Raw genomic sequence first — 66,521 nt, forward strand, 5'->3', positions numbered from 1 at the left:
GCTGCCAAGCCTAAGCTGGCTTATTTGCATATCACTTTGCATTCATTTGCATGCCACTTTCTGGAAGGGGCTCACTTTCAACTGCCGCCTCTCCCCCATTTTCAGGGGCTCTGCTCACTGAGCATTTCATTCTCAAGCAAGGAGTCCCCTAGCAGGTCGCTGGGAGAGACCAAGAAGTTGCAAATTCCCAACGATGCCTACATGTCAAAGCTGCTGGGGGTACCCTGGCTATAGAAGAAAGTGCTTCCTATAGTCTAACCTCAATTCTCGTTTCTCTCCTCCTTCATCTCTGCCCAGGCCCTCCCATACCCCTGCACTTCATGCTTAGGCCGCTCTGACCTCCTTCAGTGCTCATATAAGCAAAACCATGCTTGCTCTCCCCTCAAGACCTTTGCACATGGTGTTTGCTCTTCCTGGAGCTGTCAATTCTGCCTGAAGAAGTGACTCTTCCTTCTAAGGGCAGCCCCAACCACCCCTCCTCTGAAAGACCTTCCCTAGACACTGGCAGAGGTAGGGGGGACCATGGGCCTTCCTCCATGTGGCCATTGCTGTGTCCAGCTCCCTGCAGAGTTGGCCTGTTTGGTTGGACAGCATCCCAGGACACACCCGCTAAATGAATGAGTGAATCCTCACCTCCCTCCCCTGTCTCTCTCAGCCCCTGCCATCCCCCTTTCCCTGGATGACTTCACTCACCTGCAGGAGGGACAGAGCTGGAGAAGGCCTCAGTCCCCTACTCCCCCTCTTGTTCCAGAAGACTTCACCCTCATGCCCACAGCCCACCCTCCCAAAGCCAGGAGGTTCCACACCCCTCTGTGCTGGTAGGAATTTCTTTCTGTTGTCCATCCTCACTTCCTTTTTTATCTATGCCTACTTATCATTATTTTGGGAGAGGGGTCAGGGACTGCCCCATCTCAGTTTTACCATCTGTAGTGGGACAAAGGCTGCTTTTCTCTCCCTACTCTCTGCCCAGGATATGTTCATACCATCCTGAACCATTATGCTCTGGCCTGGACCTACTTGGGAGGAAGGATAGTGACCCAGGTTGGAGAAGGGACACAAAGCTAAGCAGCCAGGCCCTGGAGAGGAGCCCAGGATAGATATAACCACTCCAAGAGAAGGGCTGCTCAAGAGGGAAGGGATGAGCATCCTGTCCCAGGGTGTAGGTAAGTAGGGCTGGATAGATCTGTGGGCAAGTTGCAAAGAAGAGTAAACCGACTGCGAGAAGGCCCAGATGCTCTGCATGTCCTCTCCTGCTGGGAAGCTGGACAGAGTCTAGATGCCCAGCCCTGTGCTGGGAAGCACAAGGAGAAGGCTCCTGCCTCAGAGGAGCTGGTTGGTGGGCTGGGTGAGGACCGCACACCCAGGGGGCATCATAGAGGAAAGCGGAGTCTGGGCTACAATCTTGATACTGTACTGTTGGGGAGACTGCAGGGTGGATCATGGGGTCAGAGGGAGGGAGAACCAAGGAGGGCTTTCTAGGGGAGCCTTCCTATTCAAAAGCTTTTCCTTAGCAACTTGGTCCTATGAAAAGAAGTCCAAGCCCCTTAGCCTGGCATCTGAAATTCTACCGAATCTGGCCCCTCCTCTCCTCTTTTCTTCTCCACTCCCTTCTTGCTCCCACCAACCCAAACTCTTTCTGTCCCTTGGTCACATAGCAAGTTCTCACACTGACCCACCTTTACACACTGTTCCCTCTGCTCTTCCCCACATGGGCCATTCCTATCTATCCTTCAACACACAGCTCAAGTGTCTCCTCCTCTGAAGCCCTGGCTTGGGGGGTTGGGCCCCACAGTTCCTGGGGCTCCCTCTGCACAGCACCATTCACACCACAAGGCTGTAGGTTTCCAGTTTTGCCTCCCTCATCAGACCAGGAGTCCCTGAGAGCAGGGTCTGGGGCTGTGTCCATTCTGTGTCCCCAGTGACCAGCCCAGGGGGCAGCAAGCAGGCATTGGACAGTTGCTGTTGAGGGAATAAATGAATGGGTAAACACAACAATGCCAGAATGGGAGCATGCCGAGTGGGTAGGTTTTATAGGCCCAAGCAGCAGGAGCCTGGGGAGTGTAGGCCTGACTTGACAGCAGCCTGGCTCAGGGTGAGACTCCCAGGCCATTAAGACAGAAGGCGGGTACTGCTGGGAGCTCTGCCTCCCCTAGTTGGCTAGATCCCAGCCAAGCCATCAGCAGTCCCTGGGGACGGGAGGCTAGAGTGGGAAGCAGCAAGAGTGGCAGGAGCTGCTTGGTGGGCAGGGGCAACTGGGGGGTGCAGGGAACATAAAGACGATTAACTCTCACTGAGCTGAACTCACTGAGCTCAGGCAACCAACAGGTCCCCTGCAGGGCCTGAGGGAGGAGACTGAGGTTCGCATCTGCTGAGGAGCTTCAGCCTTGGCCTTGCAGCCAGAGGAGGTGGACAAATCCACAGCCTCAGTTCCCCTGTCTGGGAAGAGGCAACTCCATGATTTCCAACCCTTGGCACCCTGGCGAGAAACCCGCTGGGGATCTCTCCTGTTCCCTTGTTGGCCTGAGCTTTCCAGGGGCTTTTCCCTCCAACACCCTGACCCTCTGAGGTCCTGGCACCACTCCTCCCACCTGAGCCCAAGCCCAAGCCCAAGCCTCCTTGACATTCCCCTTCCCACCCTCTTGCCCAGGCCCTCCAACTTCTCCCTTCCGAAAGGCTCTGGTCACCTGCCCCTTGGTCCACCTGGTCCCAGACCTCCCACATGCCCACACCTGCCTGGCCTCCACCCTGGTCTCCCTGCCCCTTCGCTTTCTTCCAGTTCCACTGTGACAGTGCCACTGAGGCAGCTTTCTCAATCCCAAACCTGATTCTGTCCCTCCACCACACGGAGCCTTCTCGGGCTCCCCAGGACCCTCAGGATAAAGCCCAAGAGGTCTGGAGTTCCCAGTCCTACAGGATGAGGCTGCTGCCTCCCCCTTTAGCCTCCTCACAGCTCCAGGCACATGGCCCGTTCCCCCCCCAGGGCCTTTGCTTATGGTGCTCCCACTCCACCCCCACCTGTTAGCTTGATCCTGATCTTTATGCTTAATTATTCTCAAGCTATTTTATGTCTAGGAAGCTTAGGAGGCCCCAAAGGGCAGAACCATTATTGCCTGTTTCTTTCCTGCCTCTCCCTGCAGGGTGTAGTATGAATTGTCCCGGGCTCACAGGGGTGGTCACACATTCAGCCACCTCCCCCTCCGCCTCAGTGGGCCAGTGTCCCAGCTGTGTCTTCAATGCCAGGGGAAGGCAACAGCCACCCACGCCCAGGGGGATGAACACACACACACACACACACACACACACGGACACACACACGGACACACACGGACACCAGCCACACAAGCACCAATATCCACTCACACACACCAGCATCATGCTCACACACCCACACTCGAACACTCAGGTTAACAGACATCCACGTCTATACACACACACACACACACACAGCGCAATGCTAGTATTCACATGCGGACAAATAAGCACATGCACATGAATGTACTGGAATCAAACAACGCACTCAGTATGGGGGTCACTCTGTACATCTTAATATGCCTGCCAACACACAAACTCTCACATATACACACCTGCACCGACACGCAGTGCAACCTGCACCCACACGTGCACAGATGAACTCGCACGGTCACACCGCATGGCTCACGCATCAGACAGGTTGCCGCCCATCCCACCACCCAGGACTCCACAGGCCCCTCCGCACCCCACGTGTCCCCTTGCCCCTCACAGACGTATGCACACACATACCTTCACATGCAGGCAGAGGCCTGCCGCCCTGCGGACTTGGGGAACACACGTCACTTGTCACCCACCTTGGCAGCCCTCAGATGGTGGAGGGCCACCTCCACAGAACCACCCCCCCACCTGCACAACTAACCCCCCCTCCCCACCGCCAGCATGTGGAGGACCACGAAGCTGGTGCACGAGGCCTCATTCAATTAGCCCCATGGCTCTCTCCAGGACGGGTGTTTTGGGGGTAAAGTTGCCTAAACTGGTGGCTGTGAATCCCAATCCCATGAAAGGCAGTTGCCCCAGACCCTGTTCTGTGCCAGCGCCACTCTTATTCATATTCATGTTTGTTTTCTCCCTCCCTCATTCTCTCTCTCTCTCTCTCTCTCTCTCACACACACACACACACACACACGTGGTCCTAGACATCTCATCCTTCTCCAGGGTTCTGAATCAGTTTAATCTCAGTGCCCCCCCACCCCCCCCACCCCCGCCCCTGTCTCCGCCCCAGAGCTCCTTGGAACTCCCTGCAGACCTCCCCCACCCCCAGCCCCTGGAAGGATAATTCAGGTTCATTACTAACCCCTCCCCCAGCCCCTTCTATGGGACCCCAGCCCCATCGCCCCCTAGGTTGATGCCAGACACCCCCAGCCCTGTGCAGAGGCCCCCCAGGTTATAGTCCAGCAACCGGGCTCCCAGGAGCAGGGTCGATCCCCGATCCTCCCACGTGGCTCAGCTCCACGCCAACCCCAGCTCTTCACAGGCACTCCCAGGACCCTTGTCCCTGGTGCGTCTTGCAGCCGCTCACCCAAACCCCAGCCCCTCGATAGTACTCACGGCTCAGCCGGTCGCGCTGCCGGGTACTGCTGGCTCCTGCAGAGGATGGAGTGGCCGCATGCCTGCCCCATCGCTCCTCATCGTCTGCCTCCCCAGCCAGACTAAGGTGGCACCTCGCCCTGCCCACCCTGCCCGGCGTGCCAGGCAGGGTGCCTGGCCCAGTAGGCACGGGGATCAAGAGCGGTAGCCTGTTCCCAACTCAGCTTGGACTTGATACCCCGACCCAGTGCTGCTGCTGCCCCAGTTGCTCCCACCTCTCCTGCTGCCACTGCCTCTGCCGCTAGGCTGACTCTGGGAGGAGGTTGGAGCAGGTCTGATAATGCAGAAGGGGGAGGGAGGAGGGAGGAGGAAGAGAGAGGCCCAGACAGAGAGGCAGAGAGGGAGGGAGGGGTAGAGAGAGACTGGCTGGGAGAGGAAAAGAAAGATTCACACACAGAGGAACAGACAGACACAGAGAGAAACAGACAGGAAGGAAATGCGTGAAGGAGAGAAGAGCAGGATCAGAGCCTCAAAGAGATCAAGATGGAAATATAAAGAGATCAGAGAGGCATAGGGAAAACACATACAGAGGAACAAAGACAGAAAAGAAAAGAAAAAGAAAAGTAAAGATGGGGAGACAGCGAGCGAGAGAGAAGCAGAGAGAGGAGCTCAGAGAGGTAGGAGGATGAAGGATTTGCACTGTGCATGGACTAGAATGGGACAGATGAGAGGGACCCAGACCCTGCGCTACCCCATTCTGGAGGCCCTCAGGGTCAGGGGACACTTCTGAGCCCTCCTCAAGTATGGAAGGGCCCCGCTCCAGGCAAAACCAGCTCCTCTGGGCTCCCTTACTGAGTCTGTATTATAGTCCTGGGGTGTGTCCCCAGCATGGAGCTGGGTACACAGGGGGCTCTGGGGACTTTTGCTAAGGGCGTTTGGACTCAGAGCCTTGTCACAGAGTCCACTTTTGGTGGCTCTGCTTAGTCGGAACACTGTGGGACCTGATGCTGAAGCATGAACTTTTTTTTTTTTTAGACTTTAAGTAATCTCTACAGCCAATATGGGGCTTGAACTCACCTCCACTAACTTCTTCATTCACAAACTCCTACCATTGGCCAACTTCATTAGATAGGACTCAGACTGTTCCTTGCCTTGGAGAAGCACCAAGTCAAGGTGTGTGTGTTGGGGGTGGGGGGTATGACTGGTAGTGTGACAGAAGCACAGTGTCTGTCGTGCCCAAAGAGGACCCTAGACTCAGTCTAGGATTTGTGAGCATCTCTGTAAGAGAGGATACCAGGTGGGTCTTTAAAGGACCCCAGGAGAAGGGGGTGTACTCACCAGTAACCACACTTCTCTGACCAGTGGGGGCAATACCCCTGGCTCCACACGCCAGGATCCAGGCTGCAAAGCCCATGAGACTGAGTGAAAACCCAGCCCCTGTTAATGGGCACGGGGGGGAGGGCACACAGCGGTGGTGGGATGGACAGGAATGACCCCGCTAGTACATGAGGCCTGTCCGGGCTGACAGAAGGTGGACTTCTCATGGCTGAGCAAGTGTCAGGAAAGAAAATGGGAGGGAGCTTTTGCTTCCCACTGTGGTCCCCGAAGGTGAAATTTCAGACCTCTGAAAGCTCTGGCCAAACTGTTTTCTCAGCCCGACCTGTACCTGGGACCTCGCTGCCCCATGCCTTCCAGCTGGGAAGGCATTTTTCAGGCCCCAAAAGCCCAGGCCCTGGCCCATGTCCAGACTCGGCCTTTCACAGTTCCCCTTCATGCCCGGAACAGCCTGGCAGTCAGAAGCTGAGTCAGAGGGGTTCAAAGCAGGGCACCTCCCGGGCACAGGGGAAGCAGGTGCACTGAGGCCTCACCTACCACCCGGCCTCCTCTCTGCCCTCCCACTCTGGAAACGGCAGTGGAGGCCTCATCTTCAGAAATTTCCTGGGAATATACTCAAGCAAGTCAGGGAGGAGGGAAGGTCTCCCCCCATCCCACTGCCACACCAGACTCCGCAGCTGCCCCAGAAGTAAGGAGTCTGCAGAAACAAAGCGCGAGAGCCAGAACTCCTGGGTCCTAGAGTACTCCCGGGTTAGAGGTAGGCAGGCGGAAGTTCAGATCCCTGTTCTGCCACGTGTCCTAGGCAACTCATTTAACCTCTCTGAACTTCTATTTGAGGCTTTGGAAATGTCTGCCAAGTTCCCAGTGGAGAACCTTCTTCCTCCCCTCCCATCCCCTGAAGAGGTTGAACTGATGGGGCTGTAAGAGTAACGGCCTCATGTTGGGGTAGAGGCTGCTGTAGGGCAGTGCCGGGATGGGGGGAGGCCTCTGAAAGGGGAGAGGGCCCGAGGTTTCCCGGCCTGCTCTCCGCTCCTCTGGCTGCTTGCTTCCCGCAGGAACCCTAGGCCCGGAGCGCTCACAGCGAAGCCCCGCCCCGCCGCAGGCCCCGGCCGCTCTCCCGGGTGCTGATCCGGGCGTGCCGCGCTCACAGGCCTGGGCCCGTCGTTGTGCCGCCGGTCGGCAGACCCCGGTTATGGCTAGTTGGGGGAACCCGCGGGAGGTGAGAAGAAGCCGGGAGGGGGTGGCTGTCCCAAGCGACGGGAGGGTGCAGCCTCTGGGATCCAGCCTCCGCCCTGCGCCCACTGCCTCGCGAGGACTGCAGGCTCCAGCTAACTCTTCATTGCCAAAGAACTCGGCTTCTTCCCAGCGCCCTCTCCCGCCTCCTTCCTGCTCGGCTGTTTCCCTCCCACCTTCCAGACGGCCCCTCCTCTGTCTCTCTCGCTGCCTCATCCTGTCTTTGCCCCCTCAACATGGGTGCTCCTCACAGGAGTACCAGGCCCTCTCTCCCCTCTTTCTCCACCCTGGCCTCAGGGAGTTTGGAGCCTTCCCCCAGTGCACCATCTCTGACTGCTCCCGTGCAGGCCAGCCCTCTCCCCAGGGCTCCAAACCTCCAGTACAGATTGCCTCTTGGACATCTGTGGGAACATCCCAGAGGCCCCTCACACTCAAATATTCAACATCCAACATATCTTTTGTCCCTAACAAAGGCATCAGCAAACTTCTAATCCTGTCTGGAAACTTCAAAGTCATTTTGCCCCTTTCTTCTCCTGCACTTCCTGTGTAAATCTGTCACCCTCCTCTCCCTCTGTAATCCTCTCTTCTGTCCACTGCTTCCATCCGTCCAGGCCCAGCTTACTTCCCCCGCCTCTGGTCTTTCTCCAGCCCCTCCAGAGCCCTCAACCCCACTATTCCACTCTACACTGCCCCTGGTACTATCTAGCTCATCACATAACTCTTCCTTGAAATCCTTGCGTGGCTCCTCAGTGCCTTCAGGATAAGCGCCACACTCATCAGCCTGGTATTTGAAGTCTCTCGCGTTCACTCTGACTGACCTCTCCATCCTCTGCTCCACACGGATCAGGGTCTAGTCCCTAAGCGCACGTCAGTCCTTTTTTCCTCCTTGACTTGGTACCCTCTGGTTCCCAGGCTGACTTCCCCCTCCTCTTGCTTTTCTCTGCCCATCCCAAATCCTGGCCTATCCTTCTTGGATCAGTTCAGCACACTCCCTGCCCTCACCCACAGGGGACAGGGTAGACAGGAGGAACCACTAGGTTCTGGGCTGAGCAGCATTTGGCTGCCTCCCTCTTCTCTGCCATCTGTCTTACCATTCCACACCCCCTGCTCAGGGTCACCTCATTTCTTCTACTGGATCACAATTCCCTCAAGGACAGGCCAAAGTCCTCTTCACCTCAGCCCCAGTCCGTAGCCTTGGGGCAGCCTCACTAGGTCCGAGTGAGAAATGTTGAAGAAAGTAAGGAGCAAACACCGGTGAGTGTGGAGGTGAGACAGTGCTTGAGAGCTTGGCACAGGACCACACCAGAGCAAGGCCTCAAGAAAAGGCTGTAGGTGGATGGTGGGGGGGGCCTTGATTGCCCCACTCTGTGGGAACCACTGCCCCACCCACCCACCAAAGGGCAGACTGAGGCCATGGAGTATCCCTTGGCCTTCCCGGGCGAAGGCTGGTAATTGGCAGAACATGGATTTCACGGAGGCTCAGCCTGAAAACTCCTGGGTGACTCCCTCTGGCTGGGAGCCAGGATGGGCCTGCATCTGAGTCTTGGCAACTGAAGCCCAGTGGTGAGGGGGGGAGTGGGGACCTCAGCTCCATCTCACAGTGCTTCTCTGCCTCCCACTTAGCCAGGAAGATGCCACCTGTGGCTTCAAGGACAATGGCTGAAGGAGCACCAAGTCCTCATCAAGGGCCTGGCATACTTCCCTGTGTTCCCACACGAAGCACAGACCCCATCACGCCACAGGTGACAAGGCCCTTGTTGACAAAGGAATAAAAAAGCCACGCCAGGCTCCAGAACAGCTCTAAGCTGGTATGGCTTCTTCAACACCTCGGTAAGGTGGCTCTGGGGACCCAGAACTGAGGGTTGAGGCACTGTGTGGGCCTGCTTCAGGTCCAGGATCAGTCCGAGCTGCCCCATGAAAGAAGGGGTGACCTCACACGGGGGTAGTAAGCTCCCCACTCCTGCTAGACAGGGGAATGAAGTGGTGGAGCAGATGGCCAATTTAGGAAGGGGAGAGGCAGCCAAAATTCAGCCCCTCAGCCCAGAACCCAGTAATGCTTCCTGTCTCCACTGCCCTGTGGATTTGGTGGGGGGATGGGGGTGCTGAACTGGCCCACTGAGGATGGAGAGATTTGGGATGGACAAAGAAAAGGAAGAGAGGGAAGTCAGCCTGAGATGGGGCTAGACCAGATGCTTAGAAGGGCCTTCTGCCTAAGGTCATCTCCAGGAATATGGACCAGACAGCACAAGATGCCAGAGCCAGTGGAATCCAGCCCCTTATGGTGCAGAGGGGAAAACAGGCGAGGGCAGAAACATGCCCAGCTCACACACTGAACAGAGGGCAGGCCAAGACCTAGGACCAGGGGCTCGTGGCCACTGCCCCACTCCACTACCGCCTCCTCCTCACCTCTTCCACTGGGGCACGCCGCTAGGAAAGAAGGCTGTGGATACAGCTCCTGACCCTGGGGAGGTATCCCCAGGAATGTGGCATTTCAGCAGAATAGGTCTGAACAGACGTGGCTTCTGTGGCTTCATACTCTGGGGAAGGTTTCGCCCTCCCTGGGGTTCTGGCCCCAGCTTCCTCACCTCCACCACCCTCCAATGCTGCAATTCTCTTTCCAGGAGGCCCTGAGCTACCCACTCAGCCCCAATCTACCTCTTCCCCCTTAACTCCCCGCACCTGAGCGGGGGCGGGAGGGGGTGTGACTCAGTGGGATAAAGGCAGCTGCTATATTTGAATGATTACATAAGCCAGGAGGGAGGCAAGGTCGGTAGACAAGCTGAGGCTGGGCCCGGGAAGCAGGGTCTCCTCCTTCCATCACACAGCGCCCGCCTGGGCTTGGACAGGACTCCACGAGGACCTGGGAGGTGTGAGCTTGTGTTGCTGGACTGTAAGGGAGGTCCTCCCTACGGCTAACCACACTAGAAAGGCTCTGTTCCCTCTCCACCTTCTTAGAAAAATAACCCTGTGGCTTCTAGAAACGTTATGGCCAAACTTAGACTAAGCCCCAGATCCTCCCCCTTGAACTCTCTCCAGAAGGAAAGACAGAACGGAAAACATGGTTTGTCACTGACTCAGAAAAAGAGTGCTTGCTGGGAGGGGGGCACCGGGCCTGAAGCTTTGCTCACCTGCATCTTCTGGGAGGGACCTGTGTTCCTTCTCAGCCACGCCACTTACTAGTCACCTGACACTGTCAAGTCCATGCCTTGGTTTCTTCACCTATAAAATGAGAATATCTTCCTCATGGGGTGGGCTTGTTGTAAGGATCAAATGAGAAAACACAAGCAAAGCCTTAGCCCTGGTGGTGGTGGGGGGCTTCACTGTGGCTTATCAGTATTACCATCTGCATCATTGTCATTGCCAACACTAAGGACTGGCTGGAGCCCTCCCAGATTGGAATGACGCCTGTGCCCCAGTGACCACTGACCCGGGTGGAAGGTGGGAACCCAGAGGAGAGAACTGATTCTGAGAGTCAGGAGCCAGACTTGCTGTGTTCCCCTAAGCAAGCCCCTGCCCTCTCTGGTCCTCAATTAGTAAATGAGCCCTCAATGAGACCCCCGAGGCCCTCAGCTCTGGAGCTCATTTGCGAGAGAATCCACCCTCCCCCCCAACTGGGGATTCGTGACTTGCGGCATTGGAAGCTGCAGTGCTTCAGGGTGGGGGTATCCTGGGCTGGTATGAGCTGGGGGTGGGCGCCAGCACAAGGCCCATCTCCTCAGAGCTGCTTGGCAGCTCCTAGAAGGCCATGGGGGGCCCCTAGGAGGAGGAAGGCTGTGCCCACCCAAGCTGTGTTACCATGACGCTGGTCTCCATGGTGCCAGGCACACAGGAGGAGGGGCTGACGTGACAGGATCTGGAGGCTCAGGCCCTTGGGTCCCCTAGGCCTGTCCCTCTGTCCCCATAAGCCCCCATGAGGTCCCCAACCTAAGGCCACCAGGAGGGAGGGCAGGGAGGAAGCAGTTTCTACCTCAGGGGGGTCAAAATAGTGCTAAGAGGACTCGGAATGACTGAGGCGCAGGGGGAGAGAGACAAGAGCGGAGAAGTGGCAGAAAGGGAAGGATTGAGGAGCTACAGAAACAGACGGAGGGAAAAGCGGGTGGTGTGGGGAAGACGGGTGGGGGGGAGGAGGACGCTGTCGTCAGGGAGTGGGCTGTGCCTCCCAGGCTGACAAGCGGTGGGAGGGCTGTCCAGCCCATCTCTTTGGTCTCGGTGTCTTGAGGTGGTTGGTGGTGGGAGGACAGAGTGGAGGAGGAGGAGCAGGGTGGGGGCAATTTTCCTAGAGAGCTTTGTTGTGGGGGCGTTCAGACACGTGCCGTGTATGAGTGTGTGCGTGTGTGTTGGAAGTGCAGGCTGAGGTGTGCAGGCACGTGTGTACAGGGCATGAGTGCGTGTGTGTGGCATGTGTGTGCCCGTGCCACCGTGTCTCCAGGGTGATAAATACAGCAGGAGGAGCTGGAACCAGGGCAAAGAAAGTGTGGAAATTTCCACAAGCTGAGTGGCGTGGGAGAGGGGACATGCCAGGACTGGACCAGCTCGGGCTGACTGAGGACCCTGCCCTGGTAGCTCCTCCCTGGGCCAGGCCCTAGCTGGGGTCAAGTGACTGGGCACAGGCACACATACTCTTAAGTGCGCACAGTATGGAAGAGCAATCCAGAAGAGCTTCCTGAAGGAAGTGTCATATTGGAGGAAAGGTTGGGAGGTTCATGCCAGCTGTATTTATGTGTATATGTGTGACAGACAGACATTCCCCAGCAATTAGGGCCTGGATCACATGTTGGTCACAGAGCTAGCTAAAGAAACAGGAATTGTTTCTGGTGGGGGAAGACCCCAAGGAGCCCATTTGACTGGGATGTGGTTACATTTAAGAGGCAAGAAGGGCAAAACCCCAGCACCAGAGGCATGGGGAGAGGCCCCCAGGGCACTAAGCCACACCCACAACGGGCTGCTCATTGCAGGGTCACAACACCTTGCCCCTGCATCATGCTGTTCCGTCTTCTTAAGACACCTTTCCCTCTTAACTCCACCTGTAGATATCTGCTCCTCTTTGTAGCCTCACCTCCTCTGTGGAGTTTTTCCCGATCGATACCCCTCCTGGAAGGGCTCCCCCCCACCAGCCATTTACTTATGTGCTCCCCCTCAGTGTCCAGTAAAGCTCTGTACACAGTAGGTGTTCAAGGGCTTGTTGAAGTAAAAGATACGAGGCCTGGAGAAGACTCTGGATGCCAGGTCTCCCTAGACATGTGCGGGAAGGGGATTACCAAGGGATAGTGTGAGTTACTTCACACATATTAGCTCATTTAATCCTCCCATTAGTAGGTACTATTAATACCTCCAAAGTAGATGTGAACAGTGAGGATCAGAGACCTCAGGAACTCAGCCAAGGTTCCAGAGCTTATACATGGGAGCGTGGGCATCTGCCCAACGGGAGTCCAACACCCATTTTCTTTCCCAGTGAGCTGTGGACGGGGGGGGGGGGGGGGGGGGCGGGGAGAGCCACCAGAGCATGAGGCCCAGTGAGAAAGGCTCCACTCCAAGCCTCCCTCCAATCCCTTGGATCTGGGGAAGGAGGAGGCAGGGCCCATCTTCTCCTCTCCTGTCCTATGGATTTCTTGCAGAGCCTGGGGATCTCCCGAGGCCCTCCAAGGCTGCAGAGCACTTTGCAGGGTGGTCAGGTCGAACAAGGAGGAGGTAGCAGAGAGAAAGAGCAAGACAGACAGACATCCCACCCCATCACCCGGCCCTTTCCCTCTTCCCTCCTCCCTCTCCATCCATAATGCTTTCCACCCAGACTGACTTGCCACAGCCTTCTCTCCCAGGGCTCACTGTGGTCAGGCCCAGACTTGGGTCACCCGGTCCTTCTCTCCCAACACCTCAACCCACCCTCACCCTGGCTTGTACCCCTTCCTACCATGTATACCTGGCAAGGCTTCCAGTTTTCAGGACCAGCTCGGGGGTACCTCCTCCTCCAGAAAGCCACCTCTTCTCCAAGAGCTGCTTCCCACCCCTCAGTAGGTCTAGTTCTGGGATCTTGACACATCCTACCCCTCCCCCACAACCTCAACCTCAAATATGTGAATATAAACCACTCAGGGTCCCAAGAGGCCCCATTTCTTGGAATCCCTGTGACCAAGACCAGCAGAGTCTCCTGCCCAAAACCACCCGTCACGCTGTTGTCATTGCCGTAGTTCATCATGGTTGAGACCTGAGGCTCCTGTTGGGATGTTGTCCCTGATCCCAAGGGAAAGCACTTTAAGTTATCATTAACTCCTGACAGTTCGGATCCCCTTTCCCAGGGGACGTATGGGGCCACTTATAAGAGGAGAGAGAAAGGGGCGCCTGGGTGGCTCAGTGGGTTAAAGCCTCTGCCTTCGGCTCAGATCATGATCTCAGGGTCCTGGGATCGAGCCCCGCATTGGGCTCTCTGCTCAGCAGGGAGTCTGCTTCCTCCTCTCTCTCTCTGCCTGCCTCTCTGCCTCCTTGTGATCGCTGTCAAATAAATAAATAAAATCTTTAAAAAAAAAAAAAAGAGGAAAGAGAAGAATTTAAATCAAGAGGGATATAGAAGAGGGAGACTCCTTCCCCCTGAAAGACTGACTATAGAAATGGACCTCAGGTTTGCTTCAGGAAAGCTATGTGACCTTGTGCAAGTCACTTCCCTTTCTCTGAGCCTCCCTTCTCTGAGCCTCCTCCAGGAGGAGACTGCAGAGAGCAAGGTGCTGACCCACAGTGGGTACTTGGAAAAGAGCTACTCTCTCCTTCTGGCTCCTAGATTCTGGGAGTCCAAAGCACTTGGTGTTGCCTTCCAGAATATCACTAGTCTTGGAGTCAAAGGCAGGGCCAGGTCCCACCCCACACTCCAACAGAACACTGCCTGGGCCAGGACAGCCACACTGGGGTCTCCAGAACCTGCTCTGGGACCAGTAATGTTGAGCTATCCATGGCTGCCCCCTGGTGGCCCAACTGAGTCACTGCAGCCAGTCCCTGAACCTGGGCAGCAAGGCTGGCAGCCTACCATTGGGGCATTTCCAGTCTTACCCACCAGACTCTCTCTAGGCCTCAGAACTAGCTGGTCAGTCCAAGGTGAGATCCAGGGAAGAATTCCAGCCCCTGAGTACCTAACGACAATCTTGTCCTAACTGCAGGCAGAATGGTCGGACTTTCAATCTGTCAGCCTGGCCCAAAGCAGCCCACCTAGGGGAGGATAAGAGTGGAACTCAAGGGGCTTAGCCCCAGCCTGTGAAACTGGCCAGGAGACCCATTCCAGTCTGACATCCATTACCCTTCCTTAAGAGCCTGGAACACGGAACCTGGAGGAGCTTTCAGCTCTCCAACACCCCATTCCTACACTGGCCTTCCCCGGAGTGGGAACATATGAATCAGAAGTCAGGTGACCCATCTCCACCCCCTTTGCCCAGCCCCCACTGGCTGAGGCTAAGGTTGGGAGGTCAGCCTGTCTGCCTGCTGGGCCCCTGGAGAGAGGCCGGTAATGAGGCTCTAGGCAGAGGCAGAAATGTGGTGTCTGGCACCTTCCCAGGGAGTCCCAAATACGTCTCTGAACAGCTCGTTATCTCCCCAACTTGCCAGGGCCTTGTCTTCCTGCAGGAGACAACCAGGGAGTGCCCAGTGTGGGCAGCCTCCAGGGGTAAGGCAGGGCCCATCTCTGGAGGGCCATGCATAGGGACCAAGGGACACCTGAGGCTCTTCTTCCTAATTAAATAAAGCTCCTGTGATTCTATGACCTTGTGTCTCAGAGGGGCTGGTGGGGGGCTGCCCTGAGTCACTCACAGGCTATAACCCAGGCCCCGGCCCAGACTCTAGACTACAGCCAGGAAAGGGGCTTGCTCCAGCTGGGGTCTGTCCTGGCTAGGGTCAGGGCAGGCCCTCCCAGCCCAGCTGCACAGGCGTGCAATGGGGATGGCATGGAGCTGGGCTGGGGCTCTGCCTGGGGCAGGAGGGAGGGGCTAAACAGCTCAGGGCCCCGGGTCCGCCCAGCTTCAGGGCACTAGGCACTCAACTCTGGGTTTCCTGAACTCCTGGCCCCTCCTATACCAGAGCACCTGAAACCCCCAGCCAATCACAGGCCTCGGCAATATAGGATAAAATATACAGATATATTTATATTATCAAAAGGCCCCCAAAGTGGGGAAGGGGCACCAGGAAGCCTGGGCCCTCCCAGTCAGGCTAGACTGGAGGGAGCTCCTGAGTCCCCCAGGCCTGGCTCTAGGCTACAGAGAAACATACCCAAGAGCTCCCTCCCCATCCCAGCTGAGTGTTCCTTTAGAGCATCGGCCGCCGTTTGCTGCTCTGGAGTCTGGGACAAGGGTGTGGGCACCCTTCCAGCGGGGCCCCAGAGCCTTGGGCCTCTGCAAGGATGGTGGTCCTCCAGATCTCCTGACTGATGCCCATCCCATCTCTCCAACTCCTCAAACTCAGGGTGGGTGACCCTGGCTGGGAAGCAGGCCAAGCCAGGGACGATGAGCACCTGGACAGAGCCCATGAGAGGTTCCTCCTCAGGCAGACCCTGCTGCCCTCCGCTTCCTGGCCAGGGAACCCCACGCTGCAGTCAGGATGTGGGGTGTGGGGGTGAGGCTTCCTCGTGCGCTCCCTGCTGGCTCACATCGGGCACGCAGGGCACGAGGGTGTCTGAACAGGAAGGCTTCATGGCAGCAGAGTCCCAGAGGCAGGGGCTGGCTCTTGCGCGCTCAGACGTTGCGGAGGAGCTGTGGGAAGCCATAGAAGGCCAGATTCCATAAGCACGCTGGGAGGGTTCACAGGGCCAGTGGCCCCGCTTAAGCTTTTGCAGCTACTTGGGAACGCCAGCCTGGGAGTACTCAGGTCAGCTGGGTCCCCCAGGGCCACACAAAGAGAGGGCTCCCGTGAACTACGCCAACCGAAAGAGCCTGTCAGGGTGCGGAGGAGGACGGGGGGGTGTGTGGCAATCAGGACAAGTGGAGAGGGGACTCAGGTGGAAGGCACACCCCAGCCAGGCCCCAGCCCTCTGCCCACAGGGACAGAAAGCCACTCACGGAGAGGGGGTCCGCAGCGAAGGCGGCCACGCTCCGGCGCATCTCATTCTCGCTGCCACGAAGGGGGATCAAGGACACACTGCCCAACCGGACCTCAGGCGCTGCCCGGGACACACGGGAGGGCTCCGAGGGCCACACCAGGCCGTCATGCTGGGGAGGAGGTGAGAGAAGGGCACTCGGCTCCCGATCCACCCACCTTTCCCAGAAATGCCTCCAGCTCTGAGCTGAGGGGACACCCTCAGCTTTGATCCCAGTCAGTATGAGAAGCAGCAGTTAGAGGAGAACATGACTGTATCCCTGGCAAAACGCAGCCAGTGATGTTGCTCAACAACTCCCACCTCTAGGTCCACAAACTGCTCCAAGGATACGGTACCCAGAAATCAGTTCTAAAGGAAACACAGGTGCACCTCCTTCCACTGGGAGCCAAGACTATGGAATCCACCTGTTTTCCCTTTAGGCTTGACTACTAGGAAGCTCAGGGCCCTGGTACAGTTCTGTCTCCCTTTTCCCCCAGACAACTCTGAGCTCTCGTTTAAAATCTATGGCTTGAGTCCAACCCCCTCCCCCCCACCCCTTCCTGGCCTGTTCCCACCTGGCCCAATGTGGCGACCACCTGACTCCCTCAGTCTGTCCTCCCTTGCAGGCCGCATCCAGAACGAGCCCTCTCAGACAAACCTGCACACCACTTTTTCACTTCAAACCCTCCCTTCAAACTGCTGACAAGGTTGAATTCGGCTTCCTGGGAATAGCCTTCAAGGCTCTGAGATCTGGCTCCTGACTCCCTCCCTTTCCAGTGACAGCTTCTGGCACTCCTGGCCTCTCTCTTTGCGCCCCACCATGCAAGCTGTAGTTCTCTTGCCATGCCTTTCCATCAGCTGTTCCCTCTGCCTGGAAACCGCCCCCCCTCCCCCCACCGCCTTTGCTGGGTGAAGGCTCTGTCACCCTCCAACTCAGCTCCCATGACGCCCTCTCCCTGCTGCCTTCCCCACCCACCCACCACCTTCCCTGGCTAGCAGGCTCCCTGGGCTTTTTTCTGTGTCTCCACACACTGACCACAACAGGCTATTTAACAGGCCACTTCGAGGTCTGTTCCTTTGCACCTGCGGAGTGCCTGAGGACAGGGGCTGCACCCTCTGTCTCTAGCACGCCTGGCTTGGGTCTGGACCAGAGGGGCCTCTAGGAAGGGCTTACTGAGTGAATGAACAAACCAATGAGTTCAAAGCAACTCAAAATCTACTTGAAGCAATTGGTGGCCTCTAAAGCAAAGGAACAAACAGACCCATTCCCCAGAAGGATGCCTCCCAGGAACCCCCCACCCCCGCCTGGTACCTGCACGAAGAGGAAGGTGGCAAACCACTCCCGGAGTTCCATCTGCGTCTCACAGCAGAGATACCTATGGGGTAGGGCACAGATCTGGACACTGCCAAGAGCCTGTCTCCCTGGCCCATGGCCTCCAGGCAGGGCACAGAAGTGGACAGTGGGGGAAACCCACAAGAGGGGACACGTAAACATTTCTCCACAGCCTGGAGTCTGAGGCTAGGGCCCTCACTCACCACTGCTGCTTCTCATGCTTCTCAGTCTCGTGCACCACCGTAAAGCCCCAGCTGCAGAGAAGGGCCAGATGGAGTCACGTGGCCACCCACAGAGGCCTCCCAGCCCAGGTGCCCAGGACCGAGCCTGGGGGCAGAGGTCAAGGCCTTCTTGCAAGCACAGCACATTCTGGCCACTGCCTCTTCCTCTCAGCCTGCACCAGCCTCCCAGGCCCTTGGCTCCCTATCCCCACCCCACCCCCAGGCCTGCCCTAGTCCCTGAGAGATAACTAGGCACAGCCCTCAGATGAGAGGAGAAAGTCAGGAAACTAGGTCAGGTGACCGCAATCCATAACAATAATAGCAGCCACGCATCACTTTCCATCTCAACAACATACAACCACCCTCTGAAACAGGTGTACCATTATTTTCTGCGTTCTACAGATGTGCGAAGTGAGGCCCAGAAAGGTCGAAGAGGTGGTCGGTGAGGATTTCAATCCAGGCCAGTGGTTTGCAAACACGAGCAGGCATCAGAGTCCCCAGGATGTCTTGTTACCACGGACTGGTGGCCCCACCCCCAGGACCCATGACTCAGCAGGTCTGGGCTGTTTGCATTTCCAGGTGATGTTGCCACTGCTGGTCTGGGAGACCACACCCTCAGAACTACAGTACCAACCCCTGTCAAGTTCAAAACCCCCCGCTGTGCTGCACCCCTGACCATGGGTCCTGAGCTCTCACAGGCCCCAGCCCCAGCTCACCAGGTAGGTGGCCGCAGTTTCTTCTTCACTCCCAGGTAGACTTTGAGACTCCTGACAGGCCACTCCTTCTCAGGCCGGTGACTCTGGGGTGGGGGAAGGCAGAGGGACAGCACTCAAGTCAGCTGGGGCAGGAACTGCAGTGACCTCCCCCCTCCCTTTCCCCAGCCCCCTTTGCATCCCAGCACAGGGAACCTCCTCCAGGAAGCTTTCCGGACAAAGCCCTTCCTGTTCACCATCCAGCCCAACTGAGCCCCCCAGGCCTCTCTCCCTGCAGCAGCATCAGACAGTCAACCCTCAGTCCCTGAGGTGGCTGTTCCAGCAGGACACAGAGCAGTGATCCCCAGGCCCTCCCTGCTGCCCCAGCAAACCAGAGAACTGACTTTACGCAGCACCACTGGCTGAACCAGACTGTGGAGGGAGAAGCCTGCACGTCATCCTCTGGCACCAAACTGAACCAGCATGTAGGACCTGAGAGCCTTGGCTGGCTGCTCGTCTGTCTCTGGTTATTTATTCCTCACCCCTCTCCACCCCACGGAGGCTCCAGGGTTGACCGTGTGAACAGAAGACTTCTGGGATCAGCAGCTACTAGCTCTTTGGTTCCACCAGGGGAGGGCTAATGACTCATGCTGTAGCAGGATGGCTGTTTGGTAGACCAAAGGAAGAACTTTCCAGTGGTCTAGGTCAGGAAGCAAGAGACCGATATACTGGGGAGGGTCAGTGGCTCACGGACAAGCTCGCCTCTGGCCCCCCTCTGCATATGGGTCTGGGCTTGGAAGGAGCAGGCTGGCTCTGAGGCAGAGGTACGGGGGCAGTGACCCCCAAGGAAGAGGAGGATTGGGGGTCAAGCTAATGAGCCTTCCTCTTGCTTCGGGGGCCACCTGCTCGAAGCCCTGCCCCACCAGGCACCCCAGGCACCAGCCGAGCGCCAGGGTGGATGGTAGGGGAGGGGGACTCACTTACAACCAAAACTGGGGGTCAAAGACTGAGCCACCTCCACCCTGCTCCCATCATTGCTCCCGGCCACCCCCAGGCATGGCTCCTCTGCAGGAACAAAAAGAGGGGACTAGAGGATGGCTGGGGACTGGCAGACTCCCTGTGAGGCTGCATAAAGGATGAGCAGAGACCTGGGTGCTGTCTCAGGGGATATAGCTGAAGGGGACTTACTAGGCCCTATTGCCCTGCTTTCACCCTGATCCTCCCTGAGAACCAAGGCCCTGATGGGGGAACCCTATGTCTCCTACACACGGCACCTGACCTGACAATGGCCATGTGCGCAAGACGGCCTCGAGCAAACTGGGCTACAGGCAGGAGAACACGGGGCAGCAGGATGGGAATCAGGCTTCGGACATTGGGCAAACATGGTGTGGGTAGACACAAGGAAGAAAACCTCCACGCAGGCAGGGAAGAAGAAGGAAGGCAGGGAAGAAGCCAGAGCACTGAAGACATCAAACGGCAGGTTGGAAGGAGCCAGGTCGCGGGGATGAAAAGACTTGAGACAGAGGTTGTGAAAGAAATGGGTCTTTGCGCAGGGAAAACAGCAGGCTCTGGGCAGGACAGGGGAAAGGATGCGTGGAAAACTAGATTGCAAGTATGGAAGGCAGCAGGCCGAGAGAATGGAAAGCAGGCTGAGGGCCTGGAAGAAGTTGAGCTGTGGGTGCCAGAGGAAGAGAACCAGAAGCAAGGGGTAGAGGGAGTTGTCAGGGGAAGGAACAGGCTCATGGGTGTGACACAGGAACAGCGATGGTTCCAGTCAGGGTGTGGAGAGAACTGTGGGAATCAAGGAATTCAAACCAGGCTGTGGCTCCCTGAGGATTCGAAAAAACTGTCCTCAGACTCCGCTTCCTCAGGCTCTGGTGTGCGAGGTGTATGCATGGCTCGTGTGACAGGGGTGTGGCTGAGACGGGGAGGGAGAGGGGGACATAAGTCAATGTGGGGCTTGGTTTCCAATGAAACAGCTCATATTTCCAGCATCTCTGAGGTATGAGGTCACTAGAAGAGAATACAGTTCGCCCCTTGATGCTCAAAGACCTCTGCAGAAACCAAGATTTTTCTAGAATGTGACTCTTCCCCAAATGCCTCCAGGTCTTTAACAATGGAAGATGCCTGGGACGAGGCTTGGGTGTTTGCATATCCTGAATTGCCGGGTGTTATCCCAATTTCAAATATTCTGTCTGTTCTTCCATAAACCAGCAAATACCAGAATTATCAACACCTAGGTAGCCAAACCACACCCTCCTGGGATTCCTGTCAGGGCGCAGGGGCTGGCTGCCATTGGGCGAGCACCACTTGGCCCAGCACTGATCAGCCCAGCTACTGAGGCCTTGATTCCTGTACTTCAAGGACCAAAGAACTGAACTCTGATGCTACCATCTAGAGATTGCCTTAGGCAATTCACTTGAGGCCTGTTTTCTCGCCTATGAAATGGGGACAATATTCCTCCTTGCAGGACAACAGTGAGATTAGGTACGGGGAGGGCTGGGCACCAAACCTAGCTCAATAAACATTACCACTTTTTCCTTTTTCTAGTTCTCCTGCCTTTTCCCCTCCACACTAAGGGATCAGCAGCTGTTTTTCCAGGTGCCTCAGCCATCCTCCTTCCCCTCTGCCCACACTGATGGTCTTGTTCTGCTCCAAGGGGCTCATATAAAGAGGGGGTCACGGAAATAATATCCCGGAGCCAAGGGAGACTGAGTGGAGGGGTGAACAGACCCAAAAGTAAGTAATCATAGAGGGAGGCAAAGGAGAGGAGAGGAAGCATTCCCCACAAGGGTCTGTAGGAGCCCAGATTCATTAATAGAGGTGGAGCGTGCAGAGAGAGGGAGGTGACGGTCCTAGTCTGCCTGCTTTGCTACCTCCACAGCACCTAGGCCTGTCCAGTGTCCTCAGAAGAGGCGAGGGGCAGGAAGCACTGGAGTCACTGCTAGGGCAGCGGTGGGAGCTCAGGCTAGAACCCACCCTGGGCTTGGAAACACATTTCTGCTGCCCACCCCTGTGGAACAGCTATGCTCTGTGGCTCCTGAGACATAGCTGGGACCCACAGGGGCATCACGGGAGGCAGGTTTTCAGCTGAACTCGAGTAAGGGCCTTCTCCCAGGTGCAACTATCCCCTACAGACAGGGGAATCCCGAGGGAGGGATAAACTCCCCTCTCCCACAGAGTGTGCATGTAAGGGCTGGCCAGCAGCCAGGGAGGATGAGCAGGGACTCCTACCAAGGGAGGATTATACCACAAGCCTGTGGAGTCCCACCCCAGCACTTAAGAATCAGGGCAGTAGCACAGACATTCTGACAGCCTTGAAACTCTCTACAGAGTTGGAAAGAGGAGGACTCCAGGGGTGGCAGGAGATGAGGGTCAGAACTCTAATTCAAACCTAGGGGCCTCCATTACTGGCCCCACAGACCCCACACAGAGTCCTCTGGAAAACTGGAAAGCATCACACTGACGGGCGTTCTACCTTGGGGAAAGGACTCCGGGGCAGGGTTGGAGATGAAGGGCAGGAGTCAGGGTGGAGCCAGTGCTGACTGGTAGGGGCTCGGGGAACCATGCCTGGAGATGGCCAAGAGTTCGGCTAGGTCCCCAGGCTCCCCCCAGGCTCACTTGGCCCCCAGGCGGTGTAAGGAAGCTGGCAGCTGGCTCATAGCTACTCACGGTCTCAGGGGCCCCGCTCCACGGCCTCTGGCTCTGTTTGATAGAGGATCAGGGTTATGGAAGGAGGTCCAGGCCCAGAGCCAGGACAGTGTGTGTAGTGGTGCATGGTGGACTGTGGCAGGGACATACAGAAGATGTTGGGGGCAGGATGCCAAGATCTGGGAGGATACCTGGCACGTGGACAGAGTGGGCATGGAGGAGGGACAGCCTGTGAAGTGGCGAGGACTGCAGGGGCCACAAGTGGGGGCTGTCACCATGGGGCACGTCCTTGTGGGTGCCGTGACAAGGCCCAGGCGCAGGTGAGACGGCAGGAGCCTGATGGGATGGCATCCAGGTGCCACAGGGCACAGAAGAGTGGGCCCAAGAGTCTCCGGTTCTCCCCCGCCACTAGCCGTCCTAGGGTCCCTCGATGGGGATGCTCCCACTGGCAGACACCAGCAGATGTCTGTGAACGGGTGTGTGAGCACACCTGGGCGCCAGTGTTCGCTGGACGGCCAGACCCACAGGGGCCACTTACCCGGATCTCCTTGTAGAGCCGCAGGCAGCTGCTGTTGAGGATGAAGTACCGATCGTGGAAGCCCCCCGAGGGCAGGCCCAGGCCCAGGAGGCTCCGGTCCTCGCGGAACTTCATCATGCCGTGCTTGGTGTCACCCACGTGGCTGGCTGGGGGAAGACTGGAGTGGCCATGGGCTGCCCTGACCCCCAACCATGGACACGGACACCCAGGGGAGGGTCCCAGGATGAAGGAAGCCACTTCAGCCTACCCCAGCCGCCAATGAGCCCGCGGGCCACCCTCTGCCTGAGTGGCTCTGCCCAGCACCACCAGCTCCCATCCAGGCTCCAGATGAAGGGGAGCCCCCTGCCTGCCCAGCGCTGCGGGTACCACCCCCCCAGAGGCACCACCTACCCAGGTAGAGCAGCATGGCTTCCATGGACTGGTGCTTCTTCACTACCAGGTAGCTGTCTGTGCCCAGTCCATGCAAGATGGGCAGCACCTTCTCCGCAAAGTGCAGGGGGCGCTCTGGGGGGAGGGCACACCCGCCATTACTGCGTAACAGGCCTCACAGCGCCGAGGGCTGGTGCACACACGTACCACCTACATGGCCACAGGCTCCGTCCACACCCAACACCTACCAGCACCACCACACCCCAGAACTTCAGGCTCCACACATCTGGCTGCAACCAAAGCCGACCCAAACCACGCATCCAAATCCAAGCCAGCGATCTTTCCAAACCGCTCAAGCCAAAAACAAAGCCTCCCCGTCTTCCCTCCATATGTTGAATCTCTTTGCTTCTGTCCATCACTATTGACACACTGGCCCACGTTACCATTTGTCCTTGGACTAACACCGTGGCCTTCCATGTGGCCTTTAGCATGTGTCTCCTTCCCCGCCCCCACCTCTCCCTACCCAACAAGGAACAACCTCTCCCTACCCAACAATAAGGAACAATCTCTCCAAAGTCCCATCGCTAACCCTTCAGTGGCCTTGCATTGTAGTCAGGCCCAGTGGCCGCCTCTGTGTCTATCTCCTGCCCCACCCTGTGACACAAGCCCTTCACTGCCACCTCTAGCTCCTCGAAAAGGTGACGTCCATGGCTACCACAGGGCCTTTGCCTGTGCCGTTCCCACTGCCAGGAGGTACTTTTCTCCCCCTTTAGCATGTAACTCCCACTCTTCTTCACCTCCTAGCACAGGGACTTAAAGCCAGAGAGCCTATTGTGAGCTCCAGCAGCACTGTGGCCCTTTCCTGCAAAGTGGTCCTCACAGCCTCAGTTGTACAGTTGTCACAGTGATCATGACATTGCTGTCCATTCCAGACCACACTAACCCCTGTGAGGCAAGGGACTGTGTCTGGCCCCCCAGCCTGGTGGGTGGCACTCAACAAATCACAGGAAAACAAATGAACAGATACACCCTCAATCACCACCCTTCGGGGCACCTGGGTGGCTCAGACCTTAAGCGTCTGCCTTCGGCTCAGGTCGTGATCCCAGGGTCCTGGGATTGAGCCCTGCATCCGGCTCCCAGATCACCAGGAAGCCTGCTTCTCCCTCCCCCACTCCCCCCACTTCTGTTCCCTCTCTTGCCGTCTCTTCGTCAAATAAATAAATGAAATGTTTAAAAACAAACCATCCTTCACCCTAAAATGCCCTTATCACCCCCTTTACCACCATGGCTCCCTCACACCACCACCTCCAGCAGCCTCAGGAATACCACCACACCCGGCCCTGCCCCATCCCTCCCGCACTCATCACCACCTCCTACTCCCTTCATCACTAATGCCATTATCAAATTCAGCATCCCCACCCTTGCAAGCAACATCACTCTGACACCAAGAAAGCATGGTCATAGCTGACGCCACCTACCTCCTTCATGGTCCTTCCTATCAGCCACATCACAGCCATCCCCTCAATCCCTGCCAGCACACTATCACCACCGTCACTGAGATGACAGTGTGACAGCAATACCCGTCATCCAAAACTCCCTTGACCACCACTGTTGCCACACTGTGGGGCAGGGGAAGACAGACTGGGGCTGCCGCCCAGACAGCTACAGGCCATGCCACACTCCGCGCCAATCCTGGGGGCCACTCACCTGCCTCCTCCCTCTCATTGACCTCGAAGCAGGTCCAGTAGTCCCTCTCCCTGATGCCCACGTTCCTGCGGTCCAGGATCTCCAGGGTGAGCTCCTCAGCCGTCATGGATGCCGGGATCTGCGGTGGCCGAGGAGAGAGAGGTCAGCCCACCCTGCCTCTGCCCCTGCTTTGCCACAACCTTGTGTGATCCAGGGGCTGAGCCCAGCCCTCCGGTCCTCTGGAGTCCTGGGATGCTGGGGGAGTGTCTCTGAGTGGGCCTGAGGAGCTGGGTGGGGACAAGGCAGTGAGACAGGCTCAGGCACCAGCCACATACAGGTTCCAAACTAGGGCTCCCCCTTGGGATGGAGGCTCTGGTCCCCTGGTCTCCTGAGGCTATGCCTGGCCCAGCCTGACTCTTTGGGACCCTTGGTGGCTAGGTCCCAAGCCCCCACCTTGACATGCTGTTCTGTGTCTGCCTTCTTCTCCTCTAGGTACACGGTGCAGATGAAGTCACCGGCGTGCTGTGAGGAGACAGGGCTCAGCTAGAGGTCTGGGCAGGGGGTGCAGGCAGCTGTCCTGAGCCCCCGCCCCCAGGCCCTATCGTTCACCTGGGTCCCACTGGCAGTGCCAGCCACACGCATCTTCACGATGGCAGTGATCTCCTCCCGCTGCTTCCTCAGTTCCTCCTCGTCTACCTGGGGGTGGGGGGAGACACACACAGAGACAGATGACCGCTGCCACCCGACAGGCTCGTTCGTCCCCACCCTCCATTGCCCGCTGGCCGGAGACGCACACTGAACACCACCACATAGTGGCCTATGAGGTCTTCCACCACTCGGCCAGCCTTGTAGTCCTGCCCGTCAGTCTGGAAGAGCGTGGGCCCAAATACAATAGCCAAGTTGTGTGTGTTCATCTGGTTTGTGTCTGAGAAGCACTGGACGCTGGACAGGGGAAGACAGAAGGCTTGAGTGAGAAGTCCAGCCTGGAACTTCCCCACTTCCCCCTCCCAGTTCCAAGCAGGTCCATGACCAGCTCTTGGAGTCGGGCCAGGGAAGGTCCTGGTCAGAGTGCACTGCTAGTTAGGGAAATGGGAACAGTCTTTCTGGCCAAGTCTTGGGTCCTGGGGAGGAACAGAGCTGGGAAGCTGGGAGACCTGGCCAAGGTCCCCTGGGTCCTAGCTGAAACCTCCTCTACTCCCCCACCCTGCAGATCCCGCCCCCCCCTGCCCCCCGCCGCCGTCCTGTGCAGGAAGTTGGGAGACAAAGTGTCCAAGATCAGGGCACATCAAAAGTCAACAAGTCAACATTCAGTTCCCAGACCTACCTGGTTCTGAGGAGAGAGCAGTCGGCCAGGTTGGGAGAAGAATCTTTTCCACCCCATCCCCACAGAGCCATATAATAGTAACGTTCCTCACCAGTACAGGTGGCTGATAAGGGCCTTCACTGTGGCACGGTTGACTGGAGGCAGGCGTGCCAGGAGCTCTCGGTACCTAGAGATCTTCTCCTCCTCATCCTCAATCTCTGGGTGGGGAGAGAGATCAGGTCAAGAAGTCCCCGTTCCCGCCCCCCCCCCCACCAAGCCATCTCCCCTCTCCCACCCCTCTGGCTGCTCTGCCTCTAATCCTTGGGGACAGCATTTCCTGGTTCTGTTTAGAGTGACAATGGAAGGAGAAGCAAAGGAAGGGAGGGGAACTGGAGCTTGTCCCCTGGGGCATGCCTCGTCCAAGTGTCCAACCCCGAGGATGGGGAGTGGAAGGGAGGGAATCCTGGGACAGCAGTGGCCAAGCCAGCAGCACAAGCCCGGGTCTCAGGCTGGACAAGGACTGCAGGGCCCACCTGAAGTGTCCAGCCAGGCCAGGCGCTGGGCGCGAGTGAAGAGCCCATCGGGCAGGTCTCGCAGGAAACGCTTGAGTGCTGAGGATACATCATCCACGTGCTGCTCCCCCTCCTTGAGGCGCACAGACCGAGCGTCCTGCCGCAGGCTCTCCAGCAGCCGCTGGGTCTTTGAGGTCTGCCCACACTTGCGGTAGATGCCCTCCGACGTCAGGCCTGGAGAGGGGTGGGACTGAGCCAGGGGCGGAGCCTCACAGCTGCTGTCAAAGGGATCCTGGGAAGGTGGGGCTTGGCCTGGAGGGGGCGGATGGGAGGGAGTCTCCCTGGGTGGGGCGGGGCCTGTGCCAAGGGGGCAGGGCTCACCACACTGCGTGATGTAGTCCACACAGCGATACACAATCACCGGGATATCCGAGTCTCCGAGCTGCTGCTCCGACAGCGTGTCCCCAGAGCTGGCCGCTGCTTTCTGGATGGCCCCCAGCCAGCCTGTGAAGTCCAGCCGTCGCTCCCCCTGGATATACAGCGTCCTGGGCGGGGAGGGAGAGTCGGTCACTTGGGGGCTTACCCCCGCCCGACCCCTCCCAAGTCTCTCAGACTGCCACAGGCTTCTGAGAGGGAGCTTCTGCCTGGGGAGTCCAGGGCTCACCTCCTTCGCTCCACCAGCACCAGCACCTGGTTCTCGCTGTCCCCTTGGACGGCTGTGGAGGGGCCGGTCAAGGTGAGGCCCTGTTCATGGTCCCCAACCGACTCCCTCCAGAGGCTCTCTGGGTACACACATCCCTGGGACCCACCCCCCAATACACGGAGTTGCTAAGATATACCCCAAGGGCAGGAGAGGACATAGGAGGGCAGGCTGGCTCCTTCTGGCCAGGCCAGGGTAGAGTTCAGACTTCCAGGGAGGGGCTGGGGGCCTGGGAGCCCAGGATAGGGTGCCCTGGAATTTAGGGGCCCAGGGCTGGGTCCACGCACAAAGCTCCTGCAGTTTCCGAAGTTGTAGCGGCTCCTCGCAGGGCCCCTCTGGGAAGACAGCATGGAGCTCAGAGCCAGTGAGGGAGAACCAGCCCTCCTGGGCCCGCTGTAGGCTCAGGCCAGCTTTGTAGGGTAGGCGCCCAAGCCGTTCAAAATCCCGGGCCAGCAGATCTTCAGCCAGGGGAGGTATGAATGCCTGGTGGAGAGGCCAGGGGAAAGGGGAGGTAGCCGAGGAGGCTGCATCAGCCCACAGCACTGCCTGTCTGGGACCCCCCAGCTCTCTGGCTTGTGGGCACGTACCCATTTCCCACCCAGCTGCCTCCTCTCTCTTCCCCAGGGCAGAACGCAGCACAGTTCAGGAACTCCAATGTGTCCTCCCCTGGACAACGTTCCCAGACACCTTCAGGGATGCCCTCCTCTCCCCTGTTGCAGCTCTGATTACAGTATTGTCGCTGTCTGGGCCCCGTCTCTCTCCCCCACCAGCAAAGGAACCACTGAAGGGCCAGGACCAAGACTGGTTCAGCTGGGTCCCCGGGGCTCAGAGGACTGACCATCAGAAGGGTCACAGAAGACTGATCAAGGAACAAGTAAGTAAGAGTCACAGGCCCTCACAGCACAGGGGGACCCCATGGGGCACCTGGCTCTGGTCCCCAGGGGTGAGCAGCCTCCTGCCTCCTTCCTCCAGAACAAGGAGCTCAATCCTTCTGGAGTCAGTACTGTCCATCCTAAGATGGCTCTGTTACTGATTATTAAACATGTACTGAGCACCTACAGAGCGCAAGGCCCACAAGCCCTTCTTCCACAGGTCTCCTGACCTCTCTTCCCACTAGGTGACTATAGATTGTCAGGCCCTTGGCCCAAGAAGCCTGCCCTATGTCTGCTCCCTGCATTCATGAGGTAGGGGAGCTGGGGTACATGGAAACAGCCAGGAAGTCCTACCCTGGGCTGTCAGACTCCCCACACCTGCCCACTAACCCAGGCCCACCTTAGCAATGCACTTGACCCACTCACGAGCCAGCTCTGCACTCTCCAGCCCAAACAGGTACAGCCGCTCTCCCTCTGTGTACACCTCAAAGGTGTGCTCAAAGCTGTAGATACACAAGCCAGGAGTCAGGCCCAGCCAAGACCCACTGTGAAGCCCTGCCTCCACCCCCTGCCCGCTGACTTTTCCTTGGTTCCCGAAGAAGTGGTGGGAAAGCCCTAGACTGGGGCCTCAGGAGACCCAGCTCTACTCCCAGGTTGCTGCTGCATGACCCTGGGAAGGTTCTGGCCCTCTCTCAGCCCATTTCCATTTCCTCAATCGTTGGGGGGGGGGGGTGTTGGACCTTATGGCAATAACTGTGATTCTGTGATTCTGCCCCAGGGGTGCTCACCCGTGGGTGTCAGGAGGGGGCACTGCCAAGCACACAATCTCGCTGGCCCGAATCTCACCGTTGGGGGTCACTGCCCGCTCATTCTCATAGTAGCTCAAGACCCCGTCGCTAAGGACACACCAGCGTCGGCTGAACTCTGGAGAGAAGTTGGGCAGGGAGCCATGAGGGAGCCTCCCTCCTTCCCCTGAAAACCACCTCTGTATCCTCCCTGGGCCCCCACTCCCACCTGACCCATGTTCTCTTCATTCTAACTCACAAGCTTCCCCCAGTTCCATCCTCCTCCCTGCAGCCTGCCACCCCAGCCCAGCTCACACCTCTCCCCTGGACTACTGCAGTAACTTCTTCACTGGTTCCCAGCCTCACTTCTCCCAAGATTCAAAAGCGAGGTAAAACCAGACTCCATCCTTCCTCTTCTCAAAACCTTTCCATGCCCCCCTCCCCTTATCCTATACCGCTTAGGCTGGCATTCAAGGCCCTGCTGGGTCTGCCCCCACTTACCGCTCCAGCCACCTCTCTGACTACTCCTGGGCACCCCACCTCCCCACTTTTGTTCACCTTGTTCCCTCCACCCACACCTTCCATCCCTCAAGTCCAGCCTGTATACTGAAGGAAGCTTCCATGGCTACCCCGCGCTCTCACCCTCCCCTGCCAGTGGTATACATTGCTCTATACTCTGTCTCCTCCTATAATGGCTCTGAGGAAACTGACAAGAGCCCAGAAAGGAAAAGAAATGGGAATCTGGACCAGGAAAGGCAGGAGAAAGAACACAGTGTCAAAGCCATGCAAGCTCATAGAGTTCACAGCTTTGAGCTTCACATTGTCTCAGAGCTTCCTGGCACCCAGGGCAAAAAGGATGACTCAGGCAGTTACATAAATGACATTATCAGGCAAAGGGAGGTAGACTAGGGGCAGTGCCTGGGGGGCAGTGAGGTGGTGAACAGCACGGAGCACCAAAGAAATTTCTTTGGGTGCTAGTAAGCTTCACAGAGGGGCGCTGAGGGATACAGAGAGCGATGATCTCAACAATCTTCTCAAAGCAGACACTGTCTCTTGTCCTGTCTGCAAGGATATGACCTCTGTCCTCTGACAGCAGGGTGTCCCAGAGCCTTCCCCCCAGGCTGGGCCCCTCGAGGAGCACCAACCCTGCCTCTGTTACCCTTCGTCCTGCAACGTCTGCCAAGTGCCCACCACGCTAGGAGATATTCTCGGTGCTGGGGCTACAGTGGGGGCAAGGGAAGCTAATATTCCAGTGGCGCGCAGAGAAACACTAGACACATCTATAAACAGACAAATTAATGCTAGCTAAGTGCTGTGAAAGTAGGGTAAAAGAAGGGTAAATAGGGCATGCTATTTTGGATAAAATGGTCATGGATGAAGTCTCTAAGGAGTAACATTTAAACAGAGACCAGACTGAAGTGAGGGACTGGTCACACAGCTATTCTGCGGAAAAGCCCTTTAGGCAGGGGGCAGAGCAAATGCAGAGGCCCTGGCAGAAGTGAATATACGCAGCTGAGAAACAGCAGAGAGACCGGTAATGCTGCAGCACAGTAAGTGAGGGGGGAGGGGTCACAGGTCATGGGGTGGGAAGGCTGACGTGCAGGTCCTTGAGGGATGTGGGAAGGACTGCAGGTTGCGCTGAGCTGGGGAGCAAATGGAAGGCAGAAATGATAAAGGGATGGGCTCCAAGCTTAGCTCTATCTGGCTCCAAAGCCAGCTTCCCAGCACCCAGCAGGTGCTCAATAATGGCTTTTTTAGCCTAAAGGAACTCTAGCAGTGACTTGCTCTGCAGTGCCAGGCCCTGCTCCCACCCCCACTGACCCGTTTAGGAAGCATCTACTGTGTCCCAGAGACGACATCTCAGAAGCCCTCTTAGGGTGACCTTGCCAGAGTACACTTGACACCTTCATGGGCCCACCAGCCCAGCCTGCCCTGGCTGCTCTGGCCCTGCCACCATGCCAGAATACCCTGGCAGCAACAGGGTCTGGCTTGGCACCCACCTTCCCGGGCACGGCGGTCCTGCAGCAGCTTGCCGGCTGAAGCGGTCTTGTAGAGAAAGCCACTGTGGCTCACAGTTGGCAAGACAACTGAGTAGTGCTTTTCCAGGGGCTTCACTGAATCCAGCCGTGGTACCTCTTTAGGAAAGGTTTTGGGGGTAGGGGGAAGAATGGCTGCTCATGCTCCCCATCCCAGGGTACCCCCTCACCCCCACCTGGGTTGAGCATCCAAGCTTACATTCAAGTCACCAGTCCCCTGTCACCCTCAGGCTCTCACTGCCACATCCTGGGCTCTGCCCAAGTCATCCTCCACCTCTCCCCACTTGTGCAAATTCCACGGCCCAGCTCCAGTACCTCCCCTGCCAGGAAGCCCTCCTGACTCCCCAACCTAGCCCACCCCATTCTCTCTGCTGAGGCACAGGGTAAGCACACTAGAATGAGGGATCTTAGACAAACTCACTAACAATCCCCAGAAGGAGGTTTGTCCCAGACAGTGCAAAGCCTAGGGAAGGAGCCCGGCTCCAGCCCTCCTCCCAGCGGTCCCAAAGCCCAAGCCAGCTGGGTGGTCTCCTGTGTCTCCCTGGCCACCTGGGCTTCCTCCAGCCCAGCACGCCCCACCCACCCCTGGCCCTGAGCCGAGCTCTGGCCGCCGAGCTCCACCCTCGGTCCTCGGATATGGCCCCAGAGGCCAGCCCTGAGCCATGACCAGCAGGGCTTATCCCCACTATCCCCTCCTCACCCAGCCGGAGAGTGACAGCCAAATGGGACCCAACTCCAGCCTGTGACAAAGCCCCGCCCAGACAAAGCAGCAGACAGGGCTGCCATCATGGGTCACCCGCACACGGAGAAATGCAACCCCCACACAGCGACTCATACAATCTGCGGCTGCACAAACCCCAAAGCCCTCAACGCCCCCAGGGATAAGGAAACACAGATCCACAGAAATGCACAGACACTGGCGCACAGATGCCACCCTGAAGGGCCGCACTGCAGGTCAGGGAGGGACCCACAAGTCCTGAACGAGAGATGCAGAGACAGACACAAAAGGACACACAGGAAGGGGAAGCCAGACGCACCAATGGACACTGACATGGCAACCCAAACCACACACTGCTGTGCTGGGGCCCCTCACGGAGCTGCACTCACGGCTCAAGTGGTATGTGTTATCAGGGGCCTCACAGCACCCCCATCACAGGGCCAGGCCATGGCTGCGGGGAGGCCCCATCCCTCAAGGTGGACTGTCCCACCAGTCACTCACCCGTGGTCCGGTTGTTCCGAAGGAATTCCATCTGCAGTATCTGGCCGGCCTGCTCGGCAAGAGCCAGGGGCGTGGGAGCCTCAGGGTCCCCTGAGAAGCAGTTGACCCCAGCCCCACAACCCAGGAGAGCCTGGGTCTCAGCCAGGTCTGTGGTAGTGACTGCAGCACACAGAGCCTGGGAGGAGGGAGAAGGGGGGAGGGGAGGGTCAGCCTAAGCTGGAGTGGGGAGCCAGTGGGCATGGGGTGCTGGGGGGAGGAGAGGAAGGAAGAGGAAGGAGTTACCCAAGTCTGGAGGCCCAGCCTCAGGTTCAAAGAGAAGAGCCAGTAAGGAGGACAGAGAGGAGAGGGGGAGGATGAGAAGGGCCAAGGGCATAGGAGGGTGGGTAGGGGCCGCTCCACAAAGGCTGGGGGTCCTGGTAGCGCAGGGCTCACCCCTACTAGCAGCCTCTGGGACCCAATCAGCTGCCAAGCCTGTTCTCTAGAGGATCTCACGCTCCTTCTGCCTTGTGGAAGGCCAGAGGGGGGTGCTTTGTAGCTCATTCCTCCCACATTTGAATTCCTCACTGCCTGCCCAGCCCTCCCGACCAATGGGAGTCCCTGCCCCTCCTAGCTGGCGGGCTAGACTGGGCTGGGCTGGGGGCTGGACGCCTGGGTTCCTGGGAGGTGGAGGCCTGGCTCCCACTGGGCGTCCAGCCGGCCTGAGCCTGCCTGGGTGGGGCCGCTTGGGGGGAGGGGGTGAAGGCCAATCAGAGGTCACAAGTGGCATCCCCCTGCCTCAGAGCCGGCTGCCTCCCACTCAGGCTGAGCCAGACAGGCTTGGCTCCCAGCCTGTCAGGGCCTGAGGCCCGTGTGGGGCCTCATCTTGAGTGGGGTGTGGATGGGGGTGGGTCAGAGCAGCCAGCTGTTTTTCATGAGCCTGACAGGAAATAGCATCCCCATCAAGTTCACTCCTTTTGGCAGGATTCACAGGAGCAGGACGGTTCAGGAGACAGAGGAATCAGGAGGGGAGGGAGGCAGACAGATGCTGGGGATGTGGACTTGGCCCAAGGGTCAGGCCTGACTCCTCCTTGATTTGCCACAACTCTCCCTTGGCTTAGGCAGGGCCCTTCCACCCTCTGGGCCTCAGTTTCCCCATACGCCAACTCATCACTGTGAGCTTCAAAAGAGAGAGCAATAGAGGGGGGTAGAAAAAAAGCGGGTGGTCTCCAGGGTTCCCAGAGGCCCAGTGCCCTGACCTTGTCCAGTTCCTCCTGGTTGCCGAAGAGCGGGTGGTAGCGGCGGTACTTGCCCTCACGGTATTTGGCCTCCAGGTGGCTCCGCCGGGCACCAGGGCTGCTGTTGGGCTGCAGAGCCTCACTGGGGGGCACGTTGGCTGCCCAGAAGCGGTTCCCGGCACCATTGCCCAGCTGTAAGAAGAGCTGTGGGTGGGGGCAAGAGGTCAGACGGGCAGCCTATGGCCTGGCCTGAGTGTCTGGTAAAATCTTTGAGGTTGTCAGGAGAGGGGCTGGGCGAGCCAGGCCACCCACCCACTTTCCCATCAGGGAAGCTGAGGGGCAGCCTGGGTGGTCAGTGGCTATGGGCCCAAACCCAGCTCCTCAGCTCAGTGACAGGACAAGAGGCAGACAGTCCGACAGCAGGATGCCCCAAGCCTGGTGCCTGGCTGGGGCCCTTGCTATTTCCCCCACCCAGTCCCACATCTGGAACTCTGCATTCCTGAGGCTATCACAGCCTGGGTGAGGGTGGGGGGCGGGGTAGCTAACCTGTCTGCCAATGGGGTAAGGATTGTGGAAACCTCTCCTGTCCTTGACATTCCATTCTGGGCTCAGGGGAGGAGGGGCAGGCGCACCTGCTGGGGGCGCAGATGCAGGGGTCCAGTCATCGGGGGCCTAGTTTATTAATCCTTGCCCTCTGCTGATCATTTGTCCCACAGCCATTTCCTGGGCCCCCCATCCTGCTTCTGTGTCAGGTTCTGTGTGGGGTTCTGGGTCACAGAAGAGAATAAAGCAGAAAAAGACCCTGCCACCACTGATTCACTCAGTGACTCTGGACAAGCCATCTTCTCTCCCTGCGCCTCAGTGTCCTCATCTATAAACTGGGGATTCAAACCCTAACTCACAGGGGTTGATGTGACAGCCAAACCGCACTGGGGCCTGCAGCTGGATGGGGCGACAGGGAGGCCCTGCGTGGTCAGCCTCCCGCTGCAGGTTCTCCTCTGTAACAACTGCACACCTCCGTGTGCGAACCCCACGGAGACAGGCACATATGCACATTAAGTGTACCCCCAGAAGAAGTAAAGAATTCAGGCTCTGCATGACAGTTTCTGTTGCATATGCCTTTTTTTTTTTTTTTCTAACCACCCCTTTAAAACTGTAAAAACATTCTTAGCTCATGGGCCAGTTTGCTGACTTTGCCAAAAATCGCCTTTTCCAAAATCCCCACCCACTAGATGATCCCAAAGCTCTCTGCTAGCTTCGGGGGGCCAAGGTCTATGAGGGGAGACAGGGTGGAGACCCAGGCAGCGGCGGAGTGGAGCGGACCCCAAGTGCAGGTGGCAAGCAAGGCCTCCCCACCTCGATGAGTGTTTCCGTCCACACCTTCCTGTCCATCTTCAGGCTCCGCACCTTGGAGACGCCAGCGCCCAGGCCTCGGTGCTCCCCTGCAGACAGAGGACCCTCACCTTCACAAGAGCACTTACCTTCCTGCCCTCCCTGTCTCCCCGTGAGCCCAGGCAGGAACAGACAGTGGGGGGAAGCTTCCAGTGCTGGCCACACACACCCCTGCTCCAGGCACCAGGGAGCTGAAGTCACGGGCATCCTGCAGCAGTAACCCAGCCCCCTGCACCCCTACAACCAGGCCACTTTGCACAGCCCAGCCACAATAGTCTTTTTGATCTTTTTTTTTTTTTTAAGTAAATTCTATGCCCAACATGGTGCTTGAACTCATGACCCCCAACCCCAACCCTGAGATCAAGAGTCACATACCAACTGAGCCAGCCAGCTGCCCCCAGAGTGATCTCCTTAAAATGCAAATCCCCTTTTTCCAAATCCCTTCTTTAGACTCCCCAGTGGCACCCCAGAATTAGATCTAAATTTCTCCTGCACTCTCATCTCAGAATTCCCCGCCCCCATTCCAATCCTGATCAGCTATACTCTCCTCCCTCTTCTAATCAGCCGACCTATTCCTGCCTCAGGGCCTTTGCACTCACAGTTCTTTCTTCCCCCATCTCCCCAGGGCTGGCTCCCTCCTCACATTCAGGTCTCAGCTGATAGATCATCTACTCAGAGGGGGCTTCCTGACAAACACATTCTCTGCCTAGCACTTTATTACCTGATACTTCTATTGGTTCATATGTGTATTTTCTGCCTCTCCCCACTAGAATGTAAGCTGCCAGAGGGCAGGAACCTTGACTGTCTCCTTTAGGGTGTAGCCTCTGTATGTGCTTAGAACAAAGTCTGGCACCAGTGAGCACTTAGGACATCTCTGTGGAATGAGAGGGCAGGGTGAGCTTTGGCTGGAGGGAATGTAGCCTTCCTCAGCTACAGGTCCCAGGAAGGAGCCCTGGCGGAGGGAGGAGGCTGGGGCACTAGGAGTGCCAAGCACCACTTTGTTCTGGCTTCAGCCGCACCCCCCCACCCCCTGCAGTCTCCTAGGGAGCACCTCACCCACACCAGTCACCCGCACCCCTCCACGAGCGGACACCTTTCTAAATCAAGTCATTTCTTTCCTGCATGCAGACCTCCCAGCCCCAGGCCTCCTGGATGTTTACCCTTGCTCAGCGCCTTCCCCAGAACTATCCCCTACCCCAGATCCCCATCTCAAGCTGCCCAAAGCTGCTCCCTGGGGATCAGCAGCTCCCCTGAGGGCCAAACCTCAACACCTCACAGTGTCCAGCACAGCACAGACCCCCAGTAACTGCCGGGCAGAGAGATGAATGCATCTCGGGCCCCAGCGTGTCTTCCTCATCCTCATCGGATCTGTTACAGGGACTCTGACACCACAGATCCTGCACGTCTCTCGAATCTTCTCCATTGCTTCCCTAGACCAGGCCTCGGCCTGTTCCTCTCTCTCATGGAGCCGTCAACAGCCTTCCCACTGGTCTCCAGTCTCACCCCTCCAACTCAGGTCCCACCTGCCACCAGAGTCTGAGGCCCGGATCTGACCGCGGCCCTCCCACCCTGGCCTCCCATCTCCTCCCATGTCCTCCCATTGCATGCAGATCCCTGCCAGCCCCTCCTGTCTCATTCCCCTCCACTCCTCTGATGTGACGGGGGTGGGGAGGGGTGCTGGACCCCAACTGGCCTGGGCTCAGTTGGGTAAGACTCACTTGCCAGGCCATGCGCTATGCACCATTTCCCCTCCCCGTGCCTGTGTCCTACCCATGGCATGTGCAGCTGAACTCCTGCATTGCACTCTCCGGACTGCAGGCTAATCATGGTGGGAGAGGCCTGGTGCACAGACACAGCTTCATGGACAAGGATCTGACTAGTGTCTTGGCTCTGGCCGCTCCAGCCAGACAGGCCCCCCAGCCACACCAACACACCAGCCCTGTCGTGCCTCAGCCTGGCACACCAGGCCCACACACCTGCACAGCGTTTGCAGATGACGATGCAGAGGTTGATGGAGGCCCAGTCAGGCTGGGCAGCCCCGCAGTCGGCGCAGAACCTGTTGGGGGCCACGGCCCAGATGCGTTCGGCCACCTCCGAGGTAGACAGGGCCTCAGCGATGGCTCCCTGCATGGCCTCCAGCCACTGCTCCTTCTCTAGCTCCGATTCAGCCGAGAAGCTGGGGACACAGGAGTGGGGGGTGGGGGCTGGTGGGAGAGGGCTCTGAGAGATTGGGGGGCAGCGTGAGGAGGTGCAGCGTGACGTGGGCAGAGCGAGGAGCTGAGCCCTCACAACTGGAAGAGCGAGGCACCCTGGGTCTGTGAGGAAGGTGGGTGTGGACAGAGGCAAGCGTACCATGAACCTAAGAGACACGTGGGGGCTGGGGGATCCCAGAGCAGGTGCTGCCCCCCCCCCCCCGGGAAATAGAAAAGACTCCTGAGAAGAAATGATGCCTGAGCTAAGCCTTAACAGATGAGAAGGGCTTAGCCAGCAAAAGATGTGGAAAACTATTCCAGAGAGGGAGCAGCATGGCACACGGGGCATTCCGGGACCCACGAATAAGATGGGCAAACTGGCAGAGAGGAGGCTGGGAAACATACAGGAACAAGCCTGGGCCAGGCAGAGGAGGTCAAAGTGCACGCAGAGGACAAGACAGAAGCAGTGGAGGGTTTCAGTGGGACAGGGGAAAGGGTAAAGAGATGTCTTCCTCTGGTTTTTTCCCTGCTGCCACTATCCCACCTATGTGTGTATTCAAGATACAGCTACCCCTATAAGCCTCTACCATGGCCAGAAAAGGCGTCACTGCTAGAGATGGGACAGGCGCTAATGTGGCCTGACCAGAGGCGCTGAAGACTGTGCTCATCCACGAAGGCCTCACACGTGGAATCTGCAGGCTGCCAAGCCTTAGCCAAGCACTCTGCCTGTCTTCGTGTTTACATCCGACGGTCTCCCCCTGCATATGTCAGGCTGGTGGAGGACCTTGGTGCTGAAGACCAAATCAGCCTAACTAAGGCTGATGACCACAAGACACTCAGTGAATAGGCTGGCCTCTCTAAAACCGACAGGCAAGGAAAACACTGGAAGGTGGCTGGTCCCTGTTGTGCGGTTGTTAAGGAGGAGGCAAAGACTCTCAGGCCAACATGTCATCCAACATTACTTCAAAGGCAGAAATAAACAAATAAAAACTTGGCTTTCAACAAAAAGAAAAGAGAAGACTCCACTGGCAGTCACAGACAGGCAGCTGATGCATGAGGCGGAGCCACCGCTGGGCCAGAGGCCCCCTGGCCTGGGACAAAATGGGAAGGGACAGAGGGGAGGGGCCATACAGAGGTGAGAGAGCCAGTGTGGCGAGGAGGGGGTGGTGACAGGCACGCATAGGGTTGAGTGGGAGAGGCAGGCGTCCCCGTGGGTGGAGAAAGGGGCCTGGGAGGTCCAGGGAGTCGAGGCGGAAGTCACAGGGGGACAGACATCCACTGCTGGATGTTGGACATGCAGGTCTGGAGCTCAGGAGAAAGTCCCTGCGGAAGACAGAGAGCTAAGCTAAGGGCAAAGGACATGACAGCGGAGGTGGGATGGCGCTAGTGTTGACAGAGTGGTTACCACTCACTGAGGCAGGTAACAGCTTTACAAAGACAGTCGCAGTCTTACTCCCAGAGGAAGAAACCGAGGCACAGAGAGGTCAAGTGATTTGTCCAGGTCACACAGTGACTCGGTGGTGGACCTGGGATGTTATGGACTGAACTGTGTCCCCCAGTGTGACTGCATCTGGAGACAGGGCTTTTAGGGAAGTAATTAAGGTTAGATGATGTCATAGGAGTAGGGCTCGAATGTAACAAGACTGGTTTCTTTATAAAAAGAGGAAGGGACAGCAGATAGATCACTCTCTCTACCTGCACACAGAGGAAAAGCCGTGTGAGGACACAGTGAGGAGGTGGCCATCTGCAAGCCAGGAAAAGGGGCCTACCGGAAACTAACCCTGATGACTCCTTGACCTTGGACTTCCAGCCTCTAGAACTGTGAGAAAATAAACTTCTGTTGTTGAAGTCCCACCCCCACCCCATCTGTGCTCCTCTGTCATGCACTGCAGCCAAGCTGACTGATACATACTACGTGACCTCAGGCATGGGCCAGCCCCTCAGGACTGCCTGGGACTGAGTGAGGGGAAGGGGGACGGTGATGGTCAGATGGGGGGTGGGGTAAAAGTGAGATTTCTTAGAAGGGAGGGGTCAGAGCAGGTTAGTGAGTGGACAGAAAGGACCAGGAGGGTGGGCAAGGCTGGGAAGGGGAGAAATCCATTCTAAAAGAAGGGGCAGGTTTCCATATAAGCAAGAAGATCCTGGCAGGGAGAGAGGATACAGGTAAGTGAAAGGAGGCAGACTTACCTGAAGATGCGGTAGGGGGTGGTGAGGTCGAAGCTGCGCCGGTCTGCTTCCTTCACGTTGCCTACACTCATGTCAATGAAGGTGATGCCAATGCCCAGGTGGTACTCCTGGCAGATGGGGGGGGTGGGGTGAGGGCAAGGCCTGGGGGCAGGGCCTAAGGCCCAGGGAGGGATAGAGACTAAAGGGAGGTAGTACCTTCGGGACTAGAAAGCACCTTGGAAGGAGATGAAGAGAACTTAGGAATCTGGACATTGGTAAATGGACCCAGGCTCGGGGGCCATGTAGTGATAGGGAACGGGAACAGAAGGCAGGGCACGGATGGGAAGATAATCCTCAGGGACCAGGCAGGGGACAGGGTCAGAACTAGAAGCAGGAAGGGTAGCCAGCACAGGGCTGAGCTTAGTCAGGGGAAGGAAGAAAGGGAAGGGGCAGGGCTGGAGGACTGGGTGGGCAGGGCTGGGGGACCGGGTGGGCAGGGGGCAGGGCCAGAGGACCGGGTGGGCAGGAGCAGGGGACAAACTGGCTGACCCCTTCGCACCTCCAGATTCTTATATAGCTGCACTTTGTCCCCAACCACGGCCACATACAGTTTGTTCTTGAAACCACGCAGTTCCAGGCTGCCAGCACGGTCAGGCAGCTCTGAGCCTCGAACACCCAAAGGGTAAGTGCTAGACAGCCGGGCCCGGGCACCCTGCTCGGCCACTGCCTGCTGCAGGGCCTGCATCCACTCCTTCCGCTCCGCTGAGGGCACAGGGGAAAGAATGAGTGTGAGCTCAGTCTGGCAGGCAGCCACCTAAGGGCTCCCCATTCCAGGCTCCTCAGGCAACACCTCTGCCAGCAAGCCCACCCAGATTGGCCCACCTATCTCTGACTATCTCTGAGTTTTCTGACTGGACAAGCTATACTGGGGAAGCCACTTCACCTACCTGAGCCCATTCCCTGTAAACGGAAATCTATGGTTCTGAGGCCTCAGTGGGTATCTCAAGCACAGAGCCAGTCCGAGTGTGCCCCCTGCTCTCCCCTACCTCGTAGAGGACTGACTCCTCTCTGGGTTTGATGTTGGGGGAGCAGAGGTGCCCTGGTTCTCCCCCACGCCCCCACTTAGCAGGCCAAACAGCCAGTGTTCTCCCTGCCCTGCTCCTCACCATCACTCTCCGCCCGGAAGGCGAAGGTCCGGTTGTTTGTGATCACTTCAAACTTCTGGTCCCCGATGGCAGCCACGCGGGAGATGCAGGCCACAGAGATAAAGCGCTTAGAGTAGGCGTCCTGGGGAGGAGAAGGAAGCTGTCCTGTAGGGGGTGGGGCACTCGGAGGCCCAACCCTTCCTTGGCTCCCTCAACCTCAGCCGAGAGCAGGCTAACTAGAACCCCATCTCCCACAGGTGGCCAGGGACAGCCCCTACGCTGACCCTGACCACAGCCCACAGCTGGCCGAGCGGCCAGAAGACACGGCTCCAGGAGTCAGACTGGAGGAGGAGTCCCATCAGGGACCAACACGGGCCTCACCTTGTTACTGTCAAAGTACCGCAGGTGATCGGCATCCAGTCTCACCCATCGCTTCTGATAGATGTAAGATCTGGAGAAGCACAGGCAGAGGGAAAAGAGCAAAGGGTTACAGATTAGAGGAGAGGCTCTAAGACTACCCCAGCCCCCTATGGCAGCCACATACAAAGTCGGCAATAGCCAGGCTCTAGGGAGGAAGGAACCCAAACGGTCAATGAGAAGATGGACTTTACCTACAGCAAAAATGACTGAAGCCAGACTTAAAGTAGGACTTCCCAATTTTTTTTTTTTATTTTTTTTTATTTTTTTTTTTTTTAAAGATTTTATTTATTTATTTGACAGACAGAGATCACAGATATGCAGGCAGGCAGAGAGAGAGGGAGAGAGAGAGGAGGAAGCAGGCTCCCTGCTGAGCAGAGAGCCCGACGCGGGGCTCGATCCCAGGACCCTGAGATCATGACCTGAGCCGAAGGCAGAGGCTTTAACCCACTGAGCCACCCAGGCGCCCCATGGACTTCCCAATTTTAAGGGTACTAAAACACAGGTCTGGAGGAGATGATCGACTGTTACAGTCTGCCTGGAGATAGACCTCTTCAAATAACCTAGCCCCTCTGGTTTTCAGATCCGGCATACCAGTATCCTAGAGCACTCCTGTCTTCACACAGAGAACCAGCAGGACCTAACAGGCACCACTCACCCCTGTGGTGGGTTCTTGTCCAGCCAGCCGGCCTTGATGACCGGTGTGATGGGGGTGGGGCCCCCAGGATGCCCGTCCATGGGGTGTGGTGGGAGCTCGGGGATCAGGAGGCTGCTGGGCAGGGATGAGCTCAGGCTGCTGGTGCGCCATCCACCACTGGGGAAAGAGGAGAGGGAATGAGGGAGCCTAGGACGGGAGCTCCCCTGGGGGGAGGGGCCGAAGAGGTGGAGGGGCCAAAGAGGTGGAGGGGCCAGGCTGTGCTTGGGAACGGAGGGTGGCTGGGTGGGACGACCACTGGGGAAGAGCGGACACTTACTTGGGGATGCCCTCATAGGCATGGTCATCCTCATCTTCATCTTCTTGGTCGTCGTCCTCAGACAGTTCCTCCCCCTCACTCAGCAGACTGGCCACACGCACAGCCCGTGGGATGTGGCTCACTGGGAGCTCCTCCTGGCACCCCCCACCCCAGACCCACTCAGCATCATGCTTCTCTTTGAGCCCCAGATCACACCCACCCAGGGACACCCCCCAAGGTCCACTCCATCAGGGACCCACACAACTCCGCACTTCCCCTGCTGTTTCTACACCCTCTCCAGGGACTCAGCCTGGACAAAGACAGAAGATGAAGGGATAGTGAAAAATACTTAGGGATGGAGAGTTAAGACACCCATGGGGCCCAGGAACACAGAAAGTGAAAGAGATCAAGGGAGACTCTCCAAGTAAGAAGTGCTCAGTATCCCGGGGGAGAGAGGGGGCTACACACAACCATCCAGACGTGGCTGGAGACCGGAACTGAGGCCACCAGCAAGCACCCGCAGACCCCTGGTCCAGGGCTCAGGTGCTGTGCTCCATCCCCAAGCCCCTCGTAGCAAGACCACAAGCGGGAAGGAAGCTCTCCCTGGGAACTGATGGCACTTTCTCTCTCTAGTGGTCCCCAGGGTCTGCAAGGCAGCTGGGCAGCCCACCCTCCCCTCTGACAGACAGCCCAAACCCTAATCACCACCTGCCCCACCTTCTTGGTCATCAGGCCGGCTGGGGCCCCTGGGCCCTCCTCTGGAACCTCATCGTAGTCAGAGTCATCTGAGGAGAGAGGGGTGGGGGCGGGGGGAGACTCAGAAGGAGGAGCCTAGCCTCCTCTCCTGGGCACCCTGGCCTGGCTTCACATAAGCCACCCTTGGCTGAAAAGACACCCCCACTCCAGCCTGGCTTTCAAAAACAGGCACAGGGGACATGAAATGCTATTTACACTCTCAGGGCCTCATAGGACAGTACTAGGGGGGTGGCTAAAGGAGAGGCCAGACTATCACAAGGAGGTCTGAATAGGTGGCAAACTTGCGGGTCAGAGGCAAGGGCTGTCTAAAGAGGCTGAAAAAGAAACAAGAAACAAGAATCAAGAGAAATAGACAATCCAAGGAAAAGCAAACCATTGACAACCATGGAAAATATTCCTAGACTTTCAACCACGAGCCACTCAGAAAGTCTGCCATGTATACTTAACAGTCAGTAGGTGGGTGCTGGCTCCACTGTGAGGGTGAAGAGAATGAGGCTCACCTGTCTGGGGCCATACTGTGTGGGAGGCAGAATCTGACAGAAAGTTCGATCCTTGCACCCTTGCCAATTCTTGAGGGGCCCTGATTCCAGGCTACGCACTGGGAGCCCCATGCCTGGCTATGGCACTCACCGAACTCTGGGGGCAGGCGAAGAGGCTTCGGGGGGATCTCCGGGGGACTGGGAGGTGGAGACGGGGGCTGTGGAGGTCCCCGGGGGAAGGTGGCTGGGGGCTCCTCAGGTTCTGGTTGGGGAGGGGATGACAGCAGCGGTGATAGTAGCTCCTCTTCTTTGGAGGGAAGGCTGGGAAGAGAACAAAAGCCGGGCCCGGGGGTTAGCTCCAGGCGGCTCAGTAGCCGGGCTGGCTCACTACACAGAGCCAGGACCCAAAGCCCCTGAGTCTCGCTGCCCCCCAACCCCTCTCACCTGAGCTGCAGCAAAGCGCATTCATTCCACAGACTCAGACAGGAACCCCCCTCCCCTCACCCCAGGCCCTCAAGCTTAAAGGAAGCTTAAAGGAAGCAGGCCCCTTCTTTGGCCATGAGCTGGCCCTGCACTGCTCTGGCAAGGTCACCTGTCCCCAGAGCTCTAGCTTTCAGCCACAAGTACCCATAGGGTCTCCAGTCTAGAAGAGGGATGCAAAGCAGAATGGGCTGGGGGGTGGTGTGCATCCCAGGCTGGGAAGTCAGGGAAGACCGGAGGAGGTGACACCTGACTGAGCTCTTAAGGATAAGAAGGCATTTGGTGGTGAGTGGATGGGTCAGGTTCACAATGCGCATGCAGGCCAAGGGCACAGACCAGAGCCTTAAAAACCAAATCCTAAGGCCTGAGCTGTGGGGCTCTGGCTCAAGACCACTTTCTCTCTTGTCCCAGACATGCATGTTCACCATGGTGCCCTCAGACACCTTAAACTCACTTGATCCCACCATGCCCCTCTATTTTTTTTAAATTCCAGTACAATTATCATACAGCATTAGAGTTTCAGGTATACAATACGATAATTCGCCAACTCTACACGTTTCTCAGTGCTCATCACGGTAAGTGTACCCCCCTTCCCCTTCACCTATACCCCCTACCACCCCTCCCCATGCTTCTCCCCTCTGGCAACTACCACTTTGCTCTCCGTATGTAAGCCCTGGTTTTTTGTTTCTTTTTTTTTTCGTATTTGTTTTGTTTCTTAAATTCCACATATGAGTGAAAGTATATTGTATTCGTCTTTCTCTGACTTATTTCACTTAGCATCACAGCCTCTAGGTCCATCCACGTTGTTGTACATGGCATGATCTCATTCTTTTTTATGGCTGAGTAATATCCCATTGCAAACACACACACGAATGCACACACACTACATCTTCTCTATTCAACTATCGAGGGACACATAGGTCGCTTCCATATCTTGGCTATTGTAAACAATTCCACAATAAACATAGGGCTGCATCTACTTTTTTTTTTGCATCTACTTTTTTGAATTGGTGTTTTCATTTCCTTTGGGTAAATACTCAGCAGTGGAATTACTGGATTATATGGTAGTTCTTTTTTTTTTTTTTTTTTTTTGAGGAACCTCCCTTCTGTTTTCCACAGTGGCTGCACCAATTTGCATTCTCATCAGCAGTGCATGAGGGTTCCTTCTTCTACACGTCCTTGCTAACATTTCTGCCCACTCCTCTTGCATACCAGCCCCTCATCTCTGCTATCACCAACCTTCTCCAACTCCAGGGCCAGGTTCAGGGCCCCTTGGGCTCCCACAGCCACAATGCTCTGTGTATCTGTCTCTGCAGAGATCACACTGCTCCCTGCAGGCTGAGTGTCTCCTTGCTTTGACATTGGAAACGAGTTTGACCCCTGCCTCAGTCCTCGATCCTGTGTGTCCAAGGGAAAGCACTCAGCATCTCCGAGCCTGTTTCCTCTTCTGTAGAGCGGGGACTATGTCACTGATCTGACAGGGTGTTTGGAGAATTAACCAAGACGAGGCATGCTGTGCGCCCACACAGCTGGAACAGGGCACCTAAGCCCCAGAAGCCTGGCCCCACCCACTGTCTCAGCCGGCGTCTGGCAGGGGCCAAGGAGGAACATCAGAGTGGGTGAGCAACTTGTCTCACTGGTTATTTTCAGCCTGGTTATTGCCCCAGCATTCCTGGCAGTGATTGGCAATGCATGTCTATCACAAAAGCAAGCAAGGGCTGGGGGATGATCATGATACCAGGCCTTTGTTCCTGCTGTTGTCTCCTCCAGGAACCCCTTACTCCTGAGCTCTGACTAGAGAACATCCTCTTGTCCTTTAACTCCAAACTTAAGTTCTGCTTCCCTGCAAGTCTTTCTTGAGCCTTCTTTCACACTCCCCCAGACCCTGCCCATCTTCCCCTCTGTTACAAGGGGATTGATACGACCAATCACTCCAAATCACATAATTAGAGTAGCTCCGTCCACTGTGCTGGCATCCTGCCAGCAGCTGAGCCAGGACCTGAACCCTGACTAGCACACATGCTCCTAGCACACATGCCTGTTTCCCTATCACCCTGTCCTCTAATCATCTCTTCTCCATGTGAAAGAATCCGACCTGCACTGATCTTTCTCACACTCCTCCAGAAACCTGCAGCAGCTTGTGTGTCAGCCGTGCTCCTTGGCGACACCACCTTGTACAAGAGTGGCCTGAGAGTGTACCTAGACCAGAAACTGCAGGTGGGCTCTCCACCTGGGGGAGAAGCTGGAGCTCTGGGCTTCCCTGAGGGGGCTGGCATGTCACTGGCCACATTCCATGCAGGAACCTGAAACCACACTTGTGGGGTCGTTAGAGGACATACTGGACCCTTGAGTCAAGATGTTTAAGGGTGGCTCCCATACCTATCTGTAAGGAGTGTCGGTTCCCTACCCCTGTGTGCTCTCCTGGGCGGCCGGCCACAGAGAATGGCTCCCGGATGGCTGTGTGAACAGGGGCACTGACTGCGACCAGGACCCCGCAGCAGAGGAAGAGCGGCCATGACCCTGGTGGCCAGTCCTTCCCTCCCTAAGCGCATCTGGGGGGATTTGATGCCAGGTGGGTCTATGGTACTCTTGAGAGCCTTCGTGTTTAGTTGGACCTAAGAAGACCCCCAGGTGGGCACCACACCAGCTGTCTCCCCTCCTTGACCCTGAGTCTCTCTAGGCCGGGGGCAGCCTCAGACTTGATTCTTTACCCCCACAGCCCAGCACAGGAAGTGGCCGAGTCAGCAACAAGAGCACGCTGAGTGGGCGGCTAAGCGGGCAGACAACCGGGTGGGTGGATGACAGAACAAGTAAATGGCTGAATGGATGGGTGCGGGGGTGGACAGAAGGGTAGGTGGATAGGTTGGCCATTGCAGTGGAGAGAAAAGTGAATGAAAGGGGGAAGAAAGACCTAGAGACTAAGTAAGTACTCACAGGTCCAAGGGTGTGACCGTAGCTGGTCAGCTGCAATGTCCGGAATTATCTATCACACATAGCCTCCCAGACCCCAAGCAGGAGGGGCCCCTGGGGGCCTGGCCTGTGATCAGCTGGGAGCAGAACTCCAGGCTTCAAGGCCAGTGCCAGTCAGACTGACCCAGAGGAGGTGGGGACAGGCTCCACCCCTTCAATGCCGAGCAGCAGAGCATCCTCGGAGCTGAAGAAGCAACGGGCCCCCCATCACTGTCTTGACTATCTGCGAGGGGTCTGCCCATCTGAGGCCTGTCTCCCTGGCCCGTGGGTTCCCTGAGGCAGGTGCCACACCTACCATCTTCCCTTCTGCATGCCCAGCACTCAGGGATGAATAAATAAATGAAGATACAGATTAATTAATTCCTCTTGGTATTGTGTATGTGTATATATTCCCAGTTGTCTTCTAAGCACTTTACGTGGCTTCATTCATTTACTCCTCACAAGGGCTCTATAAGGTATGGCTAACTATTATCCCCACTTTATAGATGAGGAAACTGAGGCACAGAGACACAAAGTAATTTGTCCTGGATCCCACAGCTGGGATTTGTACCCTAGTACCACAGCTGGCAAATCCCACAACAGGGTCGAATGAGGCCACGGTCAGGATCTGAGAGCTTCTCTGAGGCCTGCCTCCTTACACTGGCCACCCAGCTCAGGATGTGGGCAGCTCCTGAGTTGCCATCCAAGAGGGCACGTGACCACAGCTCTGATGGCTGTTGTGACCATGGCAAGAAGGGAAAGGGGAACAGTGCAAACAGCTCCTCCTCCAGCATGGTTTTTGCAGGCAAACGGCTATGTGCTAAGCAAGTGGAAGCAAGAGGAGGGGACCCCCCCACACCCCAATGGACCTCCAGGCCTCTCTCTAGCCGCTTCTTCCAGAAATCTTCCTGGTTGACCCCCGCGCCTGCCTACCACAGGGGACAGGGCCATGCTGAGTCAGGGCCAGGCCAGGAAAGGAGAAGTGGTATCCGGAAGGCACAGTATAGTGGGAAAACCCCAGAGGAAGGGACAGTGCCTGCAGAGCGCTCCCACCCCAGTTGGGGTCCTGGCCACTCAGTGCCGGCAACCCTAAGGGCCACCTCAGCTCCAACCTGAGGCCCAGCTGGGCCATTTCCCATTGACCTCTGGCCCATTAGGCCAGAAGACTGGCCACAACCCCGAGCCCCCAACATGAGCACATACACAGTGGCCTCCCCCTCCAAACCTTGGCCTACACCACTTGCTTCAGCATCACCACCCTCTCCCTACCATCTCAGCCCATGGAAAGCCCACATGTACCTAAGAACACAGTCAATGGGCCTGTCCTCAGTGGGCCTCCACCTGCCTACCTCTGCCCCTGCTGGCTCCCCTGCTCCTTCAGACCCTTTCTCTTCTGTCCAAGTGACATGCAGACACATCTGCTCCCCCCACTACGCCTGAAGCCAGCCTGAGCCACTCCTGGACAGGGGCTGAGGCTGATTCACCTTGGCATGCAACCGCAGCCTGAGAAGGTTCATTTTACTGAACTGGGGCAAATACACACAGCTGACCTTCAACGTGAAGGCTTGAGGACATGTGAGGGTCCCAAGTCAGAATGGGGAAGAATAGGGTGACCATATAATTATCTGTATATTTAAAAAAAAAATTGTACAAACCAGAATAGCTGACAGTCTATACTGTTAGTAACTATGTCAAAGCAACAGGTAAAACAGGGCCCATCCTGGGGAAATGAGACGTGTGGTCAGTCTTGCTAAGAGACGGAGCTTTGGAGCCTGGCAGAGCTGGCTCAACCCACTCAAATCCCAGCTTGACTCTAGTCGGTCTTTGACCTTACAAAGCAGATTGCTTTACTTCTGAGCCTCAGTTTCCTGTCTGATCTACTTCCAGGCTTACTGACAATTCAGTAAGGAAAGCCATTCCCACAGTTCATCAGCACAACTTTTCCACCCTGGCTGCAATGGAGGAGGCTGAGCCAAGAACCTGCTTCATAGCCTCCTCCCCCACGGCAGTCCCCGGCTCTCCCTTCCGAGCTTTCTGTCTATATCAACCTCTGGCTAAAGGAGCCAGGCTTCACCATAAGGACAGATGGGCCAACAGAGCAGGGCAGTCTGAATATCTCAGGCTGGCCTTGAACTCATTCCTTCCTTATATTCCAGCCATGCCTGCCTGAGCTGTACCCCATAAATGCGTATTTCCAGGCATCTGCGTACGTGGCTCCCCCCATCTGTCCCTTCCCTGTCCACGCTGTACATCCTTCCCCTTCATTTTGTGCCTCCTCTCAGGCTCTAGGCTGTGCTGGGGCCTCCTTGGGGCTCCTCCAGCCTCCACACTTGTGATCATTCAGGATAGCTGTGTCTGTCAATGTTTGCTTCACTGCACTGACCTCAGAGGACCAAGGACCCAGGACCACACCCTGTCTTGGATTCAAGACCTTCCCCCGAAAGTGTCACACAGGCCTTGGAGGGATCCAGCCTAATCTCAATCCCTGGGCTCTCACCAGCGGGGCCAAGAGGCGGGATGAGGCCCAAGGATCTGACCACCTGTCTCCTACCCTGACCTCCCCTTCCCATGGGGGCAAACCTTCCCAGCTGTCCACTTCCTCATTTATGCTCTGGCTACACAGGGCTCAGGCCTCACTCCTGTGCTTCTCGCTTCCTCCGTGGCTGCCCCTGTCCTTCCTTCTCCATCATGAGACCCAAAGGTCAACCCCTCCAGCACTCTCCTGCTTCTGTTCTGTTAGTTGTGCCCAGGTCACAACATGGAAAGCCCTTCCTGGGCTTCCCCTTGCTTAGATGTACTCAGCCCCTGCGTATGCTGTGAGCCCCCCAGGCCGATCTCTTGCCAGGCCATGACATCGCCCAACACAGAGGGGGACTTGGACAGTGCGTGTTGTGACTGAATGACCAGCACCCCACTCATGTCCTGATCACTGGAGAAGGGCAGTGGCTACCCCTCCACAGAGCAGTGCCCCATTAACCTGGCATCCACCCTCACAACCAAGGCTCTCTCAGCTCTTATCACTTCTCCCTGGAATGACAGCTACCACTTACTAACCGCCCACTATGTGCTAAGCATTCTTCTTGGAGGCCTTTTCATTTAATCCCTACAAAGATCTAGATCTAGATCATCCGCTCCATTGTGCTCAGGACATGCCTCTAGGAACTCAACTGCTCCTTCTGCTGAGCTCACACAGCCTGTTGGGCCCTTCATGGCAGGTGTGCCCCCAGGCCTACACTGAGCTTTCCTGTAGGCAAGCCGTGCTGTCATGGGCAGGAGGAGGCAGAGGCCCAGCTCGCCCATGGCGGCTCTTCATGCTTCCAGGCTCTGGCTCTGTGCTGGTGCCTGAGGGTTCTGGGGCAAAGAAGGTCATCCCTGAGGGAACCCATGACCATATGGACCCTGTCCCCCACATCCTGAGTACCCAGCTCAGGGCTATTCTGGCAGGAGGAGAAAGTACAGGTAGGTGTCTGCTGAGCCCTGTGGAAAGATGAGCCAAGGGCACAGGGCAGGATGGGATGCACAGGCAGGACCTAGTGAGAGGTATCTCTATCAACCCAAGCACAGGGTTGTTGAGCTCATGAGGGGTCCACAGCAACTGCGGGGAGGGATGGCAAGCCCAGCCTCCCAACATCATAGGGACCCACCCCTCTATTGGCCCTGGGGAAGTCGGGGAGGAACCAAACCAACTAAGTGCCAGCCCTCGGTAGGTCTCCCTATTACCCTGGACTCAGTGCGAGGGCAAACGGGTTCAGGTAGGAGCTGCTTAGAGCCACAACACCCTTGTACTGGACAGCAAGAAGAGCCAGAATGAGATCAGCACCCGGTCCCTGAAGGGCAGACACCCACAGAAGCCACAGAGGCAGTCCCTCAGGCACCATGGGCTCCCGGTGGGCCCAGGAGACAGATCTATGGGAAGATGTAGGCCTGAAAAGCCCAGGGCTGAGGGACGGAAAAAAGAAGGGGAGGAAAGGAAGGGGCAAGAGAAAAACAAGATGTGGAGAAAGTGAAAGAGGAGAGAAAATTCTGAGAACAAAAAATGGAGGGGCAGAGGGAGTACCACAGAAAACCCTGCCCAGAGGGGAGAGAAAGACCCTCAGAAAGGAGCCTCCCTCCCCGTGCTCCACTGATAGCCCAGCCCAAATCTGCCCCTCGCTCACCCTCAGATGTCCACCAGGTCTTGGGCCAGAGGACTCGCACAGCTCCGCTCGACAGTGCTTTGTGCCTGACCAGGCAGCCTGTCTGAGCAGGGCTGGTCTGGCAGACAGCCAGGCCTCTGTTCCCCGGGTGTGTCGGAGGCTGTGTCGGGGTCCAGGTACCGCTCTGTGTGGCTGTGATCACTTGTCTGAGTGCGTGTTTCTGTGTAAAAGTAAATCTGTCCAAGAGTGAGTGTGAGAGACAGAGTGTGTGTCTGTGTGTGTGTGTGTGTACATCCAGCTCTGGCTCCCCTTGGTTTCCTGCTCTCCAACTCCCCCACCCCCTGCCGCCCTGGCCAATACACACACTTCCTGAAAACACTGAGAAAGAGAAAAGTCACCCAGAATCCCCTGGGGCAGATACTTCCTCCCCGCCCCCAGCCTGCCCCCCCACACCCCAAGTTGGAATAGGACAAGCCACCCCAGTGCTGTCTAGCAGGGCCTTACAGAGTAGATCCTCAGGAAGTCCTAACCTTGGCTGGCCCCTCTCCACCCCCACAGGAGGCCCAGAGAGGCTGGGAAAGAGGCTCTTGGAAGGGAGCAAGTTCTGCCCCAGCAACAAGTGATCAGCCTTCAGGAAGACCAGGGATTGGCTGGCCTGCAGGGCAGGCAGGGGCACAGGTGGGAGGCCGTGCAGTGTGATCCCAGCTGGCAGCTGCCCACTCTGGGCAAATACTCCCTCTTTGGAGGTATCTCTAGGCATCTGGGGAGGTATCAGAGGAGGAAACTGAGGCCCAGCACCATCTGAGAGGGGCTCTGTGGAGGGACCCTGGAACCCCGGATCTGAGAAGACCCCTCTGCCACTCAGGGAAGCAGGCTCAGAGGGTTCACATCTATGATACCTGGAGCTGAGTAGACTGGGCCCCAGGCCAGGAGGCAGGGTCTGAACACTGGCTTCTACTCTGCTGGGCTGTGTGACTCTGGGCAAGTTTCTCCATATCTCTGGACTCATCAACAACTTTCCGATCTCAGGCTTTTAATAATGGTGGGGGGTACAGAGCCTTGGAGGGGTTAAGTAGGGTCCTTCCAGGCCAGGCAGCACGTGAGCCTCGTTGTGAGAGTCCTGACCCAGCTGAGGCAGGGAGGTGGCAAGCCTGTCCCTGCTCATTGGCTGCCTGTCTCCTTGAAGGCCTTTGCCTTCCTGAGATGTCTAGGGTGATACAGGTCACCTGGTGGGAAGGGATATGGGGTGGTGAGCTTGGGGCCCTTAATCCTATTGTCTCATGTGGGCTGAGGGCACTCTGGGTGCTGAGTCCACGTGGGTGGCAACTGTGCCAGCACTGGGCAGCACTGAGACTCAGGCAGTCTTAATCTATTCGTGCACACAACAAATACTTCCAGAGGGCACGTTAGGCACCCGGCACGGTTGCCAGTATTGGTGATACAGCAGTAAACAGAACCCACCAGAATCCAGGCCCTCATGGAGCCGACACTAGTGGGCTGGGCAGCATGTGGATACACACTGGCTCACACCCAGGAGGGCAAAAATAACACATGTGCCAATTCGCTACCCAAAGCATATGCACGTACAAACAGACTCACGCCATTGGAGGTCCCAGCACACCAGCACAAATGGGCCCGTGGAGGTGTGCACACGGGCCCTGAGGAATTCACATGTGTGCACACCACCACAAGTAACCGCTGAAACCGCCTAAGTCCCCACTCCTGCAGACATACGGGGACCACATACAGCCTCCCTGAAAACCTGTGCAGAAGTGTAAATACGCAGACATACTACTACCTTCATGGCTTGTAAAAACATACACACCTAGGGTGCCCACTTACATGCTGGCTAGGCATGCCCTCCCATGCCCAGCCAGTACACACATGCACACACAGCAGATAACCCCAGATCCCACTGGGGAGGCTGGTGATGGGCTGGAGGCTGGCAGAAGTACTCACTCGGTCACCCTGTGAACTGATACAAGAGGTCCTAAGATTCAAAGTGAGACTCCTGTCACTGAAGGGTGCAAGCAAGGACCCAAAGGCCACATCAGGAAGAAGGGAATTCTACAAAGGGGACAGGAACAGGCCGGGTTGAATTGCCTTCTGCCATGCCCCATGGAGCCTGCGGTCCAGAGGAAGGGGTTGTGAGGGACAGCAGTCAGGCTCCAGTCTAGCCTCCAGCTGTTACACACACACAAGAAGCTCCATCTGCAGTGAGTTTTTCTGCCACTGGGCTTTGAAGATTTTGTACACCATGGAAGGCAGGGTGCTAAGACCTGGAGATGTCCACTGTTCCAAATGTCAAAGACCCCAGGACAAGGAAGCCAGGCTTGGCAGCTCACCTCCCATCACACTCTGTCTGAAGAAATAGCCCCAAATTTTGAAGGGTAATTATCTACCAATTCTCTCAGCATGGAATGAATTTTGGGTCCTCTAGCTACAAGACGCCAGACTCCTGAGCATGGAGGCCTGGCCTCCCCCATAGGTCAGCTAAGTGACTAAGTCAGACTGAGGCTCTGAAGAGTGGGGGCTGGTACTCTGAGGCATAGACAGGACCCTTGCTCTACCCAACAAGTCTCCTGTCCACAGACGTTGGTACCAGGAGGGCCATGGAGGGCCGAGGAGGGTACCCAATAGAGAAAGAGGCCCAGAGGGGCCACTGCCCATCGGTCACACAGCTAGCTGGGCCTGCCCCGGGTATTCTGCCTCTGATACAGGAATCTAGGCCTTCACTCCCTCAATGGGAGGTTTGCCTTGTGAGCTTCTAATGGACAGGGTCCGGCCTCCTGTCCTTGTTCACCTATTCCTATCCCTAGAGACAGATGGACAAACAGACACAAACACACAAAGACACACAGACACACAAACCTATGCTCTCTCTCTCAGCCCCCCATGATGATGGAATGAAGGAAAACAGAAATGAGAGGGGTGCCTGGGTGGCTCAGTTGTTAAGCTTCTGCCTCCTGCTCAGGTCGTGACCCCAGGGTCCTGAGATCAAGCCCCAGGTCAGGCCCCCTGCTGGGGGTGGGGGAGCCTGCTTTTCCCTTTCCCCCCACCCCTCCCCCACCCTGCTCCTGCCCCCCTCCTCCCCCACCTCATGCTCTGTCAAGCACACTTTCTCTCTCAAATAAATAAAATCTTTAAAAATTAAATTAAATTAAAATAGAAACAGCTCATGCATGTATAAGAATGGCCACTAGAGGGCATAAGGGCTCCAGAAAACTCCAATCTACACTGTGCACCAAGCTCCTAGGGGTGTATACCTAGTATCATCCCTAGTTGTATAAACCCAGGAAAGCCAAAAACCCTTTTCATGCTTCCAGCAATCAAACCTCAAAACCCCACAGCCCGGCTTGGCCTTCAAGGCTCCCTTACTATCAGAGTCCTTTTCTGGGTGGGGAAAGCCTCCCAGACCCTCCCATAGGGGCTCCCTGAGCACGCACTCGACATGGATCCAGTTAGTGCTTCTCTCCGTTTTTTGAGCCTCAGTTTCCCTACTTGAAAACAAGGCACAAATCCCCCAGAAGACGTGAGCAGGAATCAAACAAGATCGTGTAAGTGAAGCACCCAGCACAGTGCCCAAGAGTAGGGAAAAGAAGATCTCCCTCTACCCATCGTTTCCTCCTCCGAGAAGTCTTCCCAGATTAGGCTGACCTGGGTCCAAGTACTGCAGTCATCTCCATTACACCCATGAACACATATCCAGCACCAGCTGGGGATGCTCCCTCCCAGCTGGGCATCCCAGCAAATGGCAGGAAGGGAAGGCATATGTGAAGGAGGTTAAAATAGGCCATCTACAGAAGTAGGAGGAAATTCAAGGAAACAGAGGAGTATGGGGAGCCAGGAAAGGGGAAAACAATTCTGAGGAGGAGGGAGAGAGTGTAGGCTGCAGCCTGAGAAGTGTCCCTAGGATTTGGGGACATGTGGCCGGAGCAGTGAGGAAGGGGAAGGCAGGAGCACAAGCACCAGGCCCTGGGCAATTCCTGCTCCCCGGGCGGCAAGCTCATCATCCTAGACTGTTTCCTCCACATGCTACCTACTGACTCAGAATGTACTCCCATCTCCCAGTGTCTCATACTGACCAGGCCCCAAACAGAACTCCAGGCTTCCTTCCTGGGTACGCTTCTCTCCCTGGATCCCCAGATCAGGGATGGCACCACTCTCCACCCAAGACGGAATCATGGATTCTGTGTAGCAACCTGTGCCATCTCTGCTTATGTCTAGGCGATCTCCAAGGCTCATCCATTCCAGGGCCAACCTCTCACTCCAATCTGCCTACTTCTCTCCAACGTTATTAGCACAGCCCGAGTGGGGGCCTCTCCTAAGAGCCTGGGACCTGTCACTTGTCACCCAACCTCCTCCTCCACCAGCCTCACCAGCCCCTAGTCATCTTTTTAGTATTCAGCTTTTATCCGATCATTCTGCTTGAAACCTTTCTGGCTTCCCACCTGGCCTTCACAGAATGTCCCACCAGGGCCAGCCGCAAGCCTCACCCCCACTCACCCAACAGTTTAGCTCCAGTCTGCTCAGAGTGCACCCACTGACGGTGCCTCCCACCTCCGAGCTTTACACAGGCCGTTCCCTCCACTGAGGGAGCCTTCCTTCCCCAGGGCCAAAGGCCACAAACGCCCCCTCCGCTTTCTAGTATCCTTGACCCAGGCGCCTCCCACCATGGATGGCACCCACTCACCTCACTAGCAGGCGTGGGGGCCCCGTGCGGGGGGGCACGGGCGGAACACTTAACTCTGCCAAGTGGCGCTTGGCAGGCAGCGGGGGTAGCGCAGGGTCCGGGGCTGCTGCAGGTGGGGCGGAAAAGCAGGCAGGCGGAAGGCAGCTCCTCCGGGGCGGGATTGGGGGGGCAGTGGGCAGCCCCTCCTCCTCTCCAGCCGCGGGCTCTGGCTCCGGGGGCGCTGGCGCGGCAGGAGGGGCAGTGGGCACGGGCGGTGAGCGGAAGACGTGCCGCTTCATGGGCACAGGCCGCGGGCTGGGGCGGGGCGCAGGGGTGGGGGGTGTGTGGGCGCGCAGCAGGCCGGCCAGAATGCGGCGGCGGTGACCAGGGAGCAGCATGCCCATGTCCAGCAGGCGGGCATCACTGAGGCCTTGGCACTCTGTGGCCCACACCAGTCCGTGCTGCTCGAAGAGCCCGGCGTACTGCTCCAGGTGCAGCGCCCTCAGCCACTCAGCCACAGACAGTGCTACATCCCGGGCCTCCGCCATGGTTTCCTGCTAACAGAGGCCAGCCAGCGGGGCCCTGTCCCAGACCTGCAACAGAAAGACAGGCACAGGTGAGAGGCAAAACTGCCCAGCCCTAGTTTCCTGATTAGCAACCCTCTGTGGCTCTCCCATGCCATGGGGTCAAGCTCTGTCCTTAAGCTTTCTCCCTGGTGCCCCCAGTGCCAGGCAAGGCCAGATACTGCCAGGTCCCTGAACACACAGGCTTTTCTCTCTGCCTGAAACCTGCCACCCCCACCCCTGCAGCCTCCCAGCATCCAGCTCACATCTCCTGCAGGAAGCCCTCCAGGACCTCCAGAGTTGGTACCACCCCTAAGCCCCATCTACAGCCAGGGCCACTGCTGCAAGGCTGGCCAGTGGCTGTGTCTACCGCCCTCTGCAGGACCTGGGCAAGGGCCCGGTTCCTTCTGAGGCACCAGTTCCCAGCTGATGGCCAGGCCCAGGGGCTTAGTGAGTATGGGTGGGGTTGCTAGTCTCCCTGCAGGCCCCATGTAGGGGTTGAGCTTCATCCCCTCTCCATGCCCCTGGAGCAAGCAGAATGCTCCAGGAATTAAGTGAAGCCAGCATCACCCAGCCTCTGGGGTCCTGGCCCTGTGAATGAGTCACCCCTCCCACCACCAAAGGGGTTAATGTATAGGAAAGGCCATCCCCTCATTTGTTCATTGGAGAGAGCCTCACACTAGGCGATAGGGACTCAGGTCCCACCCCTGCACTCCAAAACTCCTGGCCTGGCAAGAGGCAAGAGACAGATAACACAGAGAGAAGGAGATTAACAAATCAAAACAGCAATTCACCAGATCATCTCCACAGATACTAAAGAAGCAAATGACAAAGCACAACACCCAGTGTACTTAACAAAAATCTTACTAAAATAGAAATATATTGATACTTCCTTAAACTAAAAATCCGTACCTTGCTTCATGGGAAAACAATGGAAAAATTTCCATTAAAGTCAGGCATGAAACAAGGATATCCATTTCATGAGTGATTATTATTAATCACAGGATTAAAAATTTAAGAATATAGCAAGTGAGCTGGATTCAAAGCTAATGGAACAGAATGAATATTTATAGGCAATAACCAGGTAGAAACCAGGATGAAGAGCCTCATTTACAACAGCATTATAAAACCTAAAACACTAAGAAGAAACATAAAAAGAATTGTGCAAGATCTGAGATCTGTAGGAAGAGGCAAAAAGAAGAGACCTAGACAAATGGAAAGACATGGTATGCTCCTGGGTAGAAGGCATCATGAAGATAGTAATTCTCAGTTAATTTATAAATATGCACAATTCTATTAAATACACACACAATTCTGGAAAAGGGGGGAGGGGACCTAGACAAGCAAATCTGAAAATTCATGTGGAAAAGTAAATAAGCAGAAAGAGCCAGGAAAATTCTAGAAGCAGGGGGTGGGGGAAAGAAGGGTAAAGGGTGGGAACCAGCCTCAATACATATTAAAACATATAAAGCCACAGTAATTAAAATAGTACATGTTACCAGCACCTGAACAGATGAATCAAACAAAACAAAGTTCAAAAATAGATCTAAATACATAAAATCATTTAGTGTCCAATAAAAGTAACATCTTCAAACTAGTGGAGAAAAGATGCATTATTAAATTGTTGGGACAGCTGCAGAACAATCTGGAAACAAAGTTAGACTCCCTACGTCACACCTTACAACAGGATAAATCACAGGCAGATCAAAGATTCATTATAAAAAAATAAAACCATGAAAGGATTTAAAATATCTTCTCAGAGAGGCAAAAGCCTTTTGGAAATGATGCAAACCCAGTTAGGTAAAGAGTAAAATATTCCACTATATAAAAATTAAACATTCCTGCATAATAAAAATGCACCAGAAACAAAGTCAAGAGATAAACGACAAGTCAATATGCCTCTCATATCCCAGACATAGGACCAATTTTCCTAAAAACTGAAAAGCACCTAGAAATAAGAAATAGGTGGAGGAAAATGTAACTGTTCTCAAGCATATGAAAACTAACTTAACCTCCTCACACCCCGAGGTGACTGGAGGTGACCTGGTGAGGCATTCCCCTGCCAGCTAGTGGGAGTGCCTCTGGGAAGGGCAATTAAAGCCACAATAGCTATGAAAACCCCAAGTCCTTTCACCCTTTGATCCAGCCACCCCCTAGGCACTTACTTATCCTGCAGTCTTCCAAGGTGACTGGCACCAGTGATGTGTACAATAACAAAAGATTGGAAATAACCAAAATACCCACCAAACAGGGAACGGTTAACTAAATTATAGTGTAGTCATACAGTAAAATACTTAGCAGCCTTAAAAAAATGAGGAAACTCGGGGCACTTGGGTGGCTCACTGGGTTAAGTGTCTGAGTCTTGGTCTCGGCTCAGGTCATGATGTCAGAGTCCTGAGATGGAGCCCTGCGTCGGGCTCTGTACTGGGTGTGGAGTCCTGCTTGAGATTCTCTCCCCCTCTCCCTCTGCCCCTCCTCCACCTCCCTCTTGTAAAAAGAAAAATAAAAGATATCAGAATACCTTTATTCTTTTATAATATACACAAATATCAAATCATTATGTTGTACACCTGAAAATACAATGCTTTATGTCCATCATATCTCAGTTTTTTAAAAAAACTTAATTGGAAAAACAAAAAATATCTGCCTTTTGTAAAAATTTCCAAAACCACAGGCACACAGTGTCTAGGCCCCTCCCCGGGCCTTGGAGGCTCCAACAGCTTTCTTGGAAACCCACCTCTGGTGGGAGAGAGACTTTTCACTCTACATCTTTATCAATGACCTACATTTTGAACTACATGAGTTCTTCAAAAAGGCTGCTGAGGGGCCCAAAGGAAGACACAAACAGAAATACGCTGGATGTTCTTGGATAAACCAGCTCTCCACATTATGAAGACATCAATTCTTCCCAGGTTAAGCTATAACCAGCACAAAGCACAATCCTCCCAAAATTACCATTAGGCAGATTCTAAAGCTCACACAAAATGATAGTAAGGATTTGTTGGGTGGAAAAATAAGACGCAAAGTAATGTTTTGTTATGTAAACATCTAGGTTAAATTAAAAATGTACATATATGTCCGTCTGTATATACATATACATAAGAATGACCCCAGATAGGTATACAAGAAACCGCCTGCCTTGGGTGTGAACCTGCAGCTGTGAGGACAAGGAGGGAGGGTTACCTCTCACTATACGTTTCCCTACCTCCAACTTTTCTATCACTTTCCAAAAAATAAGTACAATTTAAAAGAGAGTGTGATCTACAATGCCCACCCCACCTGCTGGTCCCTGCCCTACCCACCCCTTCAAAGCCCTCCTGGGAGGCTCTCTAGCCTCACCCTCTTCCTACCTCTCTGCCTATTTTCAAAATGAAAACTGGGACCTCAGCTCTGGCCTCCATGAAGCCTCCTGCACGTCAAAGTTGGGGCTTAACCAAACACACCCAACCCAGCTCCCCATCCCCCTGCCTCCTAACTCACCCGCTGGGCTGCTCAGGACACCGGGGATCCTTCCAGGGGCAGCAGCTACTCTGAATGGCTCCTCATCTTGGTCCACAGTGGAATCTGCAAGGAAGGAGCGGGGGAGAAAGTCCATGAACCAATTTGAGCCGCTGGATGCAGGGAGGAGGAGGAAGGAGGAAGGAAAGGAAAAGGAAGGAAGAAGGGGAAGGAAAAAGGGAAGTTAGAAGAGAGGGAAGGAAGCAAGAGATGGGGTAGATGGTAGGGGAAGAAGGAAGGGATCAGGGAGTCTAATGGAAGAGGGCAGGTTGGGGGGTGGGCATGGAGGTTAAGCCAGAGGAAGGCCTTCTCGTGGGAGGGAAGAGGCGGACAGGTAATGGCTGCACAGGTGGCGAAGAGGAGTCAAGACCTCCCATGCTCTGGCCTCCCAGGACCCGTGTGTGGTCCCCAGGCTGGGCTGTGCAGAGGCAGGCTGCGGTGGGAACTGCCGGGCCTGCCTGCGCCACCCCCAGGGAGGACTGGGCGGGGGCAGATGCAGTTCCCACTACAAAGCTGAGCCTGTCAGTGAGAGGTGGGGAGCAGGGGGCGGGGAAACACGACACTCTCAGCAGGGGCTAGAAGCCTCGGGGTAGGGTGAGGGTAGAGGGGGCAACTGAGGCACAGGTGTGAGACCCCAGAGGCCCTGCTCCTAAACATATGTGGGGGGCCAAAGGAGGCTATTTCCAGGCAGGAGGAAAAGGAACTGGCCACCCCCGAGAGCAGGCCCCCAGCAAGCTCAGGTGGCCTGGGCTCTGTGTGAGGAGGGTGGAGAGTCAACGGGCACCATGGGCCACAGCACGTTTCCTGCCACAGGGTGGGGTCAGGGTGCACCTGTGACCATCTGAATTTACTAGCTAGGTATTTATCTAAGTAGACTCTACAGCTACTTCTTAGGATGGGGCTAAAGTAGATATATATATATTTCAAAAGTATTTTTTTAAAGATTTTATTAATTTATCTGAGAGAGAGAGAGAGAAAGAGCGCATAAGCAGGTGGAAGGGCAGAGGGAGAAGCAGACTCCCTGATCCCAGGACCCTGGAATCATGACCTGAGCTGAAGGCAGACGCTTAACGACCGAACCACCCAGGCACCCCTTCAAAACATTTTAAAAATAAACTTCGGGTAATTAGTACCTCAGAAAGAATTGGCAAAGAACGGCAGTGCTACTCAAATGACAATTTTTTTAAAAATAAAAGACAACCTAAATAGTCATTACACACCAGGTATCTAAGCAGTTTTTATTAACTTCCTGAATCCTCACAGCAGCCCTATGAGGTACACAGCTCGTAGTAGAAGATGAAGAAACTGAGGCAGAGAGAAGTTAAGTAATTTGCCCAAAGTCACACAGCTAGGAAGGGGCAGCTTGAATATAGTCTTAAATCTGCTCTAATACAGTAACCAGCGGGAGCCCCACAAAGCCACGAGCCCTGAAGACATCACCACGTAAAGAGGTGTGCTGTATAATATACAGACTGGAATTTGAAGATTTAGTACAAAAACCAAGAAGACAAAACATCTCTATTGTTTCTATTTATTATATGATAAAAGTATACTATTTAGGATATTTAGATTAAATACATTAAAATTAATTTCAAAAAATTTTAAATTGCTCTTGTGGCTCACAATGCATTTCTCCTGGATAGTCTAACTCTGGATTCTTTTTTTTTTTTTTTTTTTAAGATTTATTTATTTATTTGAGAGAGAGCAAGCAAGCACAAGCAGGAGAGACAGAGGGAGAGGGAGAGAATCTTGAGCAGACTTGGTGCTGGGCACGGAGCCTGATGCAGGCCCAGTCCCATGACCAGGAGATCATGACCTGAGCCAAAACCAAGAGTCAGATGCTCACCAAAGGATGCCACCAGATGCCCCCAACTCTGCATTCTTGGCCACTCTTCTTCCTGCCTCTCAAAAGTGATCATGAACACCAACAGAGCGCCTGTTCCACCTTGGGCCCCGTTCTAAAGACTCAACATGGACAACTCATGTCCCCAACCACGATACTGGAATGACCAGGGCTGGGAAACAGGAAACCACTTCCAACCCTGAGAACGGGTCAGACTCCTCCAGGGCCTCCCTCAAGTTCCTATTCCTGCACTAAAGACTTCAGACTGAGGTCAGACTCAGGGACCCCCCCGACACCCCTCTACGACACCTCATTCAAGGCCCTAGAAGCACAAACCCGACCTCAGAGACCTGGACTGGCTCTCCAGGAAGCTCAGGCCAGAGGGGGTCAGACACCATCCAGCCAATGAAAATAGCCCAAAGGGCCCTCACCAGGCTGAGGGTCAGGGAAGGCATCCTGGAGGAGGAACCTCCTTGAAAAAAGAAGTTTGGAGCAGTGCCCAGCTGGGCCCTACTGGAGTCTGAGGCCAAGAAGGAATTGGCAATACTAAACCCCTTTATTTAAAATTTTGGTATCTTACCTTAGATTTTTCTCATTAATTTTGATTTAAAAAGAATACAGCTTAAAAATATTATCTTGAGGGGCGCCTGGGTGGCTCAGTGGGTTAAAGCCTCTGCCTTCAGCTCGGGTCATGATCTCAGGGTCCTGGGATCGAGCCCCGCATCGGGCTCTCTGCCCAGCAGGGAGCCTGCTTCCTCCTCTCTCTCTCTCTCTCTCTCTCTCTCTGCCTGCCTGCATATCTGTGATCTCTGTCTGTCAAATAAATAAATAAAATCTTTAAAAAAAAATTATCTTGAATACTGAGCTTTTTGCCCATCCCCGCCCCTTACACTTGGTGCCCAGGGCAAGTGGCACACTCACTGTACCCTAATCCTGGCCCTGGTTTGGAGGTGTATGCCCTCCAGCTACCATGACACATCCCTGAGTCTCCACCCCCAGGGGAGCAGGGACCTGGCAGAGGGGAGTGTCGTCCTATTGTGACAGCAAGGCCACAAAATGGGGGGGTTCCCCTCCTCCTCTACCCCAAGGGCCCAGCTCAAGCCTCAACACCCCACCACCCCACTCTGTCCCGCTTCTCCTGTCTCCCTCCAGCTCCCCTCTGCTGTGCCAATTAAGATCCCACTCCAGCTCAAAATCGCTAAGTCCAGCCCCTCGTCACTGTCATTGACCTGCTCCAGCAGCCACATTTAGAAATGAAGAAACAACACCCGCAGAGAGGAAGTGACTTGACGTAACCCAAGCCCTAACCCAAGCCCCAGCCAGGCCCTGCTGGCCTAGGACTCCCTCCATGTTGCTTTTTGCATCAGGCAGCAGCTGAGCATAGGGGACCCCCGAAAATGTCTGCTGACAATGAGTAAATGAGCCACAGCCCCCCACCTTCAAGTGCTGACTCAGACTGCCTTCTCCAGCAAGTCCTCCCTCGCCACCCACCTTGGGCTCCTAAACCTGGGAAGCTGAGCCCCGCAGTCAAGCGCTGCTCCTGATCTGTCTCTAGTTGTTCCATTCACGGAGGGCCACCTCCACCTAACCCCCACCTGGCCTGGGGTATCCTGAGGGTCTGCACCCCTTCTGATTCCCTTTGTTCTCCACAGTGGAGTCCAGGGCCTGGCTGGCCTAGGGGCACTCAGTCCAGAGGTAGTCATCCAGAATCATTAATCCTTGCCAGCCGGTCCTTCTTTTGGTCTGACCTGAGTCTCTCTTGCTGGCGGCCAACCTTTCACCTTCTGTCCTCTGACGACCATTTCGACCCCCATCACACTTTAAATCTCATTGCCCCTTCTCTGTTCCAGCCCAGCATCCCTTGCGCCATACCTACCCGTCCAGCAGGAAGGCAGCCCAGGGGGCAGGCACACTCCCACTTCCTCCTTTTCCTAAGTGCCTACTGCATGCCCAGCCCTTGCCAAATTTCCACCCTTATCTCACTTGTCCTCGTAACAACCCCGAGGCCTGAGATCCTTGCCTCATTTCAGGGAAGCTGTGTGGGGTGGAAATTTGCCCAGGTCACTTGCTGGAGTCAACACGGCCTTCCGAGAACATGACTGCCTCTGTCTAGTCCAGTTGGAGAGGCTTCCAGAGGGACTCCTGGGCTGGGCTTTGAAGAAGTAGGAGGTTGCGTTTCCAGCCCAAGGGAACCGAGTGTGCAAGGCTCAGGGACAGGAAAGGACCTGGCAGTTCCAGAGACAGGGTGATTTCAGTGGGGCAGGGACGGGGGAGGTGAGAGGATGGTAGTGACACCTCGACAGGTCTGGGGACTCCCACAGGGGTGGGAGCCTCCTTTGCATTCTGATATGCATGGTGAGTCAGGCCTGAGTCAGGGCAGCCTTGAAGGTCCCAACTCCTTTCACATTGGGCTCTGAGGTCCCCTCAGCCCAGACCCTGCCCCCGCCCCCCCTTCCCAGGATGGCATCTTCAGGCTGCCTCTGCACAGAGCTACACTCTGGGTTCAGGGGAAGGCCCAGTGATGGGGGGAAGAAAGGCAGAGGAAGGCAGACCCAGGCTCCGCACTCCCTCTGTCCTTCTCTGCGTGCCCTCCCCTACCCCCACCCCTGCTGCCCCAGGCAGGCCAGGCAGGGACCCTAGCATCCAGACCTCAGGAAACCCCTCAGAACGTCCCACACAGGAACCAAGAACAGTACTCATGCAGCCTCGGCCAGGTCTACAAACCACAACCTAGCCATACCACAACTTACACCTCACACAGCCCTGAGGGACACACGCCTCGCACACCACTCGGCAGCCACACAGCTGATCTGCCCTCCACTGCATACACACCCTTCGGCCCCCACACTCCCTACCAGCCACCCGACTACATACAACTACACCCCTGCCCCACGATGCCTGGTATCCCCCAACCACTCCCCTCTGCCCAGTCACCAGGTGATACCTGTGGGCAGGGCCGCATCGCATCGGCCACCCTCCTGGGCGTTCTCTGGACTCCGCTAACCAGGCCGCTAACCAGGCCAGGGGCCTTGGAGACACTTCCCTCAGATATGAGGAACTAGGTGGGGGCAGGGTTCCCGGCGCAGAGGGTGCAGAAGTGGCCCCCGCCTGCGGCCGCAGCTATTTCCCTCCAGCCCTGCAAAGCAAGGCAGCAGGTGCGGCCCTCAGCCAGGCAGCTGACTGATCCCTGGGCCAAGAAGCCCACTTCCTATCTCTCAGGGATGGAGGGCCACTGCATACTGCACCCAAAGAGTTACACTGGAGTCACCTACCTCGCCACCGCTCCAAATCTTTGCCTGTCACTTGCCCGGGCACCAGGCTTCTACCCTATCCCATCCATGGTGTGAGCCGTGTCTGGGGTCCTCTGGGGTCTCAGGAGTGACTGAGGCAGATGAGGAGCAACACTCAGGACAGTGAGGACTGAGTCGGGGCCCCAGCGTCTGGGTGCATGAAGAGTGGCCTCACCAGTGAGTCCCTGGGGCTCCAGGTCAGAGCCCGTTCTACCCCAGGAGGCAAGGCAAGTCTGGGCTCCAGTCCTGGCTCTGTCACTTCTGGCTGGAAGTGCTGGGCGAGTCTTGTCACATTTTGAACCTCAGTTTCCCCCTCCATAAAGCAGAGCTCTCATCCAGATGACTATGACACGTCACCATATATGTACCAGAGACCACACTCATTCGTCATCCACTCCCTCCTCTGCTGCAAGGACAGACACTTCCTGTTCCTTAGCCCCAAGGACTTGGCCGGTCCTGACCAGCGGAGCCCTTGGTGCTGGCCTTGTAGCCAGGCTCTAGTCTGGACCCTGCAGCACCCTGGAGCTCTCCGTTACCCTAGCTCCCGGTGACTCTCACACCCTGCCTCCAGCCACATCCCCCTGCAGGGCTCTAGACTGGATACACCACTGCCCCCTGGACTTCTGTCTGGGTGGCCCCGGGCACTGCACATGCCCACCCCACCATGCACTCTCCAGGGAAAGCAAGGCTACCCTCCAACCTAGGTGGGACCTTTGAGCAAATTAGAAAAAAATGCCTCTTCCTTCAGGAGCCCCACAGCAGGACCTGCAGCTCAGCAGAGAGGACAGGCTAGGTTTCAGTACCCCTCTCCCAGCTCTCACCTCACCCCTCCCAACCAGATACCCTGGGACAGGGCACAACAGGCACATCGCACACAGTGGACCTGGTGAGAGGCAGGCCATTTAAACAGCCTCCTCGGGGCAGCTGGTTCAGCATCACCCCAAAAAATATAAAACCAGTTTTATTCGTGCCTGTGGTGCATTAAAGACTAGGGGACAGCAGACATCGCTGAGCTCAATTTCAGGCCTAGCCTCAACTCCCACCCCAATCTTGAAAGACTATCACTTTTAAAACCTTCATGTCTGTACTGTTTTAAGTTTTCATAGCTGTGTATCGCTTTTATAATTAGAAGGCAAAAAAGATAAAAGTATCTTAAGTCTGTTAGAATTGAGTTTGTCCCAACTTGTTCTTCAAAACCATTATTACAAAGTACCTTCATGAGTTTAAATGTAACATGAGTAGACGACTAAGAAAACAGTTACAAACGAAGCTGATTTCCTGGGCCATCTGGACTGGATAATGAAAAACTGAGACCCCCAAGCTCACTTCCTCCTTCCACCATGACCTTATCCTCCGGAAAGTCTAAGACATCACCTAACAGATAAGCTCCCCCTTACCAGGACGTGAGGGCCAGCGGCAGAGGGCAGCCCAGGGACTTTCAAATGGGAAATGGACTGAGGGCCACTAGTAAACATGAGACTTCAGAGTCCCGTGGTTTGTCCTCTAGACAGCACCTGACCCCATCCTAGCCCTGACCGTCACCCATATTTCCCCAAACCTCATCAAGGGGCCCCCTCACGCCCAAGCCCCACCCCGGAGAGGGTCCGCTGGGAAGGAAGGTATGGAATCAAGTGTGATTATCTGGAGTGCCTCACTTGCAAATTAACGAAACTGAAAGTTAAATGATTTGGGGTTTAGGCCTTGTCAAAGTCTGTGACATTTGAATCCCCCTTGGCCGACCATGTACTCTCACCCCCAAACAGATCCGTCAGGACCATTCTGGGCCACTCCCTCCCATTTCCCCTAGGCCTCCTCATTACCTTGTTTTGACACATACCTCCCTCTCCATCCCCACTGCTCCCATCCACCCCAGGCCTCTCCTGCTGGCCTGGATCTCTGGGCCGTGCTCCCTGCTTCCAGCCCTTGCACCACCTTCAGCCAACACCCCTGCAGCCTACCCTGTAACCCGCCCCCACCCCCCCAAGGCAGAGTTCCTCACCTAACCCGGACTCCACAGCCCTGACCCACACCCACCTTCCCCATGCCCCAGCCCTTCACTGTTCAGGCACAGCACGTGACACCTGGGACACTCCCAGCAGGAGCACACAGGGCTCTGGTCTGGTTCCCTGACCTCAGGCATAGATCGTCCCCTCCTCAGCTGGGGGCTTCCCAGGCAGGGCTGGGCCAGAGGTGCCACAGGGTGACTCCAGCAAGATCCTCCTCTGTGTCCACTGCCCCCTATAGCGGGAGGTGGTGGGGACAGCGGGGCCTCTTAACACTATAAATGAGGC

General features: G+C 56.1%; 1 protein-coding gene across 8 annotated transcripts; it reads right to left on the reverse strand.

Moving 5' to 3' along the window:
• Positions 1 to 15,215: 15,215 nt before the first annotated feature.
• Positions 15,216 to 55,597, reverse strand: ARAP1 (ArfGAP with RhoGAP domain, ankyrin repeat and PH domain 1; the record flags this gene model as incomplete). Of its 8 annotated transcripts, none has more annotated exons than XM_080816672.1 (33): positions 15,216 to 15,845; positions 16,152 to 16,301; positions 17,481 to 17,544; positions 17,705 to 17,755; positions 18,439 to 18,521; positions 22,087 to 22,119; positions 22,604 to 22,749; positions 22,994 to 23,107; positions 24,680 to 24,797; positions 25,112 to 25,180; positions 25,268 to 25,354; positions 25,453 to 25,600; positions 26,074 to 26,179; positions 26,495 to 26,707; positions 26,855 to 27,018; positions 27,138 to 27,189; positions 27,461 to 27,656; positions 28,446 to 28,548; positions 28,834 to 28,969; positions 30,831 to 30,965; positions 32,086 to 32,260; positions 33,321 to 33,503; positions 34,656 to 34,741; positions 36,668 to 36,867; positions 39,071 to 39,177; positions 39,609 to 39,811; positions 40,216 to 40,336; positions 40,576 to 40,645; positions 41,270 to 41,425; positions 41,586 to 41,719; positions 42,282 to 42,349; positions 42,951 to 43,120; positions 55,058 to 55,597. In XM_080816672.1, the coding sequence occupies 33 exons, from the start codon at positions 55,582 to 55,584 to the stop codon at positions 15,828 to 15,830; spliced, it is 4,386 nt and encodes a 1,461-aa protein (XP_080672798.1). In that variant the 3' UTR covers positions 15,216 to 15,827. The 8 variants fall into 8 exon arrangements, 6 of the variants coding, with proteins under 6 accessions (XP_080672798.1, XP_080672799.1, XP_080672801.1 ...); XM_080816673.1 differs by lacking the exon at positions 55,058 to 55,597 and adding an exon at positions 50,386 to 50,638; XR_013967561.1 differs by having other exon boundaries at positions 15,220 to 15,845; positions 22,604 to 22,745; positions 55,058 to 55,584.
• Positions 55,598 to 66,521: the final 10,924 nt, after the last annotated feature.

This window comes from Martes martes, assembly GCF_963455335.1.
Source record: "Martes martes genome assembly, chromosome: 10".
Lineage (NCBI taxonomy): Eukaryota > Metazoa > Chordata > Mammalia > Carnivora > Mustelidae > Martes > Martes martes.